General features: G+C 36.4%; 4 protein-coding genes across 5 annotated transcripts; 1 reads left to right on the top strand and 3 right to left on the bottom strand.

Moving 5' to 3' along the window:
• The first annotated feature begins 14,537 nt into the window (after nucleotides 1-14,537).
• Nucleotides 14,538-15,509, top strand: LOC141699815 (inositol-tetrakisphosphate 1-kinase 2-like). The gene has a single exon (XM_074503638.1). It carries the CDS (start codon nucleotides 14,538-14,540, stop codon nucleotides 15,507-15,509), a length of 972 nt encoding a protein of 323 aa, XP_074359739.1.
• A 27,824-nt stretch (nucleotides 15,510-43,333) lies between these two features.
• LOC141699805 (uncharacterized) lies at nucleotides 43,334-43,738 on the bottom strand. Its single transcript, XM_074503631.1, has one exon. The coding sequence runs from the start codon at nucleotides 43,736-43,738 to the stop codon at nucleotides 43,334-43,336; it is 405 nt and encodes a 134-aa protein (XP_074359732.1).
• Nucleotides 43,739-47,039: 3,301 nt separating this feature from the next.
• LOC141708341 (transcription factor MYB53-like) lies at nucleotides 47,040-48,767 on the bottom strand. The gene is made up of 4 exons (XM_074511916.1): nucleotides 48,677-48,767; nucleotides 48,294-48,567; nucleotides 47,432-48,199; nucleotides 47,040-47,320 (listed from the first exon to the last, which is right to left on the bottom strand). Exons 2-4 carry the CDS (start codon nucleotides 48,554-48,556, stop codon nucleotides 47,281-47,283), a joined length of 1,071 nt encoding a protein of 356 aa, XP_074368017.1. The 5' UTR covers nucleotides 48,557-48,567; nucleotides 48,677-48,767; the 3' UTR covers nucleotides 47,040-47,280.
• A 16,755-nt stretch (nucleotides 48,768-65,522) lies between these two features.
• Nucleotides 65,523-68,942, bottom strand: LOC141708340 (histone acetyltransferase MCC1-like). 2 transcript variants are annotated; one of them, XM_074511914.1, is made up of 7 exons: nucleotides 68,598-68,942; nucleotides 68,168-68,444; nucleotides 67,935-68,079; nucleotides 67,519-67,618; nucleotides 66,907-67,135; nucleotides 66,504-66,602; nucleotides 65,523-65,940 (listed from the first exon to the last, which is right to left on the bottom strand). In XM_074511914.1, the coding sequence occupies exons 2-7, from the start codon at nucleotides 68,272-68,274 to the stop codon at nucleotides 65,772-65,774; spliced, it is 849 nt and encodes a 282-aa protein (XP_074368015.1). In that variant the 5' UTR covers nucleotides 68,275-68,444; nucleotides 68,598-68,942; the 3' UTR covers nucleotides 65,523-65,771. The 2 variants fall into 2 exon arrangements, with proteins under 2 accessions (XP_074368015.1, XP_074368016.1); XM_074511915.1 differs by lacking the exon at nucleotides 66,504-66,602 and having other exon boundaries at nucleotides 68,598-68,940.
• Nucleotides 68,943-72,089: the final 3,147 nt, after the last annotated feature.

Raw genomic sequence — 72,089 nt, 5'->3', positions numbered from 1 at the left:
TGTGCACGATAATTATTGCCTATTTTACGTGCCCATTAACTCATGTTTTAACTTTTTACTGACTGTCCATGCGTTGTCAGGTGTAAAGTGTATCCCATGCTTCAAAAATATAACTGTTAAGTGGAGAGAGTATATATATGGGAGTGAAAAGATTTTCTAATCTTTTATTTACTTTTCTATTTTTCATCTCTCTTATTCTCTCTTTCTCTAATATTCTCTGAAGCGGTCTTCTTTCAAGACTTTTATCAAACACCTTGCAAACATTCTCTGTCTCACTTAATTTCTTACAGAGATGGCACCAAAAGACGTGATTTTCAATGGAGCTAAGTTTGTTCCTAACAACTACTCCTCCATTCTTAGCAAGGCTGAAACTCCATCGGAACTTCACTTCATTCAGGATTTTCTCACTAATTCTGATATTGGGTACGCTCTAGCCCAACCTGATGCAGTCTCTGGAACTCAAGTGCTGGAGGAGAAGTGGAGTATATGATGATGGTGGTGCTCAAGGGTCCCCAAGTATAATCTTTTTATCAGGGGAGGATGAGCATGTCGTAACTTTGGCTACAGTATGCCAAGCACTGCAGCTGCCTGAGAACTGTGCCTATTCCACTGTTGAGAAGCCAGTTCTTCAAAATATGATGGCCAATCTGGGGTATGAAAGGACATTAGCCAAGCTGGGTCAATAGAAGAGACCTTATATAAGAAGGGAATGGAGTTTCTTCTTCGACTTCATCACCAAGGCTTTTGCAAACAAATGTTCTAATTTTGATGCCATCCCCATCCTGAGTCAACAAATCGGGTATGCTCTCATTAATCAAACCAATTTTGATTATGCAAGTGTTGTTTTAGATTTTATTGGGGATAGGATGATAGAAGATAGAAATACTGTCTATTTTGCTAGATTCTGTCAGCTTATTTATAGCTTTTGTTATGATAATAAGCCCCAAGTAGCTCATGAATTACTTCCATCATTCAAACTAGCCAAAAGAGCTTTTAATGACTTATTATCGACTGATAATAAGAAGGCTATGTTGAGACCCCTCCAAATACCTTTATCTGTCAAACAAGCCTTAATAATCTATGATCCGGTGAAATACACTACATTATATCCTGATGTCCAACCATCAGAACCTCAACCATCAGCACCTACCACCTCTACACAAACACCTCAGACTTCTCAACCATCAGCACAAACAACCAGACCTTTATCTTCCAAACCTTCTAACAAAACAAATTCTGTTCCTCGACCTCTACAAAAGAGAAGGAAGATGATTCTCAGAGATGAGTCTGAGAGTGAAGAGGAAACAATTGAAGCACGAGTTCATGCATCTGAACCTGTGATAGTTGAAGCGGAGAATATTACTTCTCAGAAAGAAATAGCAGCTCAAAGTTCTGATACTTTGAAAAGGAAATTTGTAAATTCTGATGTTGCTGAAGCAACTCCTTCACTGGCAAGGAGATTGAAGAAAATGAAGGCAAGGAGGTATTTGGCTAAGGCTATATCAGAAGATACTGAAGAATATGAGGAAGGGGATCAGGAATCTCTGATCTCACAAGAACCAATTATTATTAAAGCCCTTCAAGCTCAAGCCAAAGACACTGCTAATGACACAGTTGTTACCCCTTTTGTCTCTACTATTAAGGCTACAGATGATGCTAAAGAACAAACTGATAATTCTGAAATAGATATTCATAATTTGAATATACCTAAAGTTCTTTATCTGGAAGCTCCATCTACATCAAAGACACCAGCTCTGGAGATAAATTCTGCTGATCAGAATTTAGATGATGTAATTCCTGAATCTCCAGTTGCTTCACACACTGTTGAGCTATCAGAACAGAATGAGTCTTCCTCAAGTTATGATGACAGTGTTTCTGCTGAGACTCCAGAACCTATTCTGGGCAAGGAAGAATTGGTGAAGAAATTTGTTGAAAAGGAAGCACATATTCCTTAGGAGGATGCTCACAGAGGTGTTGAGTGGACCAAGAAGTGGAATGAATCAGATTTTATTCCATGTTCTAAAATTCTGACAGAGCATATTGCAAAAGCTGATGAGTTGCTCACAAATACTGATTTCAAGACACAACTCAAGATCACAGCTCTGTCTACAAAACATCTTCAAGGTCTACATACTGCTACTCATGAAAAGGTTGATACACTCAGAGAACAAGATGATAAGCTCGATCAGGTGCTCAAGCTTGACAAAAACAGGTATATCAGACCTATTTCTGAAAAAGTTACAGCCATTGAGAAAACTCAAGAGAAGCAACAGGCCCAAATTGTTGAGGTTCTGGTCAATCAAGCTTCTCAGAAAGCTCAATTGGATGAAATCCAATCTTCAGTTGAACTTCTTCTTTCTCTCTTACTTCCTGATGATGCCAAAAAGGGGAAAAGGTAGTTAATTCCAATTGCTCATCTACTCAAGAACTAAAGAAAAATGATGATAAAGGTGATGACCAGGGAAACTCTGAAAAGAGCAGAGGTCAAAGAAAAGTTCAAGGAAAATCTTCTATTCAGAACAAGTCAAATTCTGATGCTGTGAATGCTCAAAGATTGAAGTCAAGTGGTGATAAGTAAATTCTGATGTCAAATTCTGATATTCAGTCAGGATCTGAAGACTCTCAGAAGTTCTTACAAACTCTGAAGTTAAAAGGGAAGCAGGCTACTGTTTATTACAAAGATCCTAAAATCCAGACACTTGATGAGGAGATAACAAGAAGATTAAATCTGAAACACAATCCAAGAATGGATTTAGAAACTCTCAAGGAGGAAGAAGCTAGATTTGCTGCTGAGAAGACAAATCCTAAGTCTAAAACTTTTGATGCAAAGAAACCTCCATGGCCAAAGGAAAAGGGCATTGTGATCAAGGAAAAGTCAAATTCTGAAACTTCAAAGTTCATAACTAGATCACAGACTGAGAGTAATCCCAAAGACAAAGGGAAAGGAAAAATTGATGAACCAACCAAGTCACTGGACTTGAAAACTTCTCAAGATCTGATGAAACCAGTGTGTAAAATGGTTCAAGTATCTGATGATAATCTTGTTGAAGATGAAACTGTTCAAATTCTGAAAAGAAGAAAGATAAGTGAAGATTCTAAAACAACCTCTGACACTGCTCAAGTTGTTGTTCAGAATAAAGGAGAGGAAGGTACAGAAGAAACAGCAAATTCTGATCAAGCTATCAAGACATCAACTGCTGACAATGCTCAAGTTGATTTGAATAAATTGACAATTGCTGATAAGAAGAAGCTGTTATGGAAGAAAGCTACTCCAGTTGAACCAAAATCTAATCTCATGATTAATCAACTTGCTACATTTGGGTTGAAAGGCAAGCAACCTAGAGATAGAGCTGGATTAGGTTCTGACGAAGAGAAGATTCAAACAGGAGTAGAGGTTACTCTAGGGGATTCTTTCATATTGACAGACAAACCATATGAACAAATCAAACAAAGGCACCTTGAAAATGTGTTGTCTGCTCAAGTTGTGATAGATGTTCATGATAAGGAGAATCTGAAAGAGAAATTAATCTTATTTCTCAATGATGGAAGGACTTATAGATTAACTGATTCTGATGTATTAAAGAAGTCTATCAGAGAACTTCAACATATTCATTATCTTCTGGAAGTAAAATCTGATATTACAAGAAGATGGTCAGAATATATTTTGAAGGCTATAAGAGATCTATTCAGAATCTCTGGTACAAAGACTTCTTAGTACAGTCCAATGATTACTGAAGGTGATGGAAGAGAAATTGCTATGCTGAAGAATTCTGCTAAGGTGGAAGTTATTCTGAAAGGAAGATGCTTATGTTATAATGAAAACTCTTCACATCCTAAGGTTATCAGACTTGGTGATGGACTTGAAAGAACATCCATTCAAGCTCTCAGAACAAGCATTTATCAAATTGGTGACAGTAAAGAAGAAGAACCGATGCGGGTCAAAGCACAGTTAACTGAAGTTCTGAAGAAAGCTGAAGATAATCTGATAAATGATTTTGTTAAGAATCATTATGGATTCAGATTGATTCAGTGATGTTGGTAAAGTTGGATGTTTTGTAAGTTGTAATTTGTAGTATTATTAAACTCTTATTGTATTTGAACTTAAGTGTTTTTGACATCATCAAATCTATTAACTTGTATATTCTTGCATAATTTATAAGTTGGGGGAGATTGTTGGATATATTTGAGATGTCATGTCTAATATGTTTCATGTTTAGTTTTCAGATCTTAACTAACAGGAAATATCAGTTCTTACTGAAATCAGGACTTACTGGAAGTCAGGACTTAAGGATATCAGGACTTAGATTATCAGAAGATAATATCAGAAGATGGATATCATAACTTAAGTACTGGAGGACTAACAGTTAAGGAAGGAAGCTGATTTACAGGAAAGAAGATCGAAACTAATACGGAATAAGATATGCATGGAAAGAGTTCGAGGACTAGAAGAATTATATAAGATATATGGTTGATATATTTTAGGAGAAAGAATTATATTCCATATCAATTAGAAGTTATCTTGTAACTGTGTGTCTATATAAACACAGACATAGGTTTACTCTATAAGAGTTACGATCATCGAGAATATCATATATTGTAACCTAACAGCTCTCGTGATATTTGTTCATGACTGAGAGAAAACAGTTCCATTGTAACAGAATTTGTTATATCGAATACATCTGTTTTTTGTTACTTGTGCTTTAAATCGATTTGATTATATTCTACACTGTATTCAACCCTCTTCTACAGTGTTGTGTGACCTAACATACATTATTTTTAAAATAGGACACTTATATTATATTTTTATCTATACTATTATATTAAAGACGAAACATTAAAAATTTGATTGTCGGTCGTTGTTGACTGTTAGATTTATTCTTAAAAAATAGTATTATTTAATAGGTATAAGGTTCGAATCCTGCCGAAAACATATTAAAATTATAAAAAAATAATCAAACTTAGAATTTACAATATATAATGAAAAAACAACCATTTATCGCACGGGTTATATACTAGTAATTAATTATATACATTTCATATCATATATCTTGTTTTGACTAGTTCATGGTTAAACTGTTTAAATTTTGGATGCAAATTATACTTAATATATGATTAAAATTAATTTTAAATTTTGCATTAGTAAATATATATATATATCATTATTTTTAACATATATTTTTCACTTTTTATAATTATACATAAATTTGATTTAATTTTTGAATAAAATGTAATCAATTTTTTCGTATAATAGTCACAACAACATGACATATGGACGGGGTACAATAAAAAAATCGCTAACATGACTAACCCATATGTGTCTGTGTCGATCCATTCTCTCTCTGTGGGCGGAGTAGAGGTGGCCAAACGGGCGGTTAGGCACGCCCCGGCTCGCCCCGATTCGCTAATTTAACTGTATTAAGTCGGCTCATATCGGGCCGAATCAAATTCGACACGGACCGTAGAAAATAACGGGGCGAATACGGTTTCAATATTCATGATTCGATAACCGGCACGACACGGCTCGTTAAATCGGAACGGCACTGACTCGGATCGGCAAACCGCATCGGCCCGCCAACCCGTTCGAACTCCAACCCGTTCAACCTTTTCTGCTCAACCATTCTGCTCAGCACAGGCACACATCACATAATTGTTTATATATTAATAAGTAAAGCATGCCACTGATTGATTGTTTTATTATTATTATAATTAAATTATTAATAGTCATCATTGCTTACAGGCTTACAGCTGCACAACACGTGTTAACACTTAACTTCTATCTGCTTCACTACTTTGCCATAAATAATTATTTAAAAAAAAAAGAAGCAAACCAGCCCGCCTAGCTCGCTAACCCGCTAATTCGCCCCACCAATTCTTTAACATCTAACTTGGCAAGTCTATTTCTGCACTTCTGTTGTTGACTCGTCTAATTCGTATAACCCGCGAGCTGGACACGAGTTTAAATTTGGTGACTCGGCACGAACCCGGCACAACCCGTTTACTAAGACGTGCCGTTCACGAGTCCGAAGATAGGTAATTCGGCCCGTTGGAAAACCGGCCCGGCACGCACGACCCGCCCGTTTGGCCACCTCTGGCGGAGAGAGATGCTTTTCTCGAACAAGTATGTGTTGCTTATGCGTACGTTTACATGGTGAATGGCACGAGGTTCGAGGACGGTGTGCTGTAAACGATGGAGTTATTATTTCAAAAATCATAAATATACTATAGTACTAGTACTACGAGGAGTATTACTCAGTTTCCTAAAAAAATCTATATTTAATCATTAATTCCCGATTTATTCACTTCAAAAGACGTGATCGATTGATTTTTTGAAATTCGATAAATTTTTATAATTTTTTTTATCATAATATATATATAAATAATTCTTAAACTTAAAATACTATATATAAATAAAATTTTAATATTAAAATATATCCAATTTTTATGACTAATTCCTGATTTCGAGTAAACCTAAAACGGCAGCTTAATCGATTATGTCCGATTTTCGACTTTTACAACACCGATACTACTTGGTTACTTAAAACTAGCTCTATAGCACATGCGACTATAATATTACGTAATTTTTTATTAGTTTCGGTTTTTATTCGAGGTATTTGAAATTTAAGTTAGTGATAGATGTTGTGACAAACTTATTTTTGTATTATATTCATAGAATATTTCCGGCGTAACTATATTATTGTCGACTTATCGGAAAAGATTTAATACTCCTTATCATAACATGTTATTTGTGTTGTATTAGTTCATGATAGAGAAAATGCTCAAAATACCCACATTTCAGCATCAATGGCCCAAAATACCCATATTTTAAGTGTGTGTCCCAAAATATTGACAAGTTACGCATTTTGAAAAGGAGTACCCAAATTTACAAAATCACGCATTTGGCAAATGCGTATCCCATGATATGCATTTTAAGAATGCGTGTATTTGTTTATTTTTTTAAAAAAAAATTATAAAAAATACGTATTATGTACATGCATATCCCCATATACACATTACATAAATGTGTATCTGACTTTTTTTAATGATTTTCTCCATTTTTCCAACTAAAATAAAAGTAATGATATGTGCATATCTCGTGATTCGCATTCATATGATGTTTATCTCTAAATACCCACTTGCTACATGTATATCATTTTGGGCCACCTAATTTGAATGTGGTATTTTGGGTCATCTTTTTTATGTGGTGGCTATTTAGAGCCATCATTTTTCCTTTTTTTATCGTAGTTAACCGACAGCCGCTACCCTTCGGGTGCGCACTGGGTAAACCCTACGGGGTCACGCAATAACCTGCAAAACACGTGAACCAAGGTAAACCGCATTTAAGCGACATATTAGGCATAGTCATAAATTCTCCCGAGGGATTCGAACATGTGACTAAGAGGATAGTTATCCTCTCTTTAATCAACTGAGTGAACGCTTGCGGACCCCTTTCTTGTACTTTGTTAATATGAATTTTGTTCAATATACGTGTATAGTGTAATTGCAATTATATTATTTTTAAATTGCCACTAAATATTTGATAGTACATGGTATGTTCTATGTAATATTGTATTAGTAGGAATTTCCCGACAAAATGTGACAATTATATTGCATATTTTGTAAGGAAATATTTGGTACTTCATAATTGTCATGAATAATCATATAACATATTAAATAATTTTAAAAAATATTGCTCAAAATAATTTTGTAACTGTATTTTAATATTATGTAGTGATGATTTATTTTCGTTGATAACTTAAACTACAATTAATTTGATATGAAATTATGTCTTGTTAATTAAAAATTCTATTTAGCAAAAAAAAATCGATATAATAAATTATATTATATTTATAACTGTTTCAAAATCTTTAATTTTTAATTATATTTTATTATTTTTTAAATGATACATATAACTTAAATAACATATACATAAATATCTGGGTGTGTGTGTGTTTATATATATATGTATAATTATTTTAAAACTTGACTATTAATGTTTTTAAATATGAAATAAATAGGATATGAGTTTCGTAAATAGATCTATGAGTTAAGTGTAATTTTAGTGTTCGAATGATATAATAGTCATTTTATGTTGATAAAATTGTCTGACTCAATCCCTACTTGCTCTATTATATAGATAAAAGATAATAGATGGGAGGCCAACTAAATATTTTTGCTAATTTTTTTATTGCACGATTGAGGATAAAGAACCCAGGAACAAAATTGTTCAGATTGTAAAACTCCAACCAAAATTTATGAAACTGAAATTTGATATTATACAAGAATCATGTAATTTTATAATTAATTTGATCGGTTCAAATTGAGAATAATCGAAAATATTTTATCCAGTTAATACTTTGAAGTTTGAACCGATTAAAAGTAAAAAAAAAAAATATCTTAACCGAAAATGATTTGAAGTATAAAAATCTAATATAAATTCTTATTAGAAAAAATATTAAATTAAGATTTAATTAAGCTACCATAATTTTAAATCGTTGTCCAGAATCCTAGACTCTCTCATATTTATACACAAATTTAAATCTGTAATATTTGTATATAAAAAAGTAACATATTTATCCAAAATAAATAGGTCACAAAGTGGTAAATATCAAAGTGGTCACTTAACTGAAAGTCATATGTGAGTTTAATCATCAAATTTACCAGGTTATTATTTGAATCGCTAAAGTGATAATAAATATCAAACGAATATCTCAAAATATGTGCTCGGAAATTAAAAATCATTTTATGGAAATCTAAATATTTTTCATAAATCATATTTCAATCGAATGAAAAATTATGAATTTATAATATTTTAGATGATATAGTAAGATTTTTACAAAATTGTCTACTAACTGTTTTTATTTAAATAAATAAAATAACTACAAAATTAAAAATAAATAGTAGATAAATTTTTAAAAAACTTACTATATTATCTAAAATACTAGTCGTCGTACATTTTCATTTGGTTCATTGGTTGTATTACGTTTCAAGAAAAATAAATATAACTTCATAAATAATTTTTAATTTTCGGATACATATTTTAAAATATCTATTTATTTGTATTATTATTTTAGTAATTCAAATGATATCCTATTAAATTTAATAATTAAATTAATATATGACATTAAATTAAATGACCACATTAATATTTAACCTATCTTAAAAATTTGTATTCTAATTATAATCATGCCTTGTTGCCTGTTGGATAATCGGGTTAAATATTAATAATATAACTAATTGTGTTCAAAAATATCAAGTTGATCATAAAAAAACGACTCAATATAATCACTCATTTTTTTAATCATTCAATTCGTTAAAGTCAACTCAAATACCGGTCAAATTAAACTTTGTTAATATTTTCAGCAGTTAGTTTGGTGTTATATCTTAGTGCTACGAAAATTGATGACATGGCTAACAACGACTAGATACAAAACAAAAAAAATAAGATATATATATATATATATATGTTTTTCTATTAACAGGGCTGTACACTTACTCTATCAATTAAAATGGTTTAAAATTATAAATTTTAGTATTTATTATATCTTAATGAGCACACAATTAAAAAAATTCATATACTCCCTTCTTCTCATCCAATTCATTACTATTAAGAAGGAAAGCTCATACTTTAATGTTGTTATAAAATATAATTATCTATTTTTTTAAAAAAAAATTACATAAAAATAGAATATTATAATTTTTATAAAAAAAATATAAATTATAAATATAAATTATAAAATTATACTTTATAATAGATAAACTGTGTCAAACAGATGAAAAATGGGTAAAAATATAAGCGGGCCGAAGGGAACGGTATACATATATGAAATGATCATTGGCCCACAAAATGAAAAGTAGGCCGTTCAGTTGTGACATGTGACAACGAAATGAAGTGAGCTATTCCCATATTCATAACCAGTCAATTTCATTCCATTCATCCAAAAAGTATAGGATAAACTCATTTGTTCAAAAATATTTTTTTCATTTTATTTTGACAAATACATTTTTAAAAAACATGGTATAAAAAATTCATAAGTTTTTTTCCAAAAATGTCTGTTTAACAAAAAATTCCCGTATTTTTTTCTCCAAGAAAACTTACTTTTAAAAAAAATTCTCGCAATTTTTTTAAAAAAAATTCACAAAAAATTTTCACCAAGCAATGTTTTTTCGAGGATACTTTATTCCTGAAAACTTATTTTTATAAAAAAAATCCCACTAAAAATTTTCTAAAAAAAATTAGCCAAAATTATTAAGGATTTTTTATCAGAAAAAATCCCGAGAATATTTTCCATTTTCATTCCATTCATCCAAAAAATTAACTACTCAACGCAATAAAATAAAAATTATTACTTTCCTTTGTCATTATATTTCTGAGTCGGGATCCTCTGTCCCCTTCTTGTATCCCCTTTTCTTATAGGTCAATTATTTAACTTTTTTTGTTATCTGCCTCCTTTTTTATTGGTCAATTATTTATTTTTAAATTTATTTTTTCCGTCTTTAATCTATTAGTTTCTTTCATATTTATATAATGTATATTTGAATTATTAAAATATTCATTAATCTAATATTTAATCAATTAAAAATAAATTTTATGAATATAAACATTGTATTATTTAATAAATATTACTTTTATACTTTCTATATTAAATTATCAATCAAGAGTTTGTTCTACAAAGTAGAAAACTCTTTATATGCTTACAATTTTTTTGATACATACCTTATTTAACTAATTTATTTGTATTCTCTAATTATATCATAATATATATTAATAATTATATTATTATAATACATATTAATAATTATATTATATAAAATATAAGGACGAAATAGAGATAATATAAAAAAATAATAACTGACTAATAAAAATAAAAGGAACATGTTAGGGGGCACGGGGATCACACTGTATATTTCTTCCTCATCCTTTATTCATTCTTTCACCTTCATTCAATTCATGTGAAGTTAATGCTACCTATCATATTACTAACTAATTAAGGCTAAACATACACTACTTTTATTATATAATAATTAAAAACTCTTATTAAAAATACTAATTTCTAATGAATTATCAATTATTAAATAAATGAGGTTTGCGCAGAACTATGTACAGTAAATCCTTCATAAATTATACTCTATAAATTACTAACTCTTTAAATTAATAATTTTCTCAAGTCTGACTAGAACTAGTTATAAAAATCATTATTTTCTATAAAATAATAAGATAATATACTTTAGAAAATTCTTGTATAATTATATAGTCCCAATGATTTTATAGATTATTAATTTTTAATAATTATAAAAAAATCTAATATAACTTTACGGAATATTAAAAAATTGGGCGTTGGTATTTGATCGCTCAATTCAGAACCGTCACATCAAACTGATGAAAACTGTTAAATATAATTTTAAAAATTATTATACAAGAAGTACAAATTCGAATCATACCAGCAATATATTAAAATTATAATTTACAATTATTATACCTTAACAATCTAACAATAGAATTACAACGGAGGGGTTGAATGTAATTCCGGTTCGTTTTTTAAATAATAAAATCGCTTTGCAAAATATATTTGTGTTTGAATAAGCAACTGTGCGGAATAAAAAATTTAAGTATTTAAGATACGCAAAGTAGTAAACACAGTGGTTTAAAAACTTTATGGTGGATTGATCTTTTCACCAAATATACATATATATATATATGAATGAGAACTTTGTGATGCAAGAATGCACACAACTGCTTACAAGTGTTTTTACAAAAGAGGAACATAAAAATTCCTAACAGATGTAATTTTTTCTATTTCTCGGTTCAATCGATAATTTATCTACTTACTACATTTGATTTATATATTACCAAGTCACACATGAAAAAGACAAACAATTAAAACAAATATCTAAGTCTATTCACATGTTCCTTCATCTCTCTATCCAGCATTTTTTTTACTTATTCAAGTAAGCATGAAAATGGAAATGCTCCTTGGTTCTCTCAAACCTGCAAATAGGCCGCCACATTCCTTTTGTATACAATTAACCCATGTGACTGTCAAGTCACTTTCAACTACTACTTGAATTGGTTATCCTTTGAGACTTCAATGTTATCCGTCGATACTCCACATAAGTTATCCGTTGAGTCTCTAATGAATTATCCGTTGAAAGTATCTTCAGTCATCCGTCGAAATTTTGTAGTTTATCCACGTATTCTTTAACAGTTGATATTATTTCACTTATGCAAAATTGCAAGACATTTAATATTTACAATTAGCCAACCTATTTTGCAACATAACTTAGAATTTTCTACAAACTTCTAAACTTCTAAGTTATTACAATATACAGAAATGTGCTACAAAAACTCATTGAAATATAAGCTATTATATAAATGGATGAATAAGTATGGTTATCCGTCGATAATTACAAAATCGCTTAATTAAATCTACCCAGATGTTTTGTTAAATTATCATCAAACTTACAACATATTCCTAACAATAATATATAATGATAAAAATAATTGTGATGCATTATAAAATTATTATCCTAGGGGTATAAGGTTAGAATCCTAACAACAATATATTGAAATTATATTTTACAATATATAATATAAAAACAACTGTTCATCGCAGGGGTTATAAACTAGTTATATTAAAGACCAAACATTACAAATTTGGTTGTTGGTCCTTGGTTACCTTTATTCTGGTAACTCTAAATATGTAATTACATTTAACATCAAACATCCTTCCTAATAGACTTATACTCGCAATTTAATTATATAAATACAAATATGATTAAATATGTATAATGGTTTCTAGCATGAACAACATAATATATATTTATACTATTATATTAAAGATAAAATATTGAAAATTTGATTGTTGGTATATTGTCGCATTTTATTTTGATAACTATAAATCTGTAATTATATTTAACGTAAAACAATCTTCTTAATTGACTAACACCCGTAATATAATTATAAAAATCTATACTATAATATATTATTTATATTATTATATAATAGATGAAACATTAAAATTTTGGTTAGTCGGTTGGTCGGTCGGTCAATTCTAATTCTAAATGATGTTGAAGTCAATTTACTATATTAATTTAAATTTTAATTCATAGTGAATTCTATATTATTATAAATTCTAATTGATGTTTAAGTCAATTTATTCTAGCAATTTACTTCTAATTCATACTAAGGTATGTATTATTATAATAGACATGTCAACTTACTCTCAAAATATAATTTTTATTTAATTAAATTCTAAAACAATCTTTATTGTAACAACCAATTTAATTAATATTTAATAAATTATAAAATAAATAGTAATATTTATTAGATATTATAAGTATCTATATCTACACAGTTATAAGATAATTACTTCCCCGAGATAAAATAAAATAATTTGCACTTTTCATTCGGGATAAAATAAAATTATATTATTGATCTGAGATATAGTAAATTTTAAAATAAATTAAATATAATTAGTTGTATTTGGTTTATATTAACCGTTAGATATAATTTTAGAAATTATTAATTATTATGGAAGAAGTATAAGATGCGAATTCTATCAATAATATATTAAAATTATAATTTAAGTATATAATGATAAAAATAATCATGATGCATTGTAAAATTATTATATTAGGGGTGTAAGGTTCGAACCCTAATACTAATATATTAAAATTATATTTTATAATATATATAATAATAAAAAACGAACTTAAACCGCACGGGTTATATACTAGTATGTATGTGTTATTTTCGAGCGGGATAAAATTTAGGTAAGCGTCTTTGATGGTTTAAATGCTAACTAGCTTTATAACCCGTGCGAGGCACGGACATTTTCTAAACTCACATGTTATTTAACAATGTACATATTATAGAAATGAAATATAAATTATGTTGTAGGATGCATTTTTTTCTATTTTATATCGTACAATTAATATATAATATTCATAAAAATTGTACTTGTTTATATTTTGAACACTATTGCTGAATTGTCGTTGAGCACTTGAAAATATAAAGTTGACCGATTGCTTTATAACTCAGGCAATGCACGAGCATGGTCTAGATTGCGCGTTTTTAATTGCAGTTGTTGGCGGTGTATTCGTGTTGTTTCTAGGTGGATTGATGAAATTAACCTATTTATATAAGTAGTTTTTGACTTTCTGGGGTGTGGTTATATCGATGCAAAAACAAATTTTTCGACATTTAATATTAAGGTGAAACAATAGAGAAATGTAGTGGTGTTTTATTCCCGAAATATGAATAAATAAATTTTTAAATACCTAATGTATTTGAATGCTAAAAATGCGATAAATGAGGTGCGTGATTGTGGATCTTGACCAGAAGTATGTGTTGTTAGACTAAAAATACGATATTTTATGTTATTTTTTTTTAAATTGATTATTTTTATCAATTTTTCTAATTTACTTGAACCCTTAAAAAGTGTAATTTTATCAATAGGGCTTTAGTATTGACTGCATTCTCCATTTCGCGTCTCTCATCTCGCTTCAACTGCTAATTTTGTTTGAGCAAGCAAACACTAATGTCCCTCGAAGCAAAAAGGCTGCGTATAGGATACGCATTAGAACCCAAGAAAATCAAGACTTTCATAACCCCATCTCTACTCAATCACACACATTCTCACGGCATAGACCTCATTCAAATCGACCCAAACAAACCCTTAACTCAACCCCAACCCCCTTTTGATGCCATCATTCACAAGCTTCACTCTCATGAATGGAACCAACAATTACTCAATTTCTCAGCTCAAAACCCGCATACCCTTGTTATAGATTCTCCATTAGCTATCCAAAGGCTTCAAGATCGTGTTTCCATGCTTGATGTTGTAGCTGAATTGAATCTTTCTCCTACTGTTACTGTTCCTAAACAGGTATTTGTTTATGATTCTAAGGCTTTATTTGATGTTAAAGATTTGAGCTTTCCGGTCATTGCTAAGCCTTTAGTTGCTGATGGTAGTGCTAATTCTCATGATATGGCATTGGTTTTTAATGAAAATGGGCTTAAGAATATCGAAACTCCGGTCGTGTTGCAAGAGTTTGTTAATCATGGTGGGGTTATATTTAAGGTTTATGTTGTTGGGAATTATGTGAAATGTGTGAAGAGGAGTTCTTTGCCTGATATTTTAGAGGAGGAGATGGGGAAGTTAGGGGATGTAATGCCGTTTTCGCAGATATCGAATTTGAATAGTAGTGGGTATAAGGCGGGTATGGGAGAGGATGTGGAGATGCCTCCGTTGAGTTTTGTTGATCAAGTAGCTAAGGCGTTGGGAAAAGCTTTGAAGTTGAATCTTTTTAATTTTGACATGATTAGGGATGCGAGTGGTGGAGATTGTGCTCGTTATTATGTGATTGATATTAATTACTTCCCTGGATATGCAAAGATGCCGTCTTATGAGCCCGTTTTGGCTAATTTCTTTAAGGATACTGTTAAACAAAACTCAGTTTCAGTCACAGCAAAAGGTGAAGAGAGTGACAACCATGAGGTCCCGAGTTAATGAGGCCATTGTGGTATGTTTGATCCTTTTGTTCGAGATCCTGGTTGTTACTAACCTCGTAGGTTAAGTAGAAACTGGTTTGCTCTTTCAGTCTTCCATCAGGAGACACTTCCTGGTCTTTCCTTTTCTCGTAAGCTTTGGCTTTATGGGTTTGTAATAACCATTAGGTACTGAATAATGTTAGAAGCAGATATAATGCTCAAAGTTAGCATTTTTAATCTTACTTGATAGTGCCTACAGTCTACAGATGTTTGAATGCCTATAGATGTTTACGCAAATTATAGGCACTACATATGTTTGTCATTGTTTGTGGAGTAATGTTACTCAAAGTTTTTCTATAATAAATAGCATAAGACTCTCACCATCTTCGTCTATCTTTCGTGGCATATGTAAAGCTGTCCTCTTTATGATTCAAAATTATCTGTAGTGAATTGTGATATGTAGTTTGAATAGTTTTTCTCTTGTTTCTGTTGTGTAGTTTAGACTTTAGAGGTTTGGTTGATGATAGGGTGTAGGCGACCCGGCTATGATCCAACCGGGATCCAAAGGGTATCAGGCTCAACCGATGGACCAAGACCCCCCTCTCCCAGAACAATCAAGTGGAGAGACTAGGCCCGGGCCCATCCCATGACCCGGATTCGGATCCAGATCCAACCCGGGACCTGGATCATCTGCCTACCCGGATCCGGATCAGGGCCAAGATCACCGCGAGGGGGGTCCCAGCGAACACATGCACACTCCACAACCCGCCAAGGAAGGGTACGTGGGCACGTGACAGTGGCAACTATCAACAACCAACACACCAGACAAGCACGACGCGTGTCAGAAGGCCGTTAGGACACCCTGAAGGTGGTCCTCCCCTGGACACGTGTAAGCAATCCACCCAAGTCAGGCGTCCTCTGCTCCCAAGATCCAACGTCCCTGATTCAGAGGTAACAACCCCTAAACCCTACCTTTGGGCTATATATACCCCCAAGACTGAAGGGTTTAGGGGTTAGAAAAACATTCACACTCTTGCACACTCACTCTCTCACATCCATCCACATATACACACAGCAACCTTTCTATTACTTATATACATCTTCATCTTCTCCAAAACCCTGTTCTTATTCTTACACCGGAGGCGCCGTGGGAGCCAAACCCCCCTTCCGGTGTTGTTTTGCAGATACCCTACCAGCAACTACACCTCATTTATACCCAGAAGGTCCAGGAACGCCGTCGGACGGAGCCGCCCGCTCACTGGAGTTATCATTTGGCGCTAGAAGGAAGGGGCTCTCCATCCTTGGGTCCCGGTGCCCCTGGATTCACCTTCATCAGCAAACTCTTAAGAGAGTCCACATCTTAAACCTGTAAGAACAAAAACAGCCATACCCTTTCTTGAATATGAATGTTCATTTTAGCCACGTTTGTGTGAGCTCATTACTTTAGGCCACGTTTGTGTGAGCCTGCTCTTGTTTGTTAATCTTGATTGTTTGGGGTTTGATAATCTTGATAATTTTGAAGCCTGGGGTTTGATAGTTTTGATAGTTTAAAACCCAGAACTGCTTTAGCTTGCATACTTTCTTTGTGTTCTAGAGCCTGCTGTTCTTGTTCAATAGTATTGTTAGCAAAGACCAGAAAGTTTGTTTGCTGTTATTCTGGAATTTTTTTGTAAATCTTCAAAAAAGCAACCTTAGATCCACATTTTTAGCCTCAAATCTTGGTCAGTTGTTTGTACAATTGTGGTAATGGCAAGATCAGGAAAAAGTACCGCTGGTAGGCCTCCGCCAGTACCCATATTCAGGAACAGGACCCCTCTCAAGTTCAAGAACCTGGAGGAGACAGGGAGACCCTCCAGGAGCAACCACTGACACAGCATACCCCGGTCAGGGACGCCAGAAATGTCATAGAGCTCAATCAGTACAAATACACCAATGTTCCAGTTGCAGAGGAGCATATGGCTAACTTAACAAGCCATGAACTTGCTGAAGCAATCAGGCTCGACAGAGATGAACAAGACTGGCTCCAGATAGAATATGAACAAGATGAGGAGCAAGAAGAGTCCGGAGATTCTCAGCAATCTAGGAGATCTGTCTTCGACCGAATCGGAACTAAGGCAAAAAAGAATCAAAAAGAGCCTAGTAAGAAGGAGGCAGAAGCAACCAGAAAGAAAAAGTTGGAAGAAATAAGAGAACAGATTAGAAGGGAAGAAGAGGCAAAGCTTGAGCAAAAAATTCAGAAAAGAATGCAGTTGGAAGAGGAGAGGCTCTTGGCTAAAACAAAAGGCAAAAGAACTCGGAGGGACCCTACCCCCGAGCTGATTTCTGACGACGAAGAGGAGGGGCAGAAGGATCTTAAAGACATGATTTATGAGCTCCAGAGAAAAATGAAAAAAGATTTCGGGTTGGAAGTTGGGGAGACCCTCAGGCCCTTCAGTCACTCCCTAGAAGCCATCCCTCGACAGAAGAATCTCAAGCATTACAACTTTGACTTTTTCGATGGATTGGGGGATCCGGAAGAGCACCTCAATTACTTCGAACAGATAGCTCAGATCTATTACTACAACGACCTAACCAAATCCTGATTCTTCGCCTCGACCCTCAAAGGGGGGCTCAAAGATGGTTCAGCAGGATCCCATCAAGAAGCATTCATTCCTGGAAAGAGTTCAGGGGAGCCTTCCTTAGAAGATTCAGAGCCAATAGCACACATGAAATGCACATGTGTCACCTGGAAACAATCCGCCAGTATGATAACGAAGCACTCTCAACTTATATGCGGAGATGCCAGGAAGCCATCAACAAAGTCTCGAATCTTGATGAGAGGGAGGCTCTAAGCATATTTCGAAGGAACCTGGATCTAGAACATAATGAGAGGTACATTGTAGAGTTGATAAACAAAGAACCACAAAGCCTAGCCGCTGCCTACTCTATGGCAGCCAGGTTCATAAAAGAAACAGACGTTCTCCAGGCGATGAGAATGACTCGGAACGGAGGAAACAGGAACAAAACTTCTGATGACCGATCGAAAGAGGGTTACCATCAGGAGAAGAAGTTCAAACGAAGCAACCAAACCCAGCAGACAAATGTTGTGCAAAACACTCTAATATTTCAAAGACTGGGTCCTAAGATAGAATCTAAAAGCGATCCTGGTCCACCTAGACAAGCCAGAGAGCCAGACTGGACACCACTAAACATGATCCGGGAAGAAATACTGAAGGAGATCAAGGGAAAGCCATTCCATTATCCTCCAAAGCCCATGCAGACTCCCCCGGAGAGCAGGCCTTATAACAGGCAGTACAACTATCATGAAACCCATGGGCACAAAACTGGAAATTGTCTCTCTCTCAAATACTTCATTGAAGGTCAAGTTAAGAAAGACAACCTGAATCAGTACATCTCCCTGGAGACAAATCAGAGAGAAGAAAGGCAAAGGAAAGGTAAGAATGTAGTAAATGTGGTCCTAGGAGGGTCACACTCTCCCCTTAGGAGCCCGGACTCAGGAGATGAGGTATTCTCCGTCCAATCCTACCCGGAGATGATGATCTCGTTCAGCAGCAAGGATTATGAAGGGGTCAACCTGAATCACAACGAAGCCTTGGTGGTAACACTTGACATTTTTGACAACGAAGTAAGAAGGATGCTGATAGATAATGGCTCTTCAGTAAACATACTCTTCAAGCATACTGTGGACTGGATGAAGCTTGGGAGCATACGTTCCAATGAATGCCAAGAGGACCCTCCGTATGGGTTCGGGAACAAGTTGGTCCCGATCCAGGGAACCTTATACTTGCCAGTGATATTTGGATCGGCCCCGAACCAAGTTACCCATGTGATAAAGTTCTACGTGATTAAAACTCCCTCATCCTACAACGGCATAATCGGGCGCTCAGCCCTGACCAGGATCCAAGCAATCACCTCCATATCACACTTGGAAATCAAATTCCCAACACCAATCGGGGTAGGAGAAATCAAGAGAGATTACGAGGTAGCTGAAAGATGTTATAGCCAAGCTCTGGTAATGGCTGAAACTCATCAAGACAACAAGAGAAAGGCCGTGGTACTTTGGAAACAACAAAGTATTAAGAAACATCGCCCCCACTCAAGGGATGATGCGAGAAAAGAAGTCCACATCATAGAATCCCTCACAGATCCAAAAACAACCAAACCAAACTCGAAAGAACAAAAAAGCAACCAAGTCACAACAGAGATTGAACAAAGCCTAGGCCTGGGCCATACCAATCCTACTGTGCAAGCAACCAACCCTGAAATAAGTGAAGTAGAGGAAAGCAACCACAAAGAGATGACAACCCAGGGTCAGATATATGAAGAAGAATACAGAGGCCCGGATCCGGCAGTTGGTATCAAATATGGATCAATCCAAGATAAAGGCTGATGTAGAAACGGAAACAATTCTGATCAATGCAAGCGATCCTTCTAAGAAGGTAAAGATAGGATCCGAGCTCGAGGCTAGTTTCAGAAAAGATCTGGTATCACTACTCCAAGGGTACTCTGATATATTTGCTTGGACCCCAAGAGACATGCCCGAGTTGGATGAATCCATAGCAATGCACAGCTTGGACGTCAACCCAGAGAGGAAACCAGTCAAGCAAAAGAGAAGAAATTTTGCCCCAGAGAGGCAGAAAGCAATAGATGAAGAAATCGAGAAACTACTCAAAGCTGGGATAATATGCGAAGTCAAGTACCCGGAATGGTTAGCAAATGTTGTGATGGTGAAAAAAGCAAACGGAAAATGGAGAATGTGTATCGACTACACAGACTTGAATAATGCATGCCCCAAAGACCCCTACCCCTTGCCAAATATTGATCAATTGATCGACGCAACGTCCGGCCACGTAATGCTGAGTTTCATGGACGCCTACTCGGGGTACAACCAGATCAAGATGAATCCCAAGGATATCTTAAAGACATCCTTCATCACCCACAGGGCGGTCTATGCCTATGTGATGCTGCCCTTTCGGATTGACTAATGCGGGAACAACTTACCAAAGGGTAATGAATAAAATCTTCAAAGACCAGATAGGAAGGAACCTGGAATCCTATGTCGACGACATGATTCTAAAGTCCACAAGCATCCCCGGGCATATAGGAGACCTGAGAGAATGCTTCGACAACTTGAAAAAATACTCACTCGGGCTCAATCCGGAAAAGTGCACATTCGGAGTAGGGGCATGAAAATTTCTTGGATTTATGATAAGCAACCGGGGAATTGAAGCCAACCCAGAAAAGATAAAGGCAATCCAAGAGATGAAGCCTCCCAGAACGCAAAAAGATGTGCAGAAGCTAGCAGGGTCACTGGCTGCACTCAGAAGATTCATCTCAAAGTTAGCTGAAAGATGCCTACCCTTCTTTGACCTGTTAAAAGGAGCAACCAACAAGAGAGAAGTTAATTGGAGCCCAGAATGCCAAAGCGCATTTAAAGAAATCAAAAGATACTTTTCTCAACCCCCTGTATTAACCAAAGCCCAACCCGGGGAGCCCCTATCCCTTTACCTATCAGCAGGGGCCCTGGCAGTTGGAGCAACCTTGATCAGGGAAGAGAATGGCAAACAACAACCAGTTTATTATGTGAGCCAAGTGCTAAAAGATGCGGAGACCCGATACCCAAGGCTAGAATAGTTTGCTTTTGCCTTGGTTACGACATCCAGGAAGCTAAGGCACTACTTCCAGGGAAGGGAGATACGGGTGGTAACTAACCAACCCTTAAGGAAGATAATACACAAGCCAAATATCTCAGGAAGATTGGTAAATTGGGCAGTAGAGCTGAGTCAATTCAATTTGAGTTTCATTCCAAGAACAACAATCAAAGCCCAGGCTCTAGCTGATTTCATCATAGAATGCAATTTCCCGGAAGAAGAGCCCATGCCCATGAGCATTGACCCTGAGAGAAACACAGATCAAGAAACAGGAGCCTGGGCCCTCAAAGTTGATGGTTCTTCAACAAATGAAAGGTCAGGAGCCGGGCTCATCCTAAAGAGCCCAGAAGGATTCAAAATTCAAACGACAATCTCCTTTGACTTTTCAGCAACAAATAATCAAGCAGAATACGAGGCCCTGGTAGCAGGATTGAGGCTAGCTAAGGCACTCAGGATCCAGAACCTCAACATCTACAACGACTCGCAGATTGTAGTAAAGCAAACAAACGGCGAGTACATAGCCAAGGATCCAGTTCTAGCCAAGTACCAGGCCCTGGTCCAAAGCCACCTCGCCTTGATACCAAAAACTCAAATCACTCAAATCTGCAGAGAGGAGAATTCAGAGGCTGATACACTATCTAAACTGGTTCAAAACTCGTCAGATCTGGATTGCTCCATCTACTTCGAAGAGTTACAGAGACCAAGCATAGAATCTGAAGAGGTCATGGAAATAGATAACAACCCGAATTGGATGACTCTATTTATCAACTACCTGGAGAAAGGAGAGCTCCCGGAAGATAAAGGGAAAGCTCAAAGGTTAAAAGCCAAAGCTGCAAAATTCTTCATCGAAGAAGGTATACTCTACCGACGGACCTTCTCCTCCCCAATCCTGAAGTGCATAGGCCCAGGGGAGGCACAGTACTGTCTTATGGAAGTTCATGAAGGAATATGCGGGGATCATATGTCCGCAAATGCCCTAGCTCACAAAATCATAAGACAGGGGTACTACTGGCCTACTATCCACCAGATGCAATGGAATTCGTGAAAAAATGAAAGGAATGCCAACTCTTCAGCAATGTGACCCGGATGAGCCCCGTCCTACCCTCTTCAATCTTGTCACCAATCCCATTTGCTGTATGGGGCATTGATATCATGGGACCCTTCCCCAGGGCCAGAGGAGACCTCAGGTACTTGCTAATCTCAATTAATTATATGACAAAATGGGTAGAAGCAAAGGCCATGAGAATAATAAACCAGCAAGATTGCATCAAATTCATGGACAACATCCTGATGAGGTTCGGGATCCCGAGAGTACTGGTCTCAGATAATGGGCCACAGTTCGTTGATTCAAATTTCGAATCCTACCTTCAAGAACGGGGTATCCGGCAAAAGAAGTCATCTGTAGCCTACCCTCAAGAGAATGGCCAAGTTGAAGTAACCAATCGAATACTTCTCCGGGGGATCGAGAAGAGGCTCAGGGAAAGCAAAACCAAATGGCCAGAAGAATTTCCTAATGTACTCTGGACATACAGAACAAGCCCCCGAACAAGCACAGGATAAACCCCCTTCAGACTGGCTTACGGAACTGAAGCTATGCTACCAATTGAAGTAGGATCCCCCTCCCATCGAGCAATCAATTTTGATGAGATAGCGAATGAGGAGGGGCTCAGAACAAATATTGAGCTAATCGATGAAGTCTGAGACCAGGCGGTAGAAAGAATGGAAAAGTATAAGGAAAAAACCAAAGAGCACTTCAGCAAGAAGTCCCGGGTCAAAAACTTTCAAGCTGGAGACTTGGTCCTTCGAGACGCGGAAGCCTTAGATCCCACCAACACTGGGAAGCTAATGTCAAGGTGGGAGGGCCCATATAAAGTCAAGGAAGTTTTAAGGCCAGGAACATACAAGCTCATGAACATGGATGAATCTGAGATACCAAATACATGGCATGGACTCAGGCTCAGAAAATTTTACCAGTAGAAGAAGCAACCAAAAGCAGCAAAAACTTATAGCCTATGGCAAGCAACCAATCTATGATCCTATTTGTATGGAGAAAATTTCAGTCAATGAAAAGAATTTTCCTTTCTTAGAAAGTTATTACTTTTAAATTACTAATAAACAAAGCAAAAAACAATCCGGATATAGTCTTATAACCGGATACGAAGCAAAAAACAAAAGCAACCATTATTTGCTTAGAAAATTTCTAAGTAAATAGAGCAATCAATCAATCCGGATATGGTATCATACCCCCGGATTGAAAGCAAATTCAAAAGCAAAAAATCAATCCGGATAAGCATTTGAATTCGGGTTGAAAACAACCATGATGTACTCAGACTATTTTCTAAGTACATAAAGCAAATAAGCAAACATCAACCCGGGTAGGTGACATACCCGGATTGGAAGCAAATTGAAAAGCAAAAATCAACCCGGATAAGCATTCGAATCCGGGTTGAAAACAACCATTATTTACTCAGATTATTTTCTAAGTACATAAAGCAAATAAGCAAACATCAATCCGGGTAGGTATCATACCCGGATTAAAACCAAAGCCAAAAGCAAAAATCAACCCGTATAAGCATTCGAATCCGGATTGATATACTATAGAAAAAGCAAAGTCAACCCGGATAAGGCTTCATACCCGGAACAGCCCGGCTATAAACCCAATCCGGGTTGGGGGCCATAGCCACAACCCGGATCAGGATCATTTGTGCAATATAGCCAGGATCCGGATTACTCATAAAAACAAAAACTACAGATTGAAGGAAAAAGACAACGGAAGTAAGAATCAAAAGCAGGATCCGGATTGCCATCAATCCGGAACAAATTCAAACATTACAAATAACCCAAGTTCAAATACGAAAATCACAAATCCAAGCAAAAGGAAAATTACATGGGCTGGGCCCGAGAAGCTTATCAAAGCTGGTCCGGATCTAGAGGAAATTGAGGCATGGGCCGTCATAAGGTTCCGGTTCCCCCTTACCCTGCTCAACTGCAGCCTTCGCAGCCAGGAACTCCTGGATGAAGCTCTCCCAGGATGCCAAGGGATCGGTCTTTATATGACATTCAGCAACAACCCAGGATCTGCGGACCTCAGGCACCCCAGCTTGGGCAACCTCGAAGTCATAGACATCACTGGCCTTGAATTCGGAAATTATAGCTTCCTTGTTCAAGTCTTCCTTAGCAGCAAGTTCAGCTTTCAGCCTCTCTACCTCTTTTGCAAGCCCCTCGGCTCGGTCCTCTGCATCCTTCAGCTTCTCATTTAACCCGGATTCAATAGTCCTCCAGCTCTCCCAGGCCTCCTCCAGCTCTCCTTGTAAACTATCGGCCCGTATCTTCTCAACGTTGGTCCGGTTGTTGGCCTCCCGGATCTCCATGAAAGCGAAATCCGAGCAGATAGATATGACACTCCCGAGCTGAGAAGAGACAAAAAAGAAACTAAGTACAGAATGAATTGAGGGGCATAATCCGGGACTAAAAACTTGGAAATTCAGGAATTACCTACCCCCATTGCCCAGTCACCCTCTTCAAGGAAGTAGCCATGCTATATCCCTCAACCTCCTCCCAGTCATCTTCGGAAGGGATACTGGACATGAACCCGACTAGGTCAACCAGAGATTTGGTACCTATCTTCACGGCATCTCCATATGGGCCTCTCCCTTCCGAGTCGCATACAACCCGGTTGGAAACCACAGCTTTGCCCCGGGGGGCTTGGTCGGGACGGACTTCCTTTTCTTCCTCGGGGGATCATCACCACCCGGAATCTCCTGGACCTCAGGCTCAGACTCGTGGCCCGGATCCGGGATGTTCTGAGGAACGGAAGATTCGGCTCCTCCCTCAATATCTGCGGAACCAGATCCGGGACCCGGGGCCCCCTTACTCGTCTTAAAGGCCAAGCCGAGAGTGTTGAATGCCGCAACATAAGCGGAAGAAGACTTGATTTTAAGAAAATTGCGGTTGAAATGAGGCAAACGTGCAGAAATAAAATAAAAGGAGATCAAATCCCAGATCAAAGGCAAGCATCTTATGCAGATGATTACAAGTAAAAAAGCGAACTGGACTTTGATCCGGGTCATCAAGCAGTACAAGAGACCCGGATCAAAGGAAAGCATCTTATGCAGATAGGTTACAAGTAAAAAAGCGAACTGGACTTTGATCCGGGTCATCAAGCAAAACAAGAGACCCGGATCAAAGGCAAGCATCTTATGCAGATAGATTACAAGTAAAAAAGCGAACTAGACTTTGATTCGGGTCATCAAGCAAAACAAGAGACCAATCAAAGGCAAACATCTTATGCAAACAGGTTACAAGTGAAAAAGCAAACTAGAATTTGATCCGGATCATCAAGCAAAGCAAGAGACCCAGATCAAAGGCAAACATCTTATGTAAAGAGACTACGGGTAAAAATACAAACGTGACCTTAATCCGGATCATCACACGAAGCATGGGACCCGGATCAAAAGCCGACATTCTATCCAAACGTGTTACAAGTAAAAAGAAAAAGGAACCATAATCCGGACCATCAAGCGGGCCGAGGGATCCGGATCAATGGCATCATAGATTAAAGAAAAACTTACAGCCAAGATTAAAAAGCAGCTTATGGTTCATAAATGTGTCCCGGGTCGGCTGGAACTCGAGAGTTTCGCAGAAACACCTGATCTGAGAAACAGCCCGGCCTTCAAGCACAGCCGGGTTGAACTTAGTTTGAACTCCCTCAGTTGTAAAGTAGGGGAGATAAGCCAAGTCATATCCCTTCAACATGATAATCTCCCCATTCCAATACTTCAAAGAAGACTGGTGCATGATTGGCTTAGTTCTACTCGGACCATAACCGCACTCCGCGGCCCGGAACCTAATTTCGTAGAAAGGTTTCTGACTGGACTTAGAAAGATAGAAGATCTGGTGGAAGAGCTTCAAAGTCAGCAGGAATCCGGATTTATTGCAGGAAGCGATAAACCAGGTCATCGACTTTATCCCATTCGGAGTGATTTGCATCGGGGATATCTTGTACACATGCTTGCAGAGGTGTTTGATGAACATGTGGCACCGAGGACTCCACCCGGATCTAAGATGTTCCATCCAGACTGGAACAAAGCCGTCTTCCGGCCGATGATAGATCCTTTCATGGGGTTCCGGCCATCTCCACTCAATATCGGGCGTCAACTGGAAAGCAGCCTGGACCGCCTCATTCATCTCACCCGGATCCGCCTCAGAGAACGAATCCTTCAGCTGGTAATGATCCCGGCTTATAGGGAACTCAACAAACATCCTCTCGAGAGCTTCCTGGTTATATACCCCAGGGTGACCGTTAGGCTGTCTATCATACCTAACCCTGCTATAATAGACCTCATTTTTAATCTCAGTTGGCTTTTCAACAAAATGGTACTTTACATCTATCCAATACCCCTCGGGCGTGAAGAGAACTGAGCCCCCTGACATCTTCTTATACCGGAACTTCGAGATTATCTTAGTGGAAGGGGAGGCTTTCTTAACCATCTCGACCCGGATCTGTTCTCTATCAAAGGAATCCGGATCACTCTCGCCTTCAGGAAAGGTCGGGTAGCATTTAAAAACTCTCCTAGTTCGCTCCTTGGTCCGAATCATATACCTATTAAAATGAAGGTCAGTTAGCCTGGGCCCTACATATTTTATTTTGTTTTGCTAAGCGGTCCGGATCAAGTACGTTATGTTAATTTTACCATAACCTAATGATCCGTACCACCAATGCAAGTCCAACCCGGAAAAACATCAACGATCCGGAACATTTTAACTATAAGCCAAAAAAATTAAAAATCATGAGCCCGGATCCCGGTGGCAAACACCCAGATCCGGATCCATAGCAACCAAAAACAGCTTGAAAAACCCAAGTCATATAATTCTACCCAAACACTTCCCGCAGATCCGGATCCTATACCCTCTACCCGGACCCAAACCAAAACCTTCAACCAAAAACAACAAATTTGAGAATCAAAAACCAAAAAACACAAATTTTCATAGATATATACATATATTTTGAACAAGAACACCAAGAACAACCCCTAAAAAACCCCAGAAAATCGAACAAAAAATCCATCAAAAACACCCAAAACCCACAGATCTAAGCATACCAAACCACAAACAATCATATTCACCACGGACAAAGCAAAGAAGCATGATTTCTACCACCAACTCGCGAAAAAAGAGGGGAATTCGAAGCATGCATGTAATCCAAGAAAAATGCGATAAATCGAAAAGAAAAAAAGAAGAGAAAGAGCACGGATCTTACAAATCGCAAGCAAACGGCGGCACAACAGCGGAGAAATCCCACCAAAGAAGTAACACTTCGAAAAGTCCTAAGAAGAAAAGAAGAAGGAGAGACTATTGGGTTTTTAGAATTTGGGAGAATAAAAAATAAGAAAGAAAAGAGGAAGGTGGCTGCGGTTTTTATAGGAGAAGAGGGGGAGAAACCACCCCTGCCACGTGGCATCCAGGGGTTGGTTACCCCAACAGTTACAAAAAATATGTATATTAATACATACAAATAAAACACATTTAAATTCAACCATCATTATGGTCCGATTTTCAAGCAAAATAACTGTCAAAATTTCAAATTATTGGGGGGAAAAGCCGAAAAACGTTACAAATTCCCAATTCTTTCAGAATCCAGATCCCTCAACCCGGATCTCCGACCATTACCCGGATCCGGATTGGGGGGCAACCAGGGGGCAGAAATTTTAACAGCAGCCAAATTCTCCTACCTTAATCCGGATTGTCATCTACTACACCAGATCCGGATTGGGGGGCAGCCAGGGGGCAGAAATTATCCTAAAGAAGCAAAATTCTTCTACCTTAATCTGGATTGGCATCTACTACACCAGATCCGGATTGTGGGCAACCAGGAGCAGAAATTTTTCTGAAGCACCAACTATCCTATCTTAATCTGGATTGTTATCTACTGCACCAGATCCGGATTGGGAGGCAACCAGGGGGCAGGAATTTTTTCTGAAGCACCAACTATTCTACCTTAACCCGGATTGGTATCTACTACACCATATCCGGATTGGGGCACAACCAGGGGGCAGGAATTTTCCCCCTAAATCAACACCTATGCGGTAAGACCATACTCCCTCATCCAGAAAATCTGCATAAGGGAGCGGGGGGAAAATGATAGGGTGTAGGCGACCCGACTAGGATCCAACCTGGATCCAAAGGGTATCAGGCTCAACCGATGGACCAAGACCCCCCTCTCCCAGAACAATCAAGTAGAGAGACCAAGCCCGGGCTCATCCCATGACCCGGATCCGGATCCGGATCCAGATCCAACCCGGGACCTGGATCATATGCCTACCCGGATCCGGATCAGGGCCAAGATCACCGCGAGGGGGGTCCCAACGAACACATGCACACTCCACAACCCGCCAAGGAAGGGTACGTGGGCACGTGGCGGTGACAGCTAGCAACAACCAACACACCAGACAAGCACAACGCGTGACAGAATGTCGTTAGGACACCCTGGAGGTGGTCCTCCCCTGGACACGTGTAAGTAATCCACCAAGCCAGGCGTCCTCTGCTCCCAAGATCCAACGGCCCTGATTCAGAGGTAACAACCCCTAAACCCTACCTTTGGGCTATATATATACCCCCAAGGCTGAAGGGTTTAGGGGTTAGAAAAACATTCACACTCTTGCACACTCACTCTCTCACATCCATCCACATATACACACAACAACCTTTCTATTACTTGTATACATCTTCATCTTCTCCAAAATCCTGTTCTTATTCTTACACCGGAGGCGTCGTGGGAGCCAAACCCCCTTTCCGGTGTTGTTTTGCAGATACCCTACTAGCAGCTACACCTCATTTATACCCAGAAGGTCCAGAAACGGGGTCGGACGGAGCCGCCCGCTCACCGGAGTTATCAGTTGATATGATATCAATTTACTTTTATTTTTAAATTCTTTCCGCGGATTTACAATAAAACTAGCTGATGACCCCCTCTTCATAAACCCCTCCCGCCTCGTCTCGAGGCTTCTTTACAGTGACAAAGATTAATTCTATCTATTAATTGGTGGAGATCTTCTATGCAGGCTTTTCATATGAAATTCTCTTATGGTCAATATGGTGGTTGTACAAGGAGCCATATAAGTATTTTGGTGAACTCCTGGTTTAATTTGACATTATGTTGGATTTACTTAATCTTGTGAGTGACAAACAGGGTATTTTTCGGCATTTTTAAGTTACTAATTTCTAATTACTTCTAATCGTTGTTGCGGAATCTTCTGGCCAGAAGAAACCTTCAGGTCTTCTTATATCTTGTAAGCTTTATCTTCTTTGATTTGGGTTGACCGTTATTATTTGCTGTTTCCAGATAGTTTGCTGTTTAGATTATACTTACTAGCAGCAGTTTTCATTTAACTCGGTTTACACATCAACCGATCTGTAGTCACCGTTTTTGGAGTAAATATACAATTACCAGATTCAGAGATGACTATATTCTTTGGGTAAAGCCTTTACACATTAAGCGAAAGTGAGTGCCATTCTTGTAATCGTTTTTGGAGTAAAGATGCAACATAAACAAATATGACTACATTTTCCCCTAATTGTTACGACTACATTTTATCATTATATCATGTGTTGTAGAGAATGGTAAAGACTACATTCTGGTCTTTGGAGGGTCGATTGAAGTACTTGGCCGAAAACTTTAGAATTCTTTCTGAGCACTTGCAATGACAGAGGCTAATTAATCATTGTGAAATGTAGATTTTATATTAGAAATGTCTTTGATTTTTGTTCTGCATTTTAAAGTTGCACCTTTCACCAATATCAAGAAAGCTACCAGCACTTTTATCGAACCTAGCTAATCGTTTAACTCGACTGATTTAACTCAAATGGACAATATAAGAAATCAAGAGAGTTTGAACAATAATATGTTCAATAAGCTCACAGAGTCAATTCGAGTTTTTTGAGTGTTCGAATCGAATTCGATCAAGATTTACTCATAGTCTACTTTAACAACGAAGGTGTTATTTCAATAATAAAAAGTCATACGACATCTACATGAATGATCAAGTCGAACAAACAACAAACAGTATATTGTAATCGCCTGTTCTCAATCAAGAGAGAGAATTAAATGATATTTTGATGATAATGTATATACAAATACAATTACCCAATTCATGCACCGTTACCCTCTTCATCATTCCCCGATGGAACTATTATTTGAGATATCGACCAAAACTGCGATTACGTATAAAATTTCATCACCAAGTAAAGACCCCCGCTTACAATGAAGAAGCAAAAAACAAATTGCTCACCAAGGAGAGAAGATAACCTGAAAACACAAGCCAAAAATTAAAATTAAAATAAAAACAAAACAAAACAAATAAAATTAAAAAAAAAACCTAGATCTGAAAGTCGGAACCATAAGATGGGCTTTTAACTCTCGACTCCCATAAGTCCCGTTTGAATCGAAGACAAAATTTAACTGAAAGCCCCCATGATATAGATCTAAAAAAATCAAACCTAATCAAAATGATAGAAATTCTTCTCCTAATAAGAAAATTATTGAAAAAAATAAATCAAATAGATAGAAGGATTTTGGGTTTTCCACCGGATATACCAGTGGAAGTCCTACTGATTTTGGTGTTTAAGATGTAGACCGCTTTAGAGAGAAAGAGGGAGGCTTTGGTGTTTAAGATTATATGCGAGACCTACTCATAGTCTACTTTGCAAGCTCGAACTCGACTCGATAAATTATAAACATATTACAAAATTATTTTATTTACATAAATATAATAATATATTGATCAAAGATCAACAACTAACCTAATCTCTCAGCAAAATTAAATATTATGCACTGGGAAGTAAAAAACCAAGTCTAAAGTAAAATAAGAAAATTCAAAATTTTATGGAACAATCGAAACTCGATTCAATTCGAATTGTTATGAACAATTCTAACTCAGTTTATTTGTTAACAAGCTTGAGTTCAAATGACAGAATAATGTAGTCGAATTTGGATGTACTCGTTTCTTCTACAGCCCAAGCTACACACTCGATTCAATAAAGTTTCAACTACATCCACTTTTTTTTAATAAAAAATACAAATCTTGTTCCTCAAGTCCTTTATGCATTATTTTTTCATTTAAATTGGTAGTTTTTGAAAACTCCTGGTGGCGGGGCCGCTCCTTCGACGTCGTGCCTGGATCCTTCGCAGCGGTGGTGGTGTAACTGTCGTGGGGTTCCTACAAAACAACACTGAAAGGGGGGTTTGGGTCCCGCGGCGCCTCCGGTGTGAGAATAAGAACTCGCTTTTGGGAAAGATGAGGATAGATAGAAATGCAAGGTGGCTGTGTGTGTACATGAATGTGAGAGATTGATTAACCCCAAAACCTTACCTCCTTAGGCTATAAAATAGCCCAAGGATAGGGTTTTGGAGTTGGTACCTTTGAATCGTAGTCATTGCTTCTAAGAGCGGAGGACACTGGCACGTGCCCTGGTTGTGCTCATGATTGATCAATGACAGCTGTCCCTATCACGCGTTCAGGCATGTGCCCCACGTGTTGGGACTTTCCAAGGTTAGGCTGCCGGGACTAAATAGTCTGGACTAGTGGTGTGCGGGACTGGATGGAGCTGAGAGTCCGGACCTGGTCCTTCTAGGAGCCATATGTACTATCATGTGTCCCCACTCTCTTATGCAGATTTTCTGGATGGGGGAGTAAGGCTGCTATTATTTGTAGTTTGTTGTTTGTGAGAAGAATTTGGGCTTTCCTTGCCCCCAGTCTGGATTGTGTTGGTGTAGACCAAGCTGGACTAAGGTAGATTGTCTTTAGAAGAATTTGTGCTTTCCTTGCCCTCTAGTCCGGATTGTGTTGGTGTAGACTAAGCCGGATTAAGGTAGATTGTGCTTAGAAGAATTTGGGCTTTTCTTGCCCCTCATTCCGGATTGTGTTGGTATAGACCAAGCCGGACTAAGGTAGATTGTCTTTAGAAGAATTTGTGCTTTACTTGCCCCCCAGTCCAGATTGTGTTGGTGTAGACCAAGCCGGACTAAGGTAGATTATCTTTAGAAGAATTTGTGCTTTCCTTACCTACCAGTCCGGATTGTGTTAGTGTATGGAGTCCGGACTGGAAGTTGAAACGGTTTTGGGGTTTTCCCCCCAATTATTTGAATTTTTATAGTTGTCTTTTTTGAAAAGAAGTGTTGTAATAATTGTTTGTTTTAATTGCCGTGCCTGATTTGTTAACGATCCGCGGCCTAGATTTGGCCTCGTGGTAGGCCTCTTGGAATTCAGTGAGTCTATAAAAGGCTTCCCCCGTTTACTCTTTTATTTTTTACTTCTCTTCTATTCTTCTCTCGCTTGTTTCTTCTCCCCTTCTTGTTTTCGGCGCTTGTCACAGGAGATCTTGAAGGCTTGTCACCGTTGCGCGGTCGTCCCCAATCTCTCCGCAATCTCTGTACTTGTAGGTTTTTCTTTCATTCTTGTGTTATTCTCCTTATTTTTTATATTGAGAGATGATACTATTGTTTGCTTTGTTTTCTGTGTTTTGGTTTCGTATTATGCTGTTGTTTTTGTGTTCGTGGCTTTGAATATGTGTATATATATCCGTTGTGTTTAACTTTTGGTGTTCGATTTTGGTTTATGATGTTTTTGGGTTTTAGGGTTTGTGTTTGAGTCCGGACCGTGGTGTTTAGTCCGGACTTAAGGTTTTTGGTTTGGTTTTTGTGGTTGTGGTAGGGTTTGAGATCAGGGTCCGTACTTTTATTTTTTTATTTGGTGTGAATTTGAGTCCGGACTTGTTGTCTAGGTAGCTGATTTGTGTTTGTATTGTTGTTGGGAGTAGTTTGTTCACGAGGGTTTACATTTCCGAATTGGTTGTCTATAATTTAATAAAATTGAATATAGGTAGTTCGGACCATATTAGGATATAACATAAAGAATTTGTAGGGATTAGACTAACCAATCTCATTTCTTTTAGGTATATGGTCCGGACTAAAGCTCGTGCTAAAACTTACTTCTCCTGCTACCCGGGGCCTTCTGATTCCGATTCTAGCTCTGACAGTCCGGACTCCGATATTGACCGCTTAAAAATGGGTAAGAAGGCTATGATCTCGGAGTCCAACGTGATTATTACCTTTGTTGTGGGGCGGATTCTTCGAGGAAGGTGCCCTGCACCCTGGAGGGGTATTAGGTAGATGTTCCAAACTATTTCATCACGAAGAGCACGGAGATTGAGGATAAGTGGTACTAGAGGAGCCTTAGGTCCGACTATGCTCGACAGCCAGATAGCGGTCCTGGTGTTTATGATGAGTTCGAGTTTGATAGGAAGTTTACGGGAATGATAGTCGCTAAGGATCCTTATCCTTTGAAGGATGAGTATGCTGCGCTGGATCACGCAGCGCATGACTCTTCAATTCGGGCGGCTTTTCAGCTCGATGACCAGGTGGAGTGGAGATGGCCGCTGCCCGGGGAGAAGATCTACCATAGGCCTGCAGATGGCTACGTCCCGGTCTGGTTGGAGCACTTGCGGTCCAGGTGGAACCCTAGGTGGAACCCTAGGTGGCACAAATTTTTGAAGCATTTGTGTAAGTATGTCTATAGATTGTCTTCGATGCAGATTACTCCCAATGGCATCAAATGGATGTCATGGTTTATAGCTTGCTGCAACACATTCAAAGTGCAACCTACCTTCCGGCTATGGCATCACATATTTACAATAGTAAAGTCTAGTCAGCCTCCCCTCTACGAGATTCATTTCCGGGTGGCGGATTGTGGTTATGGATCCTCCTACCGACCTATTATTCAACAGTCCTCACTTAAGCACTGGAATGGTGAGATGATCATGCTCAAGGGGTTGGATCTTTCTTATTTTCCGTTTATAGCTATAGAGGGTGTTCAGACCCGGTTTCAGAGGGCTGAATTGAGGGGGGATGCCCGGGAACTTGTTTTTAACTTCTGCCAGTGTGTCGGGTTTCAGTTTACCCATGACACTTTTATAAATCATAGCAAGATGAATAAGCTTGGTTGTAAGATTGCCTTTCTCTCCCCGGATTTGTTTTTTGCTTGTGCCCAGAGTAATTTGTTATTTTGTTTATTCAGACTAATTTAGTTTTCTTTCTTTGCTTTTCTAGGTCTCCCTCATTAAAATCCTAATATGTCTGCCTCAGCCTATAGTGATGCTTTGCTCAGCTTAGGAACTGCTTTTAAGCAGAGGAGAAAGTCATCTGTTGCCGGGTCCGGGTCTCAGGCCCACCCTGAAGAGGGGTCCCAGAGCAATGCGGTCTCGAATCCGGACACTGTCGAGGATAGGGATGGCAATCGGGTCGGTCGAAACGGGTTTAGCAAAAACCAAACCCGAACCCGATTATTTTTGCCAAACCCGAACCCGAACCCGGAAAAACCCGAACCCGGAAAAACCCGAACCACTAAACCCGAACCCGAACCCATCGGGTTCGGTTCGGGTTCGGTTCGGATTCGGGTTTGTAGATCACTATCAAATTGCACCTTAATTTGCACAAACTCTAGTGAAAAATTAGTAGGCTCTGGTGTGAGCAAAGTGCTCATAAATATGACGATATTGAAATTTTTGGGATTGAATTAGAGGGTTCAGAGAAGAAAATGGATAATATACCTCTATGAATAAAATTGTTGGTGAAATAATGCAACAATCTTGACCTTTAGTATACTTGTAGTGAAAATGCTGCTAAAAACATATTTAAACAACTTTAATGCAATAGTTTGTAAAAAGTATAATTTTTAGTACTAATATTAGTAATATATTATATTATATATTATATTATTACTTATAAAATAAAAAATATTATTTATATATTAACACCGGTTTCAGATCGGGTTCGGGTGCAGGTCGGAACGAAACGGGTTTTGGGTTTTCTGGTCGGGTTCGAAACGGTATGCCTTAAAACCAAAACCGACCCGAAAATGGTTCGGGTTTAAAAATCAAACCCGAATCCGAACCCGAATCCAAACCCGAAATATTCAGGTTCGGTAAAACCCGATCGGATCGGTACGGATCGGGTATCCATCGGTTCGGTATAAATTGCCATCCCTAGTCGAGGATATGTCTGCGTGATGTTGAAGTTGGCGATGAATTTGAGAATCTAGAGAAGATAGAACCGTTGGGTGAGTTTCCTGATGTTGATGTGGTCCGGAGGAGGAAGAGGCTCCGGAGTAGTGGGACAAAGCCTCCCCGGACTGAGAAGATATAAGCTGTTTCTAGTGCTGACTCCGGGAAGGATAAGGGGAAGGGATTAGAAGAGGAGCGCCCAGGTAGGAGAGGTCTGGGACTAAATGAGAGAGTTGTTGTGACGCCCTAAATCTCGGGGTTAGGAAATGAGGACCCACACACCATTAAACTATCAATAAAATAACATAAATCCCGATTAACTACTAACATGATCTAAACAGGATTAAGTATGAGACAAGACAAAACTAATCAACCAACAAATTATTATTACAACCCAAAATATAATATCGAATTTACACAATCGATTCCGAATTGGAACCGACAGATAAACCATTGTATCTTTACAACCTTCGAACTAAAGCGCTTGCTCACACAACGTGTACTACCTGCTCTGGCATCTGGAAGTCTACAACACGGTAGGGGCCACCATGTACGCTCTTATAAGCAGTGCGCCTAAGTTTGACTATCTTCTCTCTTAGCTGCCATGGTTAGAACAAAGAAAAATATATGAGCATAAAAAGCTCAGCAAGTAACTATATAACAGTTCTATGATGCAATAATAACGATTTACCAAATCACTTCTTAAGGCATTCTACTTTAAATCTCTAAGTGGCATATTTCTGTCTTTGAGCTATGAAAGGGTTATGAAGAAAGATTTGGGCTTTCAGGAATCAAGGCTCAAGATAGGGTGAAAGCCGACATTCATCACAAATCATTAACAGGATCTTAAGGATCTTTCAAGTGGAAAGCAAGAATCTATTCAACTTTGGGAATCAATTATATGATTGATAACAACATCAGAATAAGAATCAGGGTTCTCAAAGTTGTATGCTAAACAATAACATAATCAACTCTTCTCAAATCATTTCAAATCATTTCATTTTCAAAGAAGCAATTGCTAAGGCAATGTATTCAATATCTTTTTATAAAGTGATAGGGAACCCTTGATTGGACTACTTTAACTTTCATAAATAATAATATGGGTGATCAGCCCGTACCGACCTCCATCTGGTCGTTAAGGTACATATGGCATAATTTCAGCCTTAAACTGGACTAGCCCCGCTAGTCTCTTATATGACTAGACTAGTCCCACTAGTCTCTTACGTCTCAATCCAATCCATCAGGAATTTATTTGGAAAACCTTATGTTGGAAAAGAAAGGTTTTACTAAATTCATTTTATCATTACCAAGAATATAAAATCATTCAGACTCTTTCAAGTCGAAACTCATTCTTAAGTTCAATTTATGATTCAAGTAAAGTGAATGAATCAAACGTAAACTAGGATCAATACCAAGGAACTGGATCAAATGACAAACATGGATCAATACCAAGGAACTGGATCAAATGACAAACATGGATCAATACCAAGGAACTGAATCAAATGACAAACATGGATCAATACCAAGGAACTGGATCAAATGATAAACAGGGTATACAAGTTAGGTAATCAAAACAGTTCTAAGGATCATTACAGGATAATATAAACAAATGAATGAAGGATCATTCGCAAGGGAGTTCATAAAGGTTTTTATAGGGTTTACTAGAATTCAGGGTATCAACAGGTGATCAGGATATGAATAAAAAGGTTACTATAAAGGTTTGAACAATAATCATATCAAGTCATTACAAGGACAATATATGGGTGGTTCACGGGATTAATGATAGATATAGCACAAGTATCAACATCAGAGTTCAAGAATCAATATCAGGTTCACAAGGAACAATAACAGGGTTTCTCAAGAAACAATAACAGGTTCACAATTTCTCAAGAATCAATAACAGGTATATCACAAGGAACAATAACAAGGTTTCTCAAGAATCAATAACAGGTATATCACAATTGCAATAAAAAGCCTCTAGTCAATCAAGGCATCATCAATATCCTCTATATAATCAAATTATACGAGCAGACAGAGTTACTTGCCTAAATTCGCTTTCCTGCTTTACGGGGTTTGAGCTACTGCCACCTAAAATACCTTTCCCTTTCCTAGCCTGAATGCCTTCACGATTTGAATCTATAATCCGAAATCAAACCCTAATTAGATTCCCACTCGACGTCCCCGGAATGTTTAATAATTACCCCAATTCGATCTAACGCTTAACTCATATATACGAATATAAACACTGAACACTCACATAGCACTTAATAGTGTATACTTATATACTTAAACTCCATACTTTAGCAAATAATCTCAATTTGTTTGACTCGACTCGATAACAAAGCAACTCAATCCTTTCCTTATTATCCAAAAATTCGAACCAAACAAATGAACCACATCAACATGCAAATCATATATCTTGACAGGCATTCATTTAACTAGACTCTAGAATCAAATCAACCAAATAACTTGAATCAATCCTTTTGAAAACCATGAACCATTCGGTTTTTTCACAAAATATAAACAAGAAATCAATTTTTTTACAAGCAAAACCTTAATTTGTTACATGCAACCCCACAAATTGACATGCAAGTACAAGGATCATCTATAAACTTTAGCTCAAGCCAAAACTCATCCTTTTAAATCATTTTTAACTTAAATATTTACATGCAAAGCTATAACTTGATATGCATGATCTATTTCTCACATATTCTCTCATTTAAACCTAAATCGACCATGTTTATCACAAAATCAAACCAAAAACATATAAACCGAGAACTTCATTCATAAAATCAAGTAATCATTTTGATTATAAACAATAACTAAAAACAACTAGCATGCAAACCATAAAAATCAATTTATTCCCATTTTAATCACAAAACCCATTCGGGTTTTTCAAATACACACACATGCACACACCATTTTTGACATGCAACCTTTAACTCACGTATTTATCTTGCCAAAATCCCTTATTTAATCATTTTACTCAAGATCAAACCAAGTTACAACTTGAATACACAAAATCTTATATGCATGCAAAGATTTTTCTTAAAAAATAAGATTTTATAGTCCATACCAAACTCAATACTAAATATAACCAAGTAAATCATGGATCATCAATCAAAACTCATTTGGAAATCAAAACCCCTTTTTATTTTTCCAAAAATTCGAACTATACCAAGTCAAAACCAAAGAAAACACAACATATAGCACACCACACTTCTCCTATGATTATACCCTGAGAAATTGAGCTTTTCTAAGATATAATCAAGAGAAGTTGATTTTGAAACTAGCTTAAATACTTACATGCAAATGGTATATGAGTTGAATATTGAAAATGATGATAATTGGTAACAAGATCTTTGAATTTGGACTAAGTTTTGATGTTGCATGCAAGAGAGAGAAAGAGAGAGAAGGAGGGAGCCGAGAGAGAGAAAAGAGAGAGAAGGAAAAGAGGAAAGAAAGAAAGAAAGAGTGGCTGGGTGGAGAGAAGAAAAAGAGGGAGGGGTGGGTTTTATAGCCAAAATGGCAGGGGCGTTTTGGTCTTTTGCCAACTCAACTCTAGAATCTTCTTTTTATTTAACTCAAAATGAATTTGAATATTATATAGCTCTCTCATAAATGATGGAAATGAAATGAATAATAATTTTAGAACATATATCTCAAAATTAGCTTTCCAACCATATTTTTAAAATAATTTTTGAGCGCACGATTTATTTTATATGAATTTTACAAGATTACACTCAAAATAGAATTATAACTCGATAAAATCATTTAAAAATACACCGAGCACCAAATAATTTCATCTATCATTTTAGAAAGTCTCTAGGACCATTTTGAAGATAACAAAATAAATTTCACGTCTTGACCATACTCGGATAATTTTATAAAAATATATAAAGGTTCAATAAACTTTATTTTAAATCAAATAAATCCCTTAAATCACTTTAAAATAACCAGAGCACATAATCAAGCATTTTTTTCAAGCAATAGCACGTATTCACATATCACGACTCATATCATAACACATTCGATCATAAGAATTTCCTTTTCTTTTAATTTATAACCACTTTTTGCGTAACGGGTCGCGTTCTGTCTGACGACCCGACGCTGAGCGTTTTCAACTACGCTTCTCAATCATTCTCTTTATACCAAATAACACGTCAAAATGGAATTTAAACATTCCACTTCACATAGTAACACATAATTCACATAATCACGCTTTATTAACATAATTTATAATTACAACACAAAAGTATACTTTATTCACTTAATCACGTCGCGAAATTCCCAGTCGCTACAGTTGCCCGTTTCATGGCTGAGATTCCGACGCAGACTGAGTGGAAGGAAATGAATGCGGCCATATTCGATGCTGTTATGAAAGATTGCACCCGGATGTGGGGCCAAGTATATAATATTTTTCTACTTCTTTTGTTTGCCTTAGTGCCTTAGAATCATTCTTAGACATATTTTTGCTTCTTTGTAGCTTGGTGGGTATATGGCCGAAGCTGCTGCTATTTCTTATAATGAACTGAAACATGCCTGGGCTACTATTGCTGAGAAGAACAAGGAGCTTGGTGAGTTGAAAGATGAGATTTCTGAGAAGGACTCCTCTAAGTCCGAATTGAACAAGCATCTTAGTGATGTGACAGTCCGGGCTGAGAATGCTGAAAAAGAATCTGTTGATCTGAAGTTCGAGCTAGCCGAGCTCCGGAAGTGGCTGGAGTCTGTGAGGCCAAAGTCTAAGGTTATTGAGGCATACAAAAAATTTGCGGAGTATGACAAGACCATTGCTAGTGCTGGCGCTCCGGAGGTTGCTCGTTGTTGGATCGTTCCTGAGAGGCATATTAAGACGGACCCTGAAGCGGACTTCGGTAGCTTTTTACAAAAGTTTATCAAGGCGAAACAGAACATAGAAGCCTGACTTGGTGAGCCGGAGCAATTTGACGGCCCTTGCCCGAGCTTTCTTTCCGAGAACGCCCGAGAGTCTTAGATTTGTATTATTAATTCTGGCTGATTTGTAATTCTGAAGTACTTGACTTGGTTTTGCCTTTGTAACTTTGGATTTCATTTGTACTTTGTCCGGGAATATTTTATCCCGACTGTTGTTTTAACTTACTTTTGTCGCTTATATGTTGCTTTTGGTTTGATTGTTTGTACGTATCTTCTTTCCTTAGGAAATATTCTAAGTGGATAGTGATTGCTTTTACTTAGAAAAATAATCCAAGTAAGATTAGTTTGCTAGTCCGGGTTCAAGGTTGACCCAGGACTGAGGTTGCTTTTACTTAGAGAATTAACTCTAAGAAAAATGGGTGGCTAGCCCGGGTTCAAGTTTGACCCGGGAGTGTGGTTGCTTTTACTTATAGAATTTAACTCTAAGTAAAATAGATTGCTAGCCCGGGTTCAAGTTTGACCCGGGACTGAGGTTGCTTTTACTTGGAGAATTTTAACTTTAAGTAAAATCGATGGCTAGTCCGGGTTCAAGTTTGACCCGGGACTGAGGTTCCTTTTACTTAGAGAATTTAACTCTAAGTAAAATATATATGGCTAGTCCGGGTTCATGGCTGACCCTAGACTATTTTTGCTTGTAAAAAAATTGTAAGTAAAATAAAAGGTGTTTTTCATTGACTCCGAATTTGCTTCTTACAAAATATAGAGTAATAAAGTATTTGCTTGTCATAGGCTACAAGTGTTTGGTTGATGTGGTTGCTTTTCTCCTTGCTACTGGTAAAACTTTCTTAGCATGAGTCCGTGACAGGTGTTGGGAACTTCAGAGTCATCCAAATTCATCAGTTTGTAGGTTTCTGGCCTTAGGACTTTCTTGACCTTATACGGTCATTCCCATTTGGGCATTAGCTTTCCAGTGTTTGTAGGGTCTGATGCCTCCGTGTCTCGAAGAACCAGGTCTCCAACTTAAAAGTTCTTGACTCTGGACTTCTTACTAAAGTGCTCCTTTGTTTTCTCCTTATATTTCTCCATCTTTTCTACTGCTTGGTCCCAGACTTCATCAATTAGCACCATATTTGTTCTGAGTCCTTCTTCGTTAGTTACTTCATTGAAGTTTATTGCTCTATGAGAAGGAGATCCCACCTCTATGGGTAGCATTGCTTCTGTACCATAGGCTAGCTTGAATGGAGTTTCTCCTGTGCTTGTCCGGGGGCTTGTCCTATAGGACTATAATACACTTGGCAGTTCTTCTGGCCATTTGCTCCTGCTTTCTTTAAGTCTCTTCTCAATGTCTCGAAGCAGGATTCTGTTTATGACTTCCACTTCCCCATTTCCTTGGGGATATGATATTGATGACTTTTTGTGCTTGATCCCGCGCTCTTGGAGGTAGGACTCTAATTCTGATCCGCCAAACTATGGCCCATTTTCAGATACTAGGACTCTTGGGATCCCAAACCTCATCAAAATATTGTCCATAAACTTTATGCAGTCCTGCTGGTTTATGGTCCTGGTCCTCATTGCTTTCGCTTCAACCCACTTGGTCATGTAATCAATTAAAACTAATAAGTACCTGAGATCTCCTCTAGCCTGGGGAAAGGGTCCCATGATATCAATACCCCAGACAGCAAATGGGATTGGAGACAATACTGAGGAGGGTAGGACTGGGCTCATTCAGGACACATTGCTGAAGAGTTGGCATTCCTTGCCTTTTTTCACGAACTCTACTTCATCCTGGTGAATAGTTGGCCAGTAGTAGCCTTGTCTTATGATCTTGTGAGCTAGGTCCTTTGCAGACATGTGATCTCCACAGATCCCTTCATGGACTTCCATTAAACAATAATTAGCTTCTTCTGGGCCGACACACTTCAGAATAGGGGATGAGAAGGTCTGGCGGTATAGTAGTCCTCCTTCAAGAAAGAACTTGGCTACTTTGGCTTTTAGTCTTTGAGCCTTTCCTTTATCTTCTGGGAGTTCTCCTTTTTCCAAGTAGTTGATGAAAGGAGTCATCCAGTTCTGGTTGTTCCCAATTTCTAAGACTTCTTCAACTTTAATAGATAGTTTTTGCAACTCTTCAAAGTAAACCGGGCAATCTAGATCCGATGAGTTTCGGACTAGTTTGGACAGAGTATCCACTTCTTCATTTTCTTCTCGGCATATTTGCAGGACTTGATGCTTTGGGATTGATGTTAGGTAGCTTTGAACCAATGCTTGATACTTTTCCAGAATTGGGTCTTTTGCTATATATTCTCCATTTGTTTGCTTTACCACTATCTGGGAGTCGCTGTAGATGTCTAAGTCCTGGACTCTGAGGATCTTGGAAAGCTTCAATCCCGCGATCAATACCTCATACTCCGTTTGGTTGTTTGTTGCTGGGAAGCCGAAAGATATGGATGTTTGTATTACGAATCCCTCAGATCTCTTTAGGATGAGTTCGGCTCCCGACCTTTCGCTTTTTGACGAACCATCTACTTTCAAGGACTAGGCTCCCGTGCTTGTAGTTCGATCGCCCTCTTGGTCTATGCTCATTGGTTCTGGTTCGGCCTCCGGGAAATTGCATTCAATTATAAAATCAGCAAATCAGCAAGTGCCTGAGCTTTGATGGTGGTCCTGGGAATGAAGCTTAGATTGAACTGACTTAACTCCACAGCCCAATTAACTAGCATTCCCGAGACATCTGGCTTGTAAATTATTTTCCTTAAAGGTTGGTTTGTGACTACCCTGATTTATCTTCCTTAGAAGTAGTGTATGAGCTTCCTCGATGTTGTGACCAAGGCGAAGACAAACTTTTCTAGACTTGGGTACATGGCCTCTGCATCCTTGAGTACTTGACTCACATAGTAAACTAGTTGTTGTTTTCCATTCTCTTCTCGGATCAGGGAAGCCCCAACTGCTAAGGCTCCGGCTGATAAGTACAAGTAGAGCGACTCTCCTGGTTGGGCCTTAGTTAGGACTGGTGGCTGCGAGGGGTATTCTTTGATTTCTTCAAATTCTCTTTGGCAATTCGGGTTCTAATTGACTTCTTTCTTGTTGTTTGCTCCTTTGAGTAGATCAAAGAATGGTAAACACCTTTTTGCTAGCTTTGAAATTAATCTTCTAAGTGCTGCTAGTGATCCCGCTAGCTTCTGCACATCTTTCTGGGTCCTGGGAGCTTTCATCTCCTGGATTGCTTTTTATTTTCTCCGGATTAGCTTCAATTCCTCTTGTCTATCAACATTCTCCTTACTTCATTGTCAAAAATATCTAAAGTGACTACTAGGGCTTCATTGTGATTAGGATTGACACCTTCATAATCCTTGTTGCTGAAAGATATCACCATCTCCTGGAGTGATTGGATGGAGAGTACTTCTTCGCCAAAGTCCGGGCTCCGTGGCGATGAGTGGGAGCCTCCTAGGACCACATTTACTATATAATTTCCTTTCTTTGGCCCTTCCCCTCTTTGGTTGTTGTCTTGGACTAGGTACTTATTCAGGTTCCCTTTCTTTACTTGCTCTTCGATGAAGTATTTAAGTGATAAGCAGTTCTCAATCTTATGGCCATGTGTTTCATGATAATCGCACTGCCTATTATAAGGTCTGCTCTCCGGAGGAGTGTGCATTGATTTTGGAGGGTAGTAGAATGGCTTGTCTTTTATTTCCTTCAAAATTTCCTACCGGGACCCGTTCAGGGGAGTCCAGTCCGGCTCCTGCTTTGGCTCCTGGGACTGCTTGGTTGGTCCCGGGTCACTTTTGGATTCTGTCCAAGGACCGAGCCTTTAGAATATTGGAGTAGTCTGTCTGTCTTGGTTCTGTTGGCTTTGCTTGATTTTTTTGTCCTGATGGTAACCCCCTTTCGGTCGGTCATCAGAATTCTTGCTCCTGGATCCCCCCATTCCGGGTCATCCTCATAGCTTGGAGCACATCAGTTTCTTTGATGAATCTGGCAGCCATGGAGTAGACCGCCGCCAGACTCTGGGGCTCCTTGTTGATTAGTTCTATTATGTATCTTTCATTGTGCTTCGGGTCTAAGTTCCTCCTGAAGAACCTCAGAGCCTCTCGCTCGTCCAAGTTCGAGATCTTGTTGATTTTTTCATGGAAATGCCTCATATAGGCTGATTGGGACTCATGGTCATGCTGCCGTCTGGTTTCCAGGTAACACATATGCATGTCATGTATCTTATTTGCTCGAAACCTCCCGAGAAAGGCTGCGCGGAACTCCTTCCAACTATGGATGCTTCGGGAGGGGATCCTGCTGAACTACCTTTGGCCCCCTCCCTTGAGAGTTGATGCGAAGAACCCGGACTTTTTCAAATCATTGTAGTAGTATATATGTATAATCTGCTCAAAATAATTCAAATGTTCTTCTGGGTCTCCCAGACCATCAAAAGAATCAAAGTTATAGTGCTTTAGGTCCCTCTATCGGGGGATAGCCTCCAAGGAGTGGCTGAATGGCATCAAAGTTTCCCCAATTTCCATTCTAGAGTCTTTGTCCATTTTTCTTTGTAGTGCATAGATCATGTCCTTGAGGTCTTTCTGCTTCTCCTCATCATCATCAGAAATGAACTCGGGAGTGGGATCCCTCCGGGTCCTCTTGGTCCTGGACTTGGCCAGTAGCTTCTATTCTTTTAACTGCATCCTTCTTTGGATCTTTAGTTCAAGCTTCGCCTCTTCTTCTTTTCTGATTTTTTCCCTCATCTCTTCCAACCTCTTCTGTTTGGCTGCTTATGTTTCTTTCTTATTGCCCTGATCTTTTTTGTTCTTTTTCCCCTTAGCTCCAATGCGGTCAAAGACAGATCTTTTAGATTGTTGGGAGTCCCCGGACTCCTTCGGTTCCTCCTCTAGTTCGGTTCTTCCTGGATCCGGGCTTGCTCTTGTCTATAGAGCCGGATTGCTTCTGCTAGCTCATTGCTGGTGAGGTTGGCCATATGTTCCTCAGCCATCGGGACATTAATATACTTGTATTGGTCTAGCTCAATAAGGCTCCTGGCGTCCCGGGGGTTTACCACTCTCTCCTGTACAGGAGTTTGTGACAATGGTTGCTCCTAGAGTGTTTCTTGGTGAGCCGGGGAGTGGTCCGGCTCCTGGACCTGGGTACTAGCAGATGGTCTCCCGGAAGTATGCTTTCCTGCTCTTACCATTATTTCAAATGCACCAAAAATAACTAACCAAAATCTCCAACTAACAATATCGATATAAGGTTACTTTTGAAAATAACGGAAACTCCCTAGAACAACAACAAATAACTTTCTGGGACTAATTCCAACAACTTTCTAGGACTAGTTAACAATATAATAGGATGAGTGTAGCTGGGTCTTGGAACACAAAGGCAATACGTGAACAAATCAAACTCGAGGTTCTAAGACAATCGAAACTAGCAATATCACACACAAACGTGGCTTAAATCAACAAAATAGGGCTCACATAAACGTGGCCTAAAATAACGGGCACACACAAACGTGGCTTAAATAAATAACATCCATATTTATGAGAGAGTTTGGTTGCTTGGGTTCTTACAAGTTAAAGAAATGGACTCTATCAAGAGCTTGCTGATGAAGGTGAATCTAGGGGCACCGAGACCTAAGGATGGAGAGCCTCTCCTTCTAGCACCAAATGATAACTCTTGGTGGCGGGACCGCTCCTTTGACACCATGCCTGGATCCTTCACAGCGGTGGTGGTGTAGCTGTCAAAGGGGGTTCCTACAAAACAACATCGGAAGGGGGGTTTGGGTCCCGCGGTGCCTCCGGTGTGAGAGTAGAACTCGCTTTTAGGGAAGATGATGATAGATAGAAATGCAAGGTGGCTGTGTGTATATATGAATGTGAGAGATTGATTAACCCCAAAACCTTAGCTCATTGGGCTATTTATAACCCAATGATAGGTAAATAGCCCAATGATAGGGTTTTGGGGTTGGTACATTCGAATCGTAGTCGTTGGTTCGAGGAGCGGAGGACACCTGATTGGGGTGGATGTATTACACGTGTGAGGATGGGAGGGGTTGAGGAATGTTCTAAGGATCTCCTGTCACGTGACCTGATTGTGCTCATGATTGATCAATGACAGTTGTCCCTATCACGTATTCAGGCATGTGCCCCACGTGCCGGGACTTTCCAAGGTTGGGTTGTCTGGACTAAATAGTTTGGAATAGTGGTGTGCGGGACTGAATGGAGCTGACGGTCCGGACATGCTCCTTCCAAGAGTCATACGTACTATCAGCTTTCATGCTTTCTCTTGAACGTAAGAGGTGCTGTATATTCTTTTTAAGTATAAGAGGACGATAATTCGAATCCAGAATCTACCTGGGAAGGGGACGAAGGACGAGACAGTTGGCACTTACCATTTTCCACTTTTTCAGTTCGATCTAATGATATAAAATATCAACAAATCAGCGTAAAGTGGGTGAACTAGTCGTCGTTGTGGGAGATCATTAACCATGATAGTTCAAGTCATTTCCCATATTAACCAGTAGAATTTGTAGCTTCTCTCCATGCCATTATTTATTTGGATCTGGCAAAGCTTATGATTCTGGAAGCTATGACTTGGACAGTTGCATAACTCTATACGCATATATATTGTAAGTTGTTGGTTTCTATTTGGTTAATTTTATGTCAAATGTCAAATCCAGAGAAACAGTGTACTTGCATCACCTAATTTACAACCAATCACATTGACTTTGTAAAATAACTCATGATATCACTTCTTCCTTTGTTATAACTTAAAACTAAATAACATAATACATGTTCGCTCTCTTTTCTATCATAGTTTAAGACCATTGCACTCTAAATAAATAAACGATCGTAAGAAGTTCACTCATTTTTTACATTTAGCAGGTGAAAGAATATGTTGTAAGAATTGCAGGCTAAAAATAATTAACCAAGTGCTGTTTCTAGTCAGCTAACATGAATAATATTTCTTTACAGCTGCTTACAATTACAAAGGGCAGGAACATCGACAAATTAGATAAACGAACAATTAAATCAACATTAGCAACATCGCTGTTTTTTTGTGGTTGTATACAAGACTGAACTTAGTACTGTACTTCAAATTACATACATATACACCCCTATACATAATGTATTATACAAAACCAATTAAACATGCAAATGGAAACTTATTCAGTGTCTCTAAATCTTCTGCAATCAACTAAAACCTTGCAGTGGTCTATCAGGACAAGACCGGCCACTGTGAAGAGCTAGAAGCTTGGCTGCAATTTATCGAGGAAATTATAATTAATTACATTTGCGTATGAAGGTATATTAAATAATCTGATGAAAACAGATAATTAAGTAAAAGAACAAATAAGTTGAAAACTTACTCAATAAAGTCTTTCCAGTATGCCTCACTAGCTCCATCATACATGAGCTGATCCGCAAAGTCATCAAAGTTAGTGCATGTAGACGAAGAAGTTCCAGAACCTCCATTAGTATCGATTTTGAGTGCAGTTTGATTTGTGGCAGCACGTTCAGGTGATGCTGGAAGTAATGCAGGCAATGAATCAGTGCTGAAATTTTTCTCCATATTCGGACATGTTGTGCCGATTTGATGATGATCAACAGTGTCCTGAAACGAAGTTTTGGAGGCGAAAAGGTGTTGATAGGCATCATTTCCCATGTTGAAACTCTCAGAATTAGTCATAATATTGGCAGTTGTATTAGGTGCCACACAATTTTGGACAATAGTACCCTGAAGCTGAGGATTGTTGGGTCTCATGAAATCATTTAGCTGATAATCTTGGATAGGGAAAGCACTACTAGTACTTGATGGAACTAAAGAAGTGGCTGCATTGGGGCTTAATACTTGAAGAAGATTATGCATCAGTTGGAGTTTGGCAAGTTGTGCAACATCTGAGATTTGTGACCTGAAGGCATTAACGTCCCAAGGATTCATCGGATTGATGTTCAAGTTATTAGCGGCTGCAAGAAGGTGAGGTAGATTTGCTAAAATGTCAAGATGATCAGTTCTTGGCCTATGTGTTACAGGATCAATTCCCATTTGTAAAAGCTTCTTCTTGAGGTGTGTGTTCCAGAAGTTCTTTATCTCGTTATCAGTCCGTCCTGGAAGCCTTAATGCTATTGCTGACCACCTGAAAATGTTTAGAAACTTCAGGAGTCAGGACATGAGTAGATTTTTCTAGGATATTTTATGAAAACAACAAAACTAATAATTAAATTAATTACTTGTTTCCGAGAACTGAGTGGAGGTTGATGATGGCTTGTTCTTCTTCGTCAGAAAATTTGCCACGCTTAATGTCAGGGCGGAGATAATTAGTCCACCTTAGGCGACAACTTTTGCCACATCTGTTAAGGCCAGCAAGCTTTGGAAGGGCTCTCCAACTCCCATGACCATTTGTTTGAATGTAATTCATTAGCTTCTCGTCTTCTTCCGGAGTCCATGGTCCCTTTTTTACCCCACTCTCTTCGTAGCCTGGTGATCTTGCCATCCTGCGTTAGCCTGCATATTAGATCAAATTGTTTAGGCAGACAAGACATTATACATAATCCAATATAAGTGTAACAAATACTAATAGAAGAATAAAATAAATGTCAGTTGAGTTAAGTACTTGGTGTAAAGCTGAAGTGAATTGGAGGGAGAATGAAGATCAGATATCAGTTGCAACTGATCGTCATATAAATGTAATGCAGTATCGGATGATGACTTATATTTATATATACATGTATAGCTACAAGCTAGTTGGAAGATGTACGACATTAACGAGGTTAAAGTGTAATCAAGAAGAATCTCTTTATTGCATTGTACACTATCGCTTTCAGTGACATTTTAAATTTGTAGGCTTAACTAATATATTTTGATGGACACGCTAGTAGTTTGAATTGCATATCAAGAATTAAAAACTATTCGTTTAATACAGGGACATTGAAATGAAAGCATTTAGTTGTATGGTTCTTTTGCATGTTTTAGCCCGGTCGAATTTTGAGGAAGAAAATAAATAAATTATTATGAATTCTAGCATTTGCTATACTGTTGAATAGTATAATATCCTATTAGGACATTTTTCTGTTTAGACGGACATGTTAACAAGTATTATCATCCATATCAATATTCATGCTACCTTTATAATCCTGATTTTGTCACTGAATTATGTTTGTATTAAATTATATCTAGGTGTCTGAGCGAGATGACAAGATATTGTTGTTGTTGAACAAGGCAATATATACAGGTTCCCATTATCCTCTCTGTTGTCCATTTACGCCAACGAAACTGACACCACGTCAGCAGCAGAGAAGAAGTTGCACCTGTAATTTTTAGGTTAAACTCCACACATGTGTCCTGTGCTTGTAACTTTGTAGACACATGGCCGACAAAGGGTGGTGACGTGGTGGAGCTCTTGTCTCCTCTGGAAGGTGCCGGGAGGTCAAGGGTTCGACTAGTGTGTGCATGTGTAGTTTTAGGAGCATGGGATGAGAGAAAAAGGCTCCATGGACGACCATGTTTCATAGATGATATCGTTGATAGTTGACATACCAGCTGGTTTTTAGTTAAATTTGCATACGCAATTTACATACTTACACACGCAGCACATATATAAGTATAACCAATTAGGGGGAACCTACCCCTATCCCAACCAAACTCACCTTCCAAGTTCTAACGACTACATTTGAAAAATCTATACTAGCTAGACTTACCTTTCTGATGCTTCCTCTTCTATGTATGTTTAACTATATATACATTATTTTATTATTATCTCGTCATGAACCGGTACTAATAAGCACACAAGTCATAACCATCAACTGTCATTTTTCAACTGTTGACTTCTACTACTATAACTTTTCTGAAAGAAAGCGATACTTCCTGCTTAAAATTATCTTAACCAGGACGTATGCAGTTAATCCACTGGTCCTAATTAAGTATATATGTTTTCTCCTTGTACATCTTAAACAGTCTGAGGACATGGTACAAATTTATTATACCCCTTGTTAGATTAAAAACAGTGCTCCAATCGTCTCTAGGTTCCTGTTAGAGATTGGCATTTCACATTGAGAAATGCACATACCCTAAATAATTTTCAAAATTGTTTATATTTGATAATTTTACTCATAATAAGATGATATCGTCCATACATATGTGTTCACAATTTAAAATATGAAAAATGTTACACCTTCTTATTAGAAAAATATTTTGGAAATCAATTTTAGCTACCTATTTTATATTTCACATTTTATATTTCTAAACATTTTTGCAATCTAAAATACATTTTTATAAAATTAAAATGAACTTGTATTTTGCGTTACAAAAATTGCAAATTGCAAGTATTTTGAATATGAAATTTTTAAATATTATTTTTGAAATATTTTAAAACTGATTTTACTTTTAAATTAAGTTTAAAAAAATATCTTCAACAGTTTCCTCTAATTTATATAATTTATATCCTATATATAACAAGAATAATAGATATAATTTAAAAGTACCACCAAACATTAAGATTTCCATACTCACTAAATGACCACTAACATTTTCTTTTTTTGAAAAACAAACCACTAACATTTTTAAATTTGAAATTTATAAAATCATATCAACATACATCACAAATTCAATCTTATTTATAACATATTAGTATTTAATTTTCATAATATCTAAGTTACAAACATGTTAATTTCTAATATTTATATTAATAGACTTAAGAATGGTAAACCAGATTTAGCCAAAAAAAAGAATGGTAAACCAGACCTATATTCAAATTATTAGTTTGAAATATACAAACAATTTGATTAAAACATATATTAAATTTTAAGAGGTACGATGAATGATGTCTAAAGTTATTAAGGTTTAAGTGTACACTATTTGAACGTTTGAGGGCTTCTTATAAAATATAGTTTAGTAATGATATTTTTAAAATAATAATAATAATAATTTAAACGTAAAAATAGAAAAAAAATTAGAAAAATATTATAAAATTATACTTTAAACAAGGCGTGCCAAAAAATGAGGGATTATATGATGAGCTGGTGAATAAGTTTTTAGTCAATGTCTTGATTTTTCTAATATTATACTTTGTTAAGTTTCGAGCTAAATTATCAATCTTTGCATATTTATTTAATATAATCATTTTTTATATAATTGTGTCATTGCCATTTCTACGAACATATTCTAAGTTTTTAATATCTTATTTTAATTATCCCAAGAAAATATACTAATAATACCAATATGGGACAAAAAGGTTTTGTATATAATAATTATACTAGCATATGACCGGGTTAAAAAGTCAGTAGGTTTTAGTATTTACCATTTTTTATTAAATAATTTTTGAAATAAATTTATATGTTAAATATATATATATAGTTATTAGTTTATTTGTAATTGATCACTGTCTTATTTTATTCTTAATAATAATTAATTTTTTGTTCTATTAGTTTGTAAATTTTTAAAGTATAAAAATTAAGTACAAATAAAAATGATATTTTTTGTTATTGTCATTTGTTAATATATTTTTGGTTATATTAAATTTACTCTTATGTAAATATGTATATGATTATAATTAGCTAGCTCTTGTGATTTAATTAAAGCTTTCTTGAGATTTTATGTATTTGATGATGTCTCCACGCTTATCTTTGAAGTTATCTTATATGACATACAATTAATTTTTATTTTATTTTTAATTGATAATATTTATAATTTATTTAATTGAGAGTTATGTAACAACTTTTTTACGATCGTACACATGAAGCTAGGATGGCTGGGATACCGGATTAGTTTATGACTCAAAAAAGTCAAATGAGAGTGTAACTAAAAGAGTCTTCCAGACATATTTGGGTAGGATTTGGGGTTTTATTTTTCTTATAATTTATTGAGCAGATTTATTAATTCTTGAAATTGTTACTCTCTCTCTCCCTAAATATTTTTTCCATTTATGTCGACACGTTTGTCAATGCACGTTTTCAATTGTTAATATCTTTAATTTTGTATTAGTATTAGATATAAAAATTTTATTGTATTAAAGTACTCGTAAACACGAATATAACAAGATCACTCATGACTATGTTTGATCTTATAAATTAACCGTAAATTAATAGTCAATCGCTTAACGTGAACAGTGACAAAAGTTAAAATGGGAAACGTATTGTGGTACGGAGGGAGTAATTGTTATTTTAGGAAGATGTTAACCCATCAATAAAATGAAATAATCTTTAGCTTATTATGGGCGTGTTGCTGTTGCTGAGAGTAATGGTAGCTTTTTGTTGAAAAAACGGTTAAAAAATTGTTTGATAAAATTTAAAAGTTATTTTTCGAAAAAGTGTTTTTGGCATAAAAGTTGCTCTTACATAATACAAGTCCCCATACTTTTAATAAAAGCTGTTTTTCAGCTTTTGCGGGAAATAGAGCATTTAACATTACCAAAAATATTATTATTTTTAATTTTATGCATCAAAACGTATACATATTAAAAAAATTATCAAACAGTCATCTGATTTTTACGACATTACTTTTTTTAACAGAACGACAATTTTTAACAACAATTCCTTCCAAACAGAACCTATATCCTTTATTATGTATAATAAGGGTAAGAGACTTTTTATCCAAAATTTTGGTCATGTACCGTCGAAACAATCTCACTCGTTGATATGGCATGATTAAAAATAGACGATTAAGATTGTATATTATTAAATAAGCATATTCTTAATATACAATCATAGATAAAATATAATTACATTGTTAGACTACTAATCAAAATACCAATTTGGGATATAATGTTCTAATACAATTCTAGATAGAATATGATAAACTGCAGTATAATGTTCAAATACATTTTTTTATCGTAAGTAAACCGCAGCCGCTACCCTTCGGGTGCATACTGGATAAACCCTACGAGCTATTTAAGCGGGTTATTTAAGCGATAGACTCTGCCTCAGGAGGCATAATCATAAATTATCCTTCCGTGTGATTCGAACTTGTGACCAAGAGGATAGTTACCCCTCTTTAACCAACTGAGTCAACCCTAGCGGGCCAAATATAAAATTAGATAGAATATAATTAGAGATTTAACAAATAATAAATATAAAAATGATTACATTTTTTACTAATATTCAAACAACAAAATATAATATAATGATATAACCATCAATAGCATAGATATTCTACTATACATGACTGTAATAATTACAATTTCACATCCGTATATCTTTCAATATTTGCATATTTGTTGCAATAATTTTACAACAAACTTTCAAAAGTCAAAATAATATTGCAATAACATCATAAATAACGATATATATGTATATTATTATTTTTAAAAGATAAATTTATAAAAGATTAAAAAAATAAAAAAAGAAGTAAATTTTAAGAAACCGTGCATCACACAAGATATAAGCTAATAATAATAGTATAGTAACTCGTGTCATGCACGGACTGATTAAAATATTTATAATTTGATAATTTTATCATTGTATAAAATTAAATTATAAAAGACAATAATTATATATTCTTGAGATTAATGAAGTTAAAATATTTATGTATTATTTTGTATGTATTATATTATTGAAAAATTCAAAATTTAGATAGTTAAAATCTTAAAAAGTACTCGTGTTACGGCTAATAGATCGCTTCGTTGTGCGGATACAGAGCCTTTAGAAACGTGGGAGACCGGGAGTTTTGAATAGTAGTGGTGTATGATCATGACTGTACGTGGATGACTTGGTATTATTATTTTTTTAATTTTTTCTTAATTTCTTAATTATTTTGTTATATAATAATTTGAATTACTAAAATTAATTTTGGAAGTGTTCGATTTTCTACAAAAGAGGTAAGAAGGAAGTTGAGTGCAATTACAAATTAGGTGGGATAATAATTTATAGAGTTTGTAGTTATATTAGATACATGATTTAATTTTTTTAAATAAATTATATTTGTATAAACTTTGTTTCGTAATGTGTTAACAAACTTTTTATGACCAAACGAAATTAGGTTTCGCTTTATTATAGTATAGTATATAAGGAAAATGGAAATCTTGAATAGCCGCGGTGGTTGAGCATGACCATACGTGGATGATTTAATATTATTTTTTTAATTTTTTTTCTTAATTTCTTAATTATTTTGTTATATAAATTTTGAGAGTGTTTGATTTCCTATGAAATGAGTAAAAAAGAAGTTGAGTGCAATTAGAAATTAGGTTGGATAATAATTGTTAAAGTTTGTAGTTATATTAGATACATGATTTAATTCTTTTAAATAAATTATATGTTAAATATGAAGTGCAACACAGAAGGGGGTTAATGTGTTTTTTTTATTTTTGATTAATTATGATAGTATTTTTTTCTTATGAAACAAAACAGTTGAAAGAATTTGTAGTGATAAAATACTAGATGCAGACACACGAACAATTTATCAAAAACACACTTGATTTGTATTAAATCAAACTAGCTTACGTCCCATATGATGCACGGGTCTTGGTTAATATTTATATATTTTTATTTTTATTTTATATAATTTTATTAATATTCTATATGTATCTTGTTGTTGATAAGATTCGAACATGAGAACTTATATTTATCTTTATAAATAATAATAAATATTTGTTGTTGAAAAAATTCGAACCTGAGAATTTTTTGAGTGTATTTTTTTAGTATTTGGATCTAACGGCTCTGATTATTTGATGAAGAAGATCCGACGATCATGATGGAAATGGATAACCATACAAATTACACCTCATTCGGGTTATTATAGTATAGTATAAATTTGTCTTGCTAAAAATCTTTGTTCTTGAAAATAAGAACTCAGCTATTTCTATTGAGAGAATTACAAGATTTTTCTAGATCTGTTTGTTATAACTAAACAAAGGATCCGTGACATGATTTATAGATTAACATGCACGGTTCACTAAAATAGACTAACACATTTTCTAAAGCTTCTTTGTCTATTTTCATTTCTAGTGTTAGCATATATGTGCAGAATCTACTAGGTTTGTGACCCTCCTTTATCAAGTTCATCTTTACCCTTGATCTTGTATTATTCAAGATGCATTTGTAGGCTTTCCAATTCAATGATAGAATTTTTTGTTGACCGGTAATCTTGGATCTTCAAGTTGTCTGTATTCCGAATTCTGAAGTTATTTGTCGAGATCCCTTTTGTTGTGTAGAGATGTCACATATTAATAAGTAAAATGACTTATCAATATCTTAAGTTCTCTACATAGACTTTTGACTTGTCGAGGTCTCCAGTTCCCTACAAGTAGAATGACTTGTTGGTATCTACAGTTCTCGACATAAGCTTTTAACTTGTCAATATCTCCAGTTCTCTACATGAGGATTTGACTTGTCGATATTTCTAACTCTCTACATGAGAAATTGACTTGTCGATATCTAGTTCTCCACATGGACATTTTGACTTGTCGATATCTTCAGTTCTCTACATGCAGATTGACTTGTCGATATCTCTTGGGACTTCTCTACAAGTTATTTTAGACTTCTCGACATACTTTTCTACATTCCTTGATATGTGACTTGTCGATATCTGACTTAAAATATTTTTCCTAGAACAACATTATTCAACTCCAAGCTTCTATACTTCTCTCTGAGGCATGATTGTGATTGATCTTCTTCCATAGATAATTCATTAGCTTGATGGTTGTTCATAGAATAATCCTCCAGTCTAATCTACTTAGCATTTTTACAGACTCAAGAAATACAATTACAGAATAAAATTGTATTATCTTATAATTTATCCTTAGGGTTGTCAAGATGATTTAGTCTTGTTATGCACATGCATGTCTTACACAACATTATATTTGTTTAAACTTTGTATTGGAAGGTTTTAACAAACTTTTTAGGAAGGTGTTATTAACCGACCAAAAGAAACCATGTCTGGCTTATAATAGGATAGTGTATATAATAGCTATAGTAGTTACTGAGATACAAAGTAATGGATAAAAGGAAACTTGAGGTGAATTGGCAAGTTTAAGGGGGTGTTTGGATCAGTGACGGGAATGAGATTCAGAAATGGGAATGGGGTTAATTGAAATGGGTATCAAATGTTAATCCACGGGTAAAGAGGGTGTCACATTCTCAACCATCAAATTGTCAATCCAAACACTATAATATGAGATTGAAGTTCTGATTCCCGTTAACTTGCCTCACGAACCATGATCCAAAGACCCCCAAGTGTATATGCATATTTCACACACATATATATAAATAGATATTAATTTAAATTGATTATTAATTATATGTCTATAATATAAATAGTCCCAATATGCGGATATAGTGAAGCGAAATTGGGACTGATTTGTTAGTCAACCCCATGATGACGAAGAATCAGTGCATCCAAAATATGTCGGTGACTTGAAGTTGTGGCATGAGATGTAAAGACCTTCAACTTCTTGATTATTCCCAAATTTCAGGGTCCGGCTACATACCAAATCTAGCTGCAAATTATCCGGTCCAACATGTTAATGGAAGGTTTTTCGAGTCAGACTCAAGATGGATTAGTAGTTCTGGATCTGATATTCGTCTTTGCCATCTGGACAATTTTGAATAATACACGAGCAAATGTGGCCGCCCATCAGCCAACCTTTGCAACGGTGCTGAACATCACAAACACCGCTCTTTAACTGCAAAGGAACCCGAAATGTGGTTCGCAAGCATTCTCCACTGATATTGTTGGTAAGATAACTCGATTGGTTAGGAAAATCCCCCGACCGATATATAACAAGTATGAAAATGCAACTCTAGAAATAAATATTTCAATATTGGATCTTGTTTGTGATTTGTGAATTATAAGTGTTAATTTAGTTTCAACTATTTTTTACAGAGAAATATATAAATATATATAGTACTAATTAACTAGTATAAGTTCATAGGCGATTAAGAGGGCTCAAGAAAAAGCCGAAAATGGAGAGTATTAGACTATTAAATATTGAAATATAGAAATAGAGAAATAGGGGGAAAGTTAGTTAGAAATGTAGTATCTCTTGTATGGCACCAAGCATATATAACTCTTTTCTTGTAACAGATTTATTTCAAGAGATGTAGATTTACAATTCAGTTACAATGCTCTCTCTCTCTCATTCTCTCTGTCTCTCTCACTCTCTCTTGCTCAATCTCTGAAACTGCATTACATTTGACATGGTATCAGAGCAAGAAATCGACTGCTGAACATAACATTTACTTCCGCTATCAATCTGTGATCTCTTCAAGAGCGATTTGTGATCTCTTCATGTGATTTACAAAGTTTGTGATCTCTGCGATTGTAATCTCTACAAACTCTAAGTCTTTCTCATACTCATTTATTATCAATCCTTGTTCAGTACTGTAATCTTGTTGTTCTGATCATACATACAATTATTATATGTATTGTATAACATCTGTTATCTGCTTATTCTGTGCATCTAATTGTCTTTGATCATGACTCGATCATATGCTACTGCAACATCTGGTACATCATCTAATACTGTATCAATTGATACTAATCATCCTTATTTTCTACAAAGTTCTGATAATCCTGGCACACCTTTGGTTACAATGCTCTTAACTGAGCAAAATTATCATCAATGGAGTCGATCTGTGTCTATAGCCTTATCTGCTAAACTTAAGCTAGGATTCATTGATGGCTCTGTTAGCAAGCCTACTGATAATAACACTCAAATTGCAATGTGGAATCGCTGCAATGATATGGTTGTGTCTTGGTTGTTGAATTCAATATCCACTGAAATAAGAAATAGTGTGGCTTATCTCTCTACTGCTCAACAAATCTGGGAAGATTTGGCTACTAGATTCTCTCAGAGCAACATGCCTAGGACATTTCAACTTCGCAAAGAGTTGTCTTCTCTACAACAAGGCAATCTCTCTGTTACATCTTACTTTACTAAGTTCAAGACACTTGTTGCTGAAATTGATAATCTAGCACCTATTCCAAAATGTACCTATGTAACAACCAACTGTTCATGTCAGAGTGCTCAGAAATTGAATCAGTATGAAGAAATACTGAAATTAAGTCAGTTTCTTATGTGACTGAGTGATGCATTTACTGCAATTAGGGGACAGTTGCTTCTAATGAAACCAATACCATCACTCAATCAGGCATTCTCCTTGCTTCTCCAAGAAGAATCTCAAAGAGATTTTGCTTCTATCTCTAATACTCCTATGACAGAAAATATGGCAACGAATGTGAAATTTAACCCCAATTTCAGAACTAAAGGGATAAACAATGCTGGTCAAAGGAAAACAGGTGATTCTGCTTTTACTTGTGATTACTGTCAAATGACAGGACACTCCAGAGACAAATGCTTATGTCTCCATGGCTATCCAGAGTGGCACAAAATGTATGGCAAACCTAAGCCTAAACCACGAAAGCAAAATGCAGGAAACAAATCTGTAGCTGTTGCTCATGTGAGTCTTAATAAAGACAAAACTGATACTTCTCACAAAGAACACAACTCAAATGCTACTCTCAATGCCTTCTCTGATACTCAATGCCAGCAACTTGCTAAAATGATTCAAGAATCAATCAATCTCAATGCCAGACACCTGGTTTCTCAAATGCTCATATGTCTGGTATGATCTTCTCATCTGTAGTATTTTCTACAATAATTAGTGCTAATACTACTGGTATGAGTAATCCTCTAGCTGCATATGATTGGATAATAGACTCAGGCGCTACTAATCACATAACATTTGACTACACAGTCTTAAGTAATTCTAAATCTGTGAAATCAGTATTGCATTTGCCAAATAATACAACTGTTCCTATCACTCACATAGGAAATGTTCAGCTGACCTCTTCTTTCACTCTTTTTGAAGTCCTATGTGTGCCTTCCTTTCATTGCAATCTCATTTCAACATCACAACTCACAAAACATCTATCATGTCGTGTTACTTTTACTGAACAAACATGTATTTTGCAGGACCTTATCTTGAAGAGGGAGAAAGAGATTGGTAACTTGCAAGATGGTCTATACAAATTGCAACTCCCTGATCTCTTTCAAGCCTCAACTTCATCTGCTTTAGTCTCATCAGATCATTCTCAATCTTGTAATTCTTTTGCTCATAGTGCTTGTACTTTCAATTCTAATTCTGTCAATTTGTGGCACAATAGGTTAGGACATCCTTCTGTTGATGTCTTGACTAAACTTCCTGATGTACATGTAAAACACTGTGATTTTTCTTCATGTGATATCTGTCATTTTTCAAAACACCACAGGCTATCTTTTGATTCCAGTAATTCCTATAGTAGCAATGTGTTTGATATGATCCATATTGATGTATAGGGACCTTACAAACAGGTTACTCATAATAAATGTTCTTATTTTTTAACCATAGTGGATGATCATTCCAGAGCTACCTGGATATTCTTATTCCAGCATAAAACTCAAGTTCCAAATCTGATCAAAAATTTTCTTGAGTATGCAAAGAATCAATTCACTTCTGTCAAAATCCTCAGGTCTGATAATGGTACTGAGTTTACCAATCATGCTGTTACTGAACTTCTTCAGTCTCAAGGTATCATTCACCAAATGAGTTGTGCTCATACACCTCAGCAAAATGGGAGGGTTGAAAGAAAACATCAACAACTCCTTAACATTGCTAGAGCCCTTAAGTTTCAATCCCATCTTCCTAATTTATTCTGGGGAGATTTTATTTTGACTGCTGCTCATATTATCAACCTGTTACCTGTCAAATTACTTCAATATAAAACACCTTTTGAATTAATATATAAAAAATTGTCAGATTATGATCATCTTAAGGTGTTTGGTTATCTTTGCTATGCAACAAATGTTACTGACACTGACAAACTAAGTTATAGAGCTATTAAAGGTATTTTCTTAGGATATCCTTATGCCAAAAAGGGTTACAGAATTCTTGATTTATCAACTAAGAAATGCTTTATATCCAGAGATGTCAGATTCGTTGAAACAGTGTTTCCTTTTTTAAATAAATCTCATGCTTCTACTCCTTTATTCACTATCTGTGAGAGTACTCTTGAGAATATTAATCATGTTGATGTTAATGCTGAGCAATCATCCATTGATTCACCTGCTGGTCATATTTTAGAATCTCAAGTATTAGACTCTTCATCTCAAGTGTTAGATTCTGATAATTCAGAACAAATTCTTAACACTGAACCTCAAGTTCTTGCTAGACCAGTAAGGAATAAAACTGTTCCATCAAAATTCAAGGATTATGTTGGTTTACCATCTGCTACAGCCTGCTCCACCTATTCTGCGTCTACTTGTCTTTATCCTCTCCATCAGTACATATCTTATGAGAATATATCTTCTTCATACAAAGCTTATGTAACCAAGACATCTCAGATTCAAGTGCCTTATTCTTTTAAGCAAGCTGTCATAGATCCTAACTGGTGTGCTGCAATGAAAACTGAAATTCGAGCTTTGGAATCAAATCAAACTTGAGAGTTGGTTACTTTACCACCAAATCAACATGTCATTGACTGCAAATGGTTGTTTAAAGTAAAATATAATCCAGATGGTTCAGTAGAAAGATACAAAGCTAGGTTAGTAGCCAAAGGATTCACTCAAGAATTTGGAGTTGATTATTTTGATACCTTTGCACCTGTTGCAAAGATGGTCACTGTGAGAGTGTTCTTGGCTGTTGCTGCTAAAAAGGCCTGGAATGTCACTCAAATGGATGTTACTAATGCATTTCTCCATGGAGATCTAAATGAAACAGTATATATGAAACTACCTCCTGGATACAGAGTTCTATCTACAGCACATCAATCTGTTTCATCTCTGTTTGTGTGCAAATTAAGGAAATCTCTATATGGCTTGAAGCAGGCTCCTAGGTGTTGGTATCTGAAACTTTCTACAGCTCTACAGAGTTATGGATTTAAACAGTCTCAAAGTGATAACAGCTTATTCACCTTCACTAGTAATTCCATATTCATGGCTGTATTAATCTATGTTGATGATATATTGGTTACTAGCTCATCTACTGAACATATTAATGCTATGAAAGCATTTCTCAAGACCAAATTCAAGATCAAGGACTTGGGTCCTCTCAGGTATTTCTTAGGCATTGAAGTTGCCAGGTCAACCACTGGCTTTTATCTTAACCAACGTAAATATGCTATTGATCTTATCAAGGAAACTGGCTTATCTGGAGCTAAACCTTCGGTCATTCCAATTGAGCAAAACCACAAACTTATTGACAACTCATATGTCTTCCTATCTGATACTGATACTGCAATGTATAGAAGATTAATGGGTCGTTTGATCTATCTTACCATCACTCGACCTGACTTATCATATGCAGTCCATGTACTGTCTCAGTTCCTGTCAAAACCTCGTTCGGATCATTTGCAAGTTGTTTATCGAGTACTTAGATATCTAAAACAGGCACCTGGACAAGGATTGCTCATTTCTGCCACTGAAAATTTACAGATAACAGCATATACTGATTCTGACTGGGCTGGTTGTCCAGAGTTCAGACAATCACTTACTGGCTTCTGCATCACCATTGGATCTTCTCTTGTTTCTTGGCGTAGCAAAAAGCAGCCGACTGTATCTCGTTCATCTGCTGAGGCAGAATACAGGGCCATGGCAGATACGTGCTGTGAAATAACTTGGCTCCTGGCTTTACTTAATGACTTTCAGCTAAATCATACTATGCCAGCTTCTCTTTATTGTGACAACAAGTCAGCATTGTATATAGCATCTAATCTAGTATTTCACGAACGAACTAAGCACATCGAAATCGACTGTCACTTGGTTCGTGAAAAACTCAAACAGGGAATTATTCAGATGTTTCACTTGGCCTCAGGACAGCAGCCTGCTGATATGTTCACCAAGGCAACAAGTGCTGCTGTTATCAAGTTCTTTCTTTCCAAGTTGAAGGTCTGCAACTTGTTTCAGAAACATTCAACTTGAGGGGGGATATTAGACTATTAAATATTGAAATATAGAAATAGAGAAATAGGGGGAAAGTTAGCTAGAAATGTAGTATCTCTTGTATGGCACCAAGCATATATAACTCTTTTCTTGTAACAGATTTATTTCAAGAGATGTAGATTTACAATTCAGTTACAATGCTCTCTCTCTCTCATTCTCTCTCTCTCTCTCTTGCTCAATCTCTGAAACTGCATTACATTTGACAAAGAGGATAATGATGGCGCCGAGCATGGAGATAAGGATGGTAGAAATGACGGCGACCAACACTAAAATGAAGAAGACATCTTTTCGGGTTGAACATCGTAATGACAATGGCGGAACGGGCTTGTAGTTTAGTTTTTAGTTATGATTGAGCTGTCTATGCTATGGAAATTTAAGTCTATTTGTTTTAAACTAATTAGCTTTATAATTTGAATAATTTGATTTGGTTTGTAAATAATGATTTGGTTGGTATTGTTTTTATAACTGATTTTGTGAATAATTTGGTGGGTAATTATTATTGTAAATTATGTTTTTTTAATCATGATTGGTATTGTATTGTTTTTTATTGTAGGTAATCCGCAACCGCTACCCTTTGAGTGCGCACTGGGTAAATCTTACGGGCTAACGCAATAGCCAGCAAAACACGTGAACCAAGGTAAACCGTATTTAAGCGACGGGTTCTGACTCGGGACATCCAGCTGCTATTTTGATAAAAAAAATGTAAGCTAAAATCGACCACTTAAACCGACTTTACAGTTAAATCGACCATTTTTGACCATTTACAATCCCATGGAACCCAACCAAATTTATGAAAATTCGAAGGTATTTAACCAAACATGACCGAAATTATAATTAAAAGTGGTTAGTTCGTAACTAGTCAATTTAAATATTTGATCGGGTTAGGTTGATTGGTGTAAACCTATTGGACTCTTATCGACTGAAAAAATTATCGAATTTGTAACATATTTCGGTTTTATGTTTGACCTAGGCGATTTGAAGTTGACATGTATCTTGGGACCCACACAGATGTTAGTAGACGTGGCAGTGATATATCGGATCGTGGGACCCCACGTTAGCTGAGATCTGACACGTGACTCTGACCATTAAATAATGTCAACGGCGTTTTTGGTCAATTTTGACCAAATTTGCACGCAACCGATATGTAATAATCCGACCAACTATCACGGTCAATTTTGTTCAAATGATAATTTTTTGTGAAAATGATCATTTCGTTGATCAATTTTCAGTGTTTTTGTTATAGTGTGTGCCCGGTCCTGGTATCTTGAACATATAATAAAATTATTTTCGTTTTGTATTCTATATTCTGAAATAATCTCCAATTCCCATTTCCCCGGGTAATGGAATTGGATCTGAGTTGGACACCGCCGGTAGGATTACTCGTAGTATATGTGTAAGAATTAAGAATCAAAATAAATGTTGGCTGGAAAAATACAGGGGCCGGGGGGTGAAAGAAAGCTAGCTAGCTGTCAAAAATTCAACTGCTCCCATGCATGTGTCACCTCACCCACCATTGTTACGGACGGTTGATCTTCCTTATACCAAACAACATACACTTTTAATATACTACGTATTCATTATTACCTGTCTGTCTGTATAATTAATCCTCATTTTCCATTGTTTACTTCTTCTTCACTTCACTTTGCTTTCTAATCCCTATATATTATAAAAGTCGTTCTTAACAACTTTCCTTTTATCCCCAACCTCCCACCTAGAAAAACCATCTCAGCTTCTTCTTTCTTTTTTCTCTTGTAGTAGAAAAGCCATCTCATCCTACACAAGCCTGGTGTAAATCTTCAGATTTTACAGTACTCCCGAACTACGATTAAATTTTTAAGTCACTTTTCAGGTACCTTGTTTGCTCTGATAATTACCTAGCCATGAAGTTTGCATCATGACTGCATGAGTAGTTTTCAACTTTTGTTCCTACAGCTTTTAGTATATGTATATGTATATCATCAGTCACAAATCGAGTGCAACATAAAGTCATAAAATACTAGTAACTTTAATTGCATGTTACTATCACACTTTGTGATCACAGTGGCATACTCCATAACTAAATTAACCCGTACCTAGTTATTACAAATTTAACAAGTCCTACCCCTGGAACTCCAGCTTATTAAACACATTGTCTGCTAAGACGTCTGTCACTACTCCAAAAGTACACAAGTTCTGAAGAGAATATGATTTTTAAGTGTCTGTAACATGCGGTGAATTACATTCTCCAGCAGTTACTCTTATTAGTACAGACCACCAACACTGAAATAGTGAAACCGGTCCCCACACGAGGTTCAAGTCCAACCTTCCCTGCAAAACCCTGCAGTGAATCCAACCCAAACAAATGTCCCATTGCAATTTTTCCGATATCTAATGTTTATTCCTGATGATCACAATATCTAATACAAAATCTTGAACCTTGTGGATTTGCTACAATCTCAAACTAATGCTGATGCTAAATAAATCACCACCAAATCTGAATGAATTAACTGCTGGTGGTAAAGAACTAAAAATTCGAAGTTCCCTGTTTTTTTAATGGCCATCCTCAATACCCTATTCAACTCATCCACCACCACAATTACCAACTGCTCACCTGCAATTGTTGATCAATTAATTGTCAGTCCCCAAATTTAAGAGATTATTGTTGCCAAGAAGTAATAAATAATGTATATATAAATACCATCAGAATTGTGGACAAAGCATTTCATTGCTAATTGTTCATTCTCCCCATTCTGTTCTTTCACGTACAACAGTTGCCGCCTCGATTTTTCTGTCAGCGCAAGAAGCTTTCCTGACCATATCTTTCCCAAATGAACATTGAAAAGAATTGTTTAAGCAGCTTCATCTGCTCCTCAACCTCATTCACATGCTCTTCAAATGCTCGTCCCCGATCAGCTGATAGCTATCTAGTCTCCACATACACTCGTGGCCCTAACAGACATCCTTCACATTGTCTAAAGATTGAATAGGGAATCTCAGGCAAGACTTTGAGAGATCTACTTCACCAGTGAAGCTAGGACCACTGAGGTAGGTCATCTCATTTTGCTTGCAGCATTATCGCCAAATGAGCTCAAAGGGGAAATGAAGATGGCTAGCATAAGAGAGAGAACAAGAAGGATAGACTTACAACTTTCTTTTTTAAATAAATTTCCCCCGGTCTGTTTTTTTCATAGGTGAACTACTTAGTTGGCTTGTAGGCATTAAGTTTAGAAAAATTGATATATTCAATTAAGCATGCCAAGAAATATGAAAACCGGCCTACTTCATGAGGAATCAATCTCCTGCATTATATATATAAGAATGCATGTAGAATTGATCATATAAAGATATCTTACTAACTTAAACGTAATGCAGGTTGGTAAAGTCATGCACCCGAAATCAGTCAAATATAAAAAGCTTCACTATTCTAACAATAGGACCTAAAAAGAGAAATTAATAAAGGCCAAAGAATATTATTTTCCCTGATACAATTAATAAAGAAATCAGAGCAGAAAGTAGGGAAGCAATATTGAGTACCAACTAGGGATCACAAAGAAGGTGACTGAGACAATGGAAATGAAGAATAGAAGTATATTGGTGAGCTTTGTTGTCAAGATAAAAACAAAAGTGTCCATTTTTGGGTTAAGGAGGGACAACTACATGTACTTGCAACATATGAGCATGGTCAAGCCTACTATAAAATTGAACAGATAGATAAAAAAGCGAACTTACAAGAACAATATACAAAAAGACTATTGGAATGTGATCTTACATTACAACAGTGAAAAGATCATTAGAATTTAAAGCAAACAAAAACCCAATAACCTCAGTCGTGACATGTGAGGATTCTCTTGTTCTGTGTCGTCGGTAGGAGGCCACTACTTTCTTTACACTTCATCCACACTGGGACCTTCCTATCTTTCTTTTTCCATAACTTTGAAGCCACTGCCTTAAATCCACACCTTATGTAAGCCATGAAAATTGTTGCAAGTTCTCTGGAGATCAGTAGGGTCAAGGAACATAGTTAGTCAAGAAGAGTAAAAAAATTGAATATAATTTTTGCAAGAAAAAATAATGATTGTGTGATTATCAAAATGCTGTAACATTCAAAACAATTTTACATATTACAATACATGTGATCCTCAATCTCTATCATATCGCCCCGCCTTGGCAACCCTAGTTATACTGCTAACTGATCTTAATTACTCCATAATACAAATACACATCACAAGATACTTTCTGCCACCTTTATAATAGTACTAGATAGTGTTAATATAATTAAGTTCATATTTATTTTTGGCTAAGCAAGTTATATTAACTAGATTTGTCCAGAGATATCGAATTTTACCTTTGATAAAAGTGACCATCAAACACCTATAATTATAGTATTTTGTCACCCAAAAGTTTTATTTTCTTAAATTTTGTAGTTCCACCTCTGTCTTTCTCCAAACTTAAATACAATTTGAACCTCCAAGTTAAATTTGATGCACGACTTACACCTCCTTATTTAAAATTTAGCATACGAACTTAATAGTTGACACAATTGAACGATAAGAACCTCTGCCAAGATATTGCTTTTTTGGGCGACGGGAAGGGGTAAAATTGACCCCCAAAAAAAGTAATCTTTTGTGTTTCCAGTGTTTTATGTGAGATGCACCTGATCGTCGGTTAGAAAAAAGAGGAAAAATTAGCATCTTTTCTCATCATATACACGAAATACACAAGTACAGGTGGAAAACAAATGTAAATTTTGGGAGATAAATGCCCATGTTCGAGGAACATGATATGCATTTCACTGAATTTGTGTTCGGAAGGCTTGCATAGTACTAAATGTCAAGTGTCAACTATAAAGTTAAAATGCAAAATTGCTAAGCAATAAAGATTTAATGGCACAAGTAGCTAAACTTGAAGATTCATTATATATAAGCCTTTTCTTATCAAAGGAACATCAACACACTTACAATGGCGAGCAAGGAGATCGACCACCATTTACGTAGTATATGAAAAGGTATGAATCATAATGCTGCCCGTTGATGAAATAAAAGGAGTGCAATCTCCGTACGCACTGAAAGGACATTTTCTCATACAAATGGATGGCAGAATTATTGTAGGAAATCACGTGAAGGTAAACTGCTTGGCACATTGTAATGTTTGAAGCATACTTAATAACCTCTTTGATTAGTGAAGTGGCTGAAAAACAACAAAAGACATATTATTGCAAAGGACAATAAAACTCACAAAGATAATTTACACTTTATAAATGGACAATCACATCTTCTGGCATCCAAACTTGTGTCAGCTTCTCAATTGGGTCCGTCGATTTTTTTTTAAATAAAAAACAACCACCCTCAACTTGAACTATATAACATCAAAATTCCACGTTTGATGGAACTGCCAGATATGCTAACGGAATATCTAGTTAATGCTGAGTGGAGAACACTTGGATATTGGATGCTGATGTTAATGACACCCTGCACTTTTCCCTCTCTCCCCTCTCTCTTTCTCTCCAACCCTTTTCCTGCCAAGAGATGTGATTGTGCCTTATATTAAAAAGAAGGAACTGAGTAACTGACCAATGCCAAAATTTCTATAAGATTCTACCACTCCAAGTGTCAATACATAAACTAGAGTCTGGTTCGCTTCTGACATTTCGAATCTGAGTACATCTTCCACCTGTGAATAAATTAAGTTTGCAGTTGATAAGTTCCTAAGGTTGAATATGGGAAACATATGATCTAATAATGAACACACCTGCCAACTGATAGGAAACTGCTACTAAATATTCTAAATTCTAAAATGATATATCACAGGAAGTTTCTTTAGAACTTAATCTTACATATATGAACAACACTAATAAATAGTACTACTATTGAAACACTTGATTGTATGAACAATTAAAAGGAAAAAGTCAGCTTAGAACTTTCGTGCCAAGAAGCCATACGTTGGATATAAAGTCCACTGATAGTGTAAATATAGATTAAGGACTCACCTCACTTCCTTTTGCCATAACAAGTCTGGCAGTAACAAATCCAATAAGTTCATCACTGTGACCATCTGACCGATTCCTATCAACAGCACCCCAGGAGACAATATCACGGCCATGAACAACATTGAGGAAGAATTCAGACTCATACCTACAAAAGAAATGTTTATCATAAGACCAATCAACCACATTAAATTAAAATTTGAAAGATAGTAGAAATAATAATAAAATGTCGAGACCTGATAGGGAAAAGATCAGCATGGAGTTTTTCGATAACCTCTAAATCAGAGGGACGAATAGGCCTATAAAATATACTCGGACAACCGGGTTTATACAGGTTTACCATTGAAGGGTAATAACATCAATCAATCCTCCCCAGCAAAAAATCGACAAATTTGAAAATTACAAATGTAAAATTGTAGTTCTATTTATAAATAATAAAGCACAAGGGGCATTGGGTAGTAACCCGAAAATCGCAGTTACATAAATCTTCTTCATGTATCCTAAATCATCACCCTACAAGAACAAAAGATAAAAACATAAAAAAAACAAAAAAAAACAAATTTAATTGTATCTGAGTTAAGGCCAGATATATGAGTAAGCATATAAAGAGATAATTAAATACACAATTTGGTTAATTGAATAGGGTAAGAAAACAAACATACTAACCTCAACTGCGATAATGGAGAGGGTCTCTGACTCTGATCCAATACACAATTATTAATTAATTATAATTAATTAGCCTTTTTGTTGCACTAGTTCCTGATCCAACAACTCCAAAGTTGTCAACTTAAATTTTTATTTTTGCAAGAAATGATGAATCTGCATACAAAAGTGCAATTTCAAGAAATTTATTTTTTGATAATCTACACCCTTCTTGATTCTTGATATCTGTGAGTATATCTGTGTGTATATACACGGAATCCGATGTTGTTTTTTAGTTATTCTCAGACCAAAATAAAGAACTGATTTTCTTTTTCCTCCTCTTCTCAGTTTTATTATTCAAACGGAGAAAATAAAAAATTAACAACGAACCTTCTCTTTTGACCCGTAGGATATTATGACTAAACTGCCCTCCTCTCCTCTCTATTTTCTTGGCTTAGTTTTCCTCTCTCTATTTTCTTGGCTTAGTTTTTATTTTTCTTTAAAATTAGAGCCAAAATAAACAACAAAATATTTTACATCTATATTACAGATGCAAAAAAGCCTGGGTACAAAAATCTGGCGCCCGATCCGGTCAAAATTCGGTCAAGCCCGGCGCGATCCGGTCAAAACCCGACTCAGGCTTAGGGTCTCGACGGACCCTATATTTTTAGGCAAAACCCGGTCCGGCCCAGTCTTCCCTGACCCGGTTAAAAATCCTAAAAAATTTGGTTTAAATCTGATTATTCTAATATATTTTTTAATTTACATTTATTATAAATATAAATAATACTTTAAACATATATGTATTTACATATTCGTGATTAATAATATCATTTATATATTTTATTGTATAATTAATGAAAGAAGATACAGTAAGTACATTATATCTATTTGGATAACATTGATGAAACATATTATTCTATAAACATGTTTATTGTTTGCCGAACTTAAATGTTTTCAACGAATTAATATTTTCATAAAATATTTCATGCAAACTAATACATTTTTACGATGATCTAGTTGTTAACATATGTAGTCTTTAGAATCTTTAATAAAACTCGATCCGATTTAAATTAGAAAAAAACACGCCGCGATCCGATTCGACCCGAAAAAACCCGGTGAGGCCCGCCTCGAGGGCCCAGACGAGCTCTGACATTTCCAAAAAGACCGGCCCGACCAGGCCCAGTCAAAGCTCGGCCCGGTCAAAGCCCAGGCTTTTTAAGGCCTGGTCAAAACCCGACCCGGTGGGCCTTTTGTGCATCTCTTGTGACGCCCTTCAAACCCGAGTCAGAAGTTTGGGGTTCACAACACACACACCATTTATAAACCTGTTTATGAAAATAATAAATGCAATGACCCTACTTACCAATAATCCACGGATATCAACAGGTTAAAGTATGCACACAAGCCACAACCTCACTTATATTACAAACGCTCCAAAACCCATCTAGTTTAACTTACATCTGAATAGTAAACATTCTTACAACTTTCAAACTTAAACTATTACAAAAGTCTTCAGCTAGCTTATTCCGTCTCAACCTAGAATCCTAGCTCGCACACTTAACTGGGGATCCTCTTTACCAACAGACTCCTTAACTGGAAAATAACATAAACAGATTCGCAAGAGTGGGCTAACTAGCTCAGCAGGTCACAGTGACAATACTGAGATTAAACAATGATCAAATGAAATGATTTAGGTTATCAAGTTTTCTTAATAAGCAATGGTTAGGGATTGAATATTCAATTTTTATTTTAAAAAATCAAGGTTAGGCTGCTGATTAGTCAGTAGTCACACACTAACCCTGAGCAAGGCACATAACTCCGCTCTATATACTGGATCCAAGGCACACACTGGCCTAATACGACCACGAGTCTGGTCCAACCACGAATCTGCTCCACATTTATCCAATTCTATAACAATAACAGAATAAACAATGTAAATCAATAAACAGAATCATAAACAACATTTGTCTTCAAGCATAAGGTGATTTGCAATCACCAAAAGGGTATAACAAGGTAAGTACAAAGATTGCCTATCAGCCGATAAAAGAATCAGATAACAGAAGAATCAAGGTCTCGTGATTATAAGGATTAATCTTTTGATGTATAAGGTATGAAGGTTTGTATGTTAAACAATTCCGGTTCAGTGATCGGTATATAGTTTGTATGTATTTGTGGAGTAGTATCGTATATATGTGGTTTGTATATGCGTATTCAACAATCAATGGTTTATAAAGAATAAGGCTTTCGGCTCAAAAATCAATACTGGAATCCGGGTTTAGGGTTAAATACTTCAAAGCACTTGCAATATAAAACAGAACTATTCCAAACACATATCAAGATAGTTTAGGAATCACTTGCCTTATCTCAATCTGCTAACGCTTCACTTGCTCTCATTCACCGACTCCTAATCACTGACTATCTGCTTCCTCTTTCTATGCCTCGCTTTCTCTGCTAGAAATCACAAGTATCTATCAATACTCTTTCTCACTTTATTTTATTCGTTACAAATTTGTATCTACCCTTCGTTTCACCCAAATCCGACTTACGGATTGAAAATTACAACAATAACCGTCAAATAACATACACATAAGCTGATTACACATCAATCAGATCACATATAGCACATAGCACGTAAGATATTCGATAAAAATAATTTTTCAAAGAAGATTCGGGGTTAAAATAATTTTCCAGGTATTTAACATGAATTTTTAAATATTTTTCGGAATTAAAACGGGTCGATGAATCATTTATAAACAATTAACAGGGTTCGAATACCCGAATCAGACTTTAAAATCATTTTATAATAATTATCGAGTCTTGAAAATAATTTAAAATAATATTTTAAAGCTCCAAACTATTTTTTGGAATTTTTAAATCAAAAAAAAATTAAATCTAATTAAATAATCAATTAAAATTAATTAATAATTAAATAAATCAATTAATCAACTAATATTTTAATTATTTAACCAATTAAATAATTAATTATTAACTAAAATTAATTAACTAAATAATTCAGATTTATTTTTGAATTAAAAATAATTTTCGGATTAAAATAATGATTTTTGGAATTTTTAATAGTTAAAAATGAATTTCTGAAATTAAAATAAATAGAAAATATGATTTTTAAATAATTTTAAAACAGGAATCCTGTTTTTGCAAGTTTTACAAACTACAGGGACTAAACTTCATCATCTTTAAAAGTTCAGGGACCTAACTGCAAAAACTACGACGCTCGCCGGAAAATAATTGGGGTTCGTCGGAGAACACGATTCTCGTACCCTCCGACCACCATCACCTCCAGAAATACTCTACAATTCACAAGGAATCTAACCATGTAACTCAATCGATCAAATAACCCCAGAGTTGGCCGGAAAAGCTTGAAGAAATCTCGCAGGCCGGCGAGATCTTCTTTTCTCCAGTCAGCCCAACTCCGGTATTGTCTGTTCATGAGACTTCCACCAATTGATTCCTCTTTCAAGCTCTACATGTTATTATCAATTAATCAACCTAATA

Source organism: Apium graveolens, chromosome 2 (assembly GCF_009905375.1).
Source record: "Apium graveolens cultivar Ventura chromosome 2, ASM990537v1, whole genome shotgun sequence".
NCBI classification, from domain to species: domain Eukaryota; kingdom Viridiplantae; phylum Streptophyta; class Magnoliopsida; order Apiales; family Apiaceae; genus Apium; species Apium graveolens.
This window is presented reverse-complemented; position numbering and strand designations above follow the sequence as displayed.

Coding starts and splice junctions, on each gene's coding strand:
- LOC141699815 (XM_074503638.1), top strand. CDS start 14,538: ATGTCCCTCGAAGCAAAAAGGCTGCGTATAGGATACGCATTAGAACCC.
- LOC141699805 (XM_074503631.1), bottom strand. CDS start 43,738: ATGCACACTCCTCCGGAGAGCAGACCTTATAATAGGCAGTGCGATTAT.
- LOC141708341 (XM_074511916.1), bottom strand. CDS start 48,556: ATGGCAAGATCACCAGGCTACGAAGAGAGTGGGGTAAAAAAGGGACCA. Junction 48,200..48,293: donor CACTCAGTTCTCGGAAACAA/GTAATTAATTTA, acceptor AAACATTTTCAG/GTGGTCAGCAATAGCATTAA. Junction 47,321..47,431: donor TACTGGAAAGACTTTATTGA/GTAAGTTTTCAA, acceptor GATAAATTGCAG/CCAAGCTTCTAGCTCTTCAC.
- LOC141708340 (XM_074511914.1), bottom strand. CDS start 68,274: ATGGTAAACCTGTATAAACCCGGTTGTCCGAGTATATTTTATAGGCCT. Junction 67,136..67,518: donor TTATAGAAATTTTGGCATTG/GTCAGTTACTCA, acceptor GTTGTTTTTCAG/CCACTTCACTAATCAAAGAG. Junction 65,941..66,503: donor AAAGCAATATCTTGGCAGAG/GTTCTTATCGTT, acceptor ACTGATCTCCAG/AGAACTTGCAACAATTTTCA.